The 71399-nt window shown below is 46.6% G+C and overlaps 3 protein-coding genes and 1 pseudogene across 7 annotated transcripts in view; 1 reads left to right on the forward strand and 3 right to left on the reverse strand.

The window, feature by feature from the left end:
- LOC100765482 (metal transporter CNNM2) overlaps nt 1-3177 on the reverse strand; it is a 135645-nt gene extending 132468 nt beyond the window's left edge. For 2 of the 3 annotated variants that reach the window (XM_027407100.2, XM_027407099.2), the window contains exon 1: nt 1361-3171. In XM_027407100.2, the coding sequence (XP_027262901.1) occupies nt 1361-2981 (1621 nt within the window). In that variant the 5' untranslated portion in view covers nt 2982-3171. Of the gene's footprint in view, nt 1-1360 lie in introns of all 3 variants that reach the window. The other variant, XM_027407101.2, reaches the window with a different exon arrangement.
- An 11270-nt stretch (nt 3178-14447) lies between these two features.
- On the reverse strand, nt 14448-42416 carry As3mt (arsenite methyltransferase). 2 transcript variants are annotated; one of them, XM_027407105.2, is made up of 11 exons: nt 42334-42416; nt 42138-42178; nt 41780-41907; nt 41002-41152; nt 40226-40362; nt 38268-38337; nt 36258-36339; nt 33574-33705; nt 32410-32552; nt 27667-27801; nt 14448-15096 (listed from the first exon to the last, which is right to left on the reverse strand). In XM_027407105.2, coding segments are annotated over exons 1-11 (1146 nt in total). In that variant the 5' UTR covers nt 42335-42416; the 3' UTR covers nt 14448-14970. The 2 variants fall into 2 exon arrangements, with proteins under 2 accessions (XP_027262906.1, XP_027262908.1); XM_027407107.2 differs by lacking the exon at nt 27667-27801.
- A 2777-nt stretch (nt 42417-45193) lies between these two features.
- On the forward strand, nt 45194-47407 carry LOC103163800 (annotated as a pseudogene).
- Nucleotides 47408-58882: 11475 nt separating this feature from the next.
- Wbp1l (WW domain binding protein 1 like) overlaps nt 58883-71399 on the reverse strand; it is a 112082-nt gene continuing 99565 nt past the window's right edge. The window contains exons 3-8 of one of the 2 annotated variants that reach the window (XM_035441787.1): nt 70430-70608; nt 61208-61270; nt 61046-61089; nt 60259-60279; nt 59432-59524; nt 58883-59396 (exon numbers count right to left, since the gene is read on the reverse strand). In XM_035441787.1, the coding sequence (XP_035297678.1) occupies nt 59473-59524; nt 60259-60279; nt 61046-61089; nt 61208-61270; nt 70430-70608 (359 nt within the window). In that variant the 3' untranslated portion in view covers nt 58883-59396; nt 59432-59472. Of the gene's footprint in view, nt 59525-60258; nt 60280-61045; nt 61090-61207; nt 61271-70429; nt 70609-71399 lie in introns of both variants that reach the window. The other variant, XM_035441786.1, reaches the window with a different exon arrangement.

The raw sequence follows: 71399 nt of genomic DNA on the forward strand, positions 1-71399 counted from the left end.
ACTGCAACGTGGTCCTGTTCCAGAAAGGACACCATTCATCCAAGAAAAGGGAGTGAGGACAAGCACACACACTGTATGTTCAAATGATCTCATCCAGTGAGCTGTCACCAGGTACACATGGCTTCTGTCAGGGTGGCAACCCCATTAGTGATGGAAATTCCATGTGAAGAATGAGAATTTAGTTTTTGGGTCATGCAAGGTTACCCACACATTGCAATGCCGGTGCATGCCAAACACCAATGACAAACCTAGCATCCCTTGGTTTTAACAGCACTAGCTACTTACTGGAAACTTTCAAAGTCTCAATAATAGTACAGGTTGCTATTTACGTATTTATGGCAAAATAAGAGGAACAATACTGCAATGCAAGAAATGGTGTGCTGTGAACGCTGCAACACCAGCCACTGGGCCTCTTCCGGTTAATACCCTAGAGCCTGGAGAGCTGAGCGGGAGACATACTCCATGCTAATGTATCAAGGGACTGAGATGAAAAGAACATTTTTAAACTGAAGAAAAATCAATACGTGAATCATAATTAAGAATGGTATTCACATCACTGTCACAGGTTCAAGCTTTCTACCCAAACCACACTTGCTTCAGGGGATTTCACTGCTGTCAGATAGCTATCAGCAGTGCAGCCAGCAGGACAGCCACAGCCACATAGAAAGCTAACTTACCTCTAGTCTTTCCAAGTTATATGTTAATAACTAAGTTTGCTTTAAACAAAACAAAGCCCTCTTTTCCAGCTAGAGAAGCCACATCCAAACAAAGTGGGTTTTTTGTTTTTTTTTAAGGGTACTTCCTTTACCCCTGCTCTGCCCTCAAAGACCTCAATCAACCCTGCAGGATGCCAGAGAGCCAAGACGAAACCCACCAAACATACACTTCCAATCTTTGGACTGTCAACGTGGATGTTTAAGGAAGAGGAAAAGGATTACACTGCTTTTTAAAGGTTGCTTAAATCCTTTCCAAACGTCTGTATGAGATGTGACGGAAGGGCAGCTTGGGAGGCAGCCTGTACGTTCACCTACCTATTCGGAACCCAGACAATGAATGAAGCAGATCCCTCAAGACCAGAGGCCCCAAGGGGGTTGAGTTTCCCGAATTGAAATGACAAAGCCTGTGCTTTGATGGTGTGGAAAAGTAATGGCAATCTTGGGCCTTTAAACCTACAAGTAAGTGCTTCCTAGTTCAATCCGTCCCCAAGTCCATGCCACCCTTTCAACTGTGCAATTAAGAGAAGGAGAAATTCCGGTCAACTCTCCTTGGGGGGTTGGTCTGGAGGTAGAGGACTCAAGGAGGGAGGAGGATGGAGACAGAAAGAGAAACGTCAACATTAAAAAAAAAGCAAATTTCCCACCTTTCTTAAATTCTTCCAGCATAGCGTCCAACTTGGTGTCATTGAAAACAAAGTGCAAGGGGTGGTTGTAGAATTTGGTGATGGTTTTCAAGGGAGTGCAGTCATCTGGGTCCACGAAGGCCAAGTCTTTGACAAAGAGCAAGTCCACGATGTTGGAACGCTCTCCCTCGAACACTGGGATCCGCGTGTAGCCACTCTCCATGATTTCGGACATGGTGTTGAAGTCCAGGATAGCCTCGCCGGTGATCATGAAGCAGTCCCGGAGGGGAGTCATCACGTCCTCTACCGTCTTGGTGCGGAGCTCCAGCGCGCCTTGGATGATGTTCAGCTCCTCCTTAACGAGGTCGTTATAGGGGTCAGTGACCCGCAGCATCTCCAGCAGTTTTTCCCGGTTATAGACAGTGCCTATCTCCTGGCCCAGGACGCAGTCCAGCAGTTTGCTAACCGGGTAAGAAGCAGGGAAGGTCATCATCATGAAAAACTTGGTGAGGAAGATGGTGTTGGCCCCCACGGCCAGGCCGTGTCGGGAGCAGATGGCTTGGGGCACGATCTCCCCGAAGATGACGATGCCGATGGTGGAGACCACCACTGCCACAAGGCCTGAGCCCGCGATGTCGTCGAGCAGGATGGTGAGCGTGGTGTTGACCAGCACGTTGCCCAGCAGCAGCGAGCACAGCAGGTAGTTGCCCTGCCTGCGCACCGGCTCGATGCGCTTGGCGTAATTCTTCTCCTTCTCGGTGCCGCAGTTTTGCACGATGCGCAGCTCCATCGGGTCCAGAGCCATGAGCCCCAGGTTGAGGCCGCTGAACATGCCTGACAGGCACAGCAGCAGCGAGATGAAGATCACTTGCAGCCAGAAGGGCAGCAGGAACTTCTTCTCCTCGCCCACGATCATCTTGGTGTCCTCGCCGTCGTGGTAGATCCAGGTGGTCTCGGCCCACGGGGGAGGCGGGAGTCCGGCCACCCCCGCGCCACCCTTGCCCCCGACGGCGCCGCTCGCAGCCCCGGAGCTGCCGGAGCCCAGGGCGGGCGTGGAGAGGGACGTGCACAGGTAATAGGACTTGCTCTTCTCCATCTTGCGCAGCGGTTTGATCTCAATCTCGATGATGCCCGAGGTGCGGCGGTTGAGAATGATGTGGGGCAAGATGATGATGTCTGAGGTGCGGATGCCGCAGCGCTGGGGGCCGCTGTCCGGCTCCGGAGGCGCGGGGCCCCCCAGCCCGCGCTCGCCGGGCGTGTGCCGGCGCCGCTCGTGCTCAGTGAAGGCGATGCGGGACCACGTCTCGTTGTTGATGTTCTGCCCGTACACCCGCAGCTTGACCCGGGTCCGCTCGCTCACCCGCAGCGCACCCCCTTCCATGAACGACACGTCGTTCGTGTCCTCCAGCCGCAGCCCGATGATCACGGTCTCCTCGTTCTCGCCGGCCGCCGCGCAGCCGCCCGCGCCGCAGCAGCAGCTCAGCAGTAGCAGCGGCAGCAGCCGGCCCGCTGCTGCCTGCAGGACCCCCCGGCCGCGGGCACTGAGGCTGCGGCGCGCCGCCATCTTCCAAGTGGGCAGTGCAGCGGCTGCCTGCCCGCCCGCCATCTTTACTTCGGGTTCACAAGCGCCACAGCCAATCATAGGGTGGCTGCTCCAGCTGAGGCTTCATCCTTCCCACCCGGCGGCGCGAGCGCAGGCACCGGCGCCCGAGCAGGACTGCAGCCGCGCGTCCGCGCCCGGCGCTCCGCAGTCCGCCTCTCTGAATGACACGGACTCGGACCGAGCCAGCGGAGGAACCCCCGGGCTCGCGGGAGGAGGGAGGGGAGGGAGGGGAGTGCCAGCCGCTCCCGCGAGAGGCAGCTCGGTCAGCCAATCAAAGGCGGGGGCCCGCCTTCCCAGCCAGGGGGCTGGAATGGGGGCGTGGTCGCGGCCGGCGTGCCGCACCAATGGCACGGGAGGTGGGCGGGGAGACGAGGGCCACTGTCCTGCTCAGCATGCCAAGTTTCCAACTGAAAGGCGCGTGACTCTTGTGTATGCGAGGGGAGGAGGCGTGGCCGTCCCGGGCCCAAGAGCCAGTCAAACACGAGCGCTGTAGGGAAAGGGGCGTGGTCTCCCTCCAGGCGGCCAATGAAAAGGAGCGCTCCGCGGGTGCGGCGCTCCCTGTGGGGTCTCTGTAGTAGATCCCCGCGCGTGGCTTGGCAGCCCTGCCGTACTGCCCCGGGGCGCGAGGCCGCGGGTCCTCGCGGCAGGGCTTTGCGGCCTCCACGGGGCTCCGTGTCGGTGCCGAAAGGGCCGAGTCCTCCTGCCCTGGGTGCTCCAGACCCGACTGCAGACGGCTGAGGGTGCACGAAGCCTAAAATCAAATCGGGGGACTGGTCAAGCCCCCGGCCCACTGCTCCTGCCTACCGCTGCCCGGGAGATTGGCGGTGACAGGGTGGCCCTAGCAACGCTGTGGACCCGCTGTCTTCACGCCTCTGAGCGCCCTCAGCGGCTCACGGTCACCTGGCGCCACCTGCCGGTCCTCGCGGACGTAATGTTTTCTAGACCTCAGCAAACTCCAAGTGTGCCCAAGTAAAGGGTGGGCAAGTTAGTGGGCAGCTTTTCCCCAGCTTTAATCATAGGAGTTCTAATGCACTCGTGCTATAATCACAGAATTAGATGGGACCTGTTGGTTTTTTTATGGGCATTCAGGCAATTTGGGGAAATAGGAAGAGGAGAACATCCCTAGAAAGCCCATAAAAGCTTATAATTTATTTATTTGGGGGGGCTCTCTGCGTAGCTCTGGCTGTCTTAGTCCCAGCACTTGGGAGGCATAGGGAACTCACTTTGTAGACCAGGCTGTCCTCGAATTCACAGAGATCCGCATGCCTCTGCCTCCTAAGTGCCGGGACTACAGGTGCGAGCCACCGCCTGTATTCCGGCCAAACGCTGCTACCTCTGGAGAAGATAGACTGGAGCATGGGTCACCAGCCCCTCGAGCGCATGGCATAGAGAATTAGATGTGCTAGCACAGAAGTTGTCAAATTGCACAAGTTAAGTGTTTTTTTTTATGTTTCCCATTCTTTGTATTCTGTAATCACATTATGTGATTTACACCCTTTTTGTTTACACCCAAAACGTTTTTTATAATTTCCAGGACAATTAATTTCCAGGCTCATTTCAGCGGTCTCCTTACCCGCTGCTCCTCTTTTATGCCCGGAGGCTTATCCTCCCCTGGCCAGGCAGCTAGTGACTTGTCAAACAAGCGTCTGGTGCTCCCTTGTTTGAACACTCCCCTGAATCCTCGTCCCCTGGGGTAAAAGCCCAAGAACCCAGGTCACCTACAAGGTGCCGCATCTCTGCCCTAGCATTTCCTCTGCCTCAGCCAGGCTTTCTCATAGCTGTTTTGCAGTCACTGCAGGGGGATTCCGCTGGGGTCTTTGTCTATTTCTTGAGGAGAGGAGGACTCAACTTCTTCCAGATGCCAACATAGCCCCCCTCCAAGGCTTCACCCAAAGGCCACTATATGCTGGCTCTCCTTTATTTTTCTTCAAAGCAAAGATCTCTTACTAATATTATAGATAAATCATTAATTTGGTGAAGAATCTGTCCTTTCTCAAGAATTGTGTCTGTCTGCACTGTGGACTGCTATATCACCACGGTCTAGAACAACCATAGTGACGTCATGTGAAAAGTGTGAGATAAAGGGACTTTGACCATTTCAAATAAATATTCACCTCTAGCCCTAACCTTCTGATTTCTGATGTTCCTCTCCTACTTCCTACTCCCATATTGCTACATTGAAAAAATTAGTTCTTAGGTTTCTTATGTGTTTATGTGTTTAAAAGAGTGGTTTTTAAGCTGGGTGGTGGTGACATATACCTTTAGTCCCAGCACTCACTAGGGCGGGCAGGGGGGTCCTCTGTGTGTTTGAAGCTAGCTGGTCTACATAGTGAGTTCCAGGACAGCCAGGGCTATACAGAGAAACCCTGTCTTGAAAAACAAACAAGAACAAACAAACAAAAGCAGCATTTGGGATTTGTAGGGATATCTGACAAACGTTAAGGACAAACACAGTCCTTCTAAGCCAGCTGATTGAAAATGGAGTCTTTTTAACGTAATAGAAAAATGTGGCCCCAGGTGTGTTCCGGGCTCAGAGAGAAGGCAGTTAAAGTTTCTCTATACTGAATGCAGTTTGGAATGGGGCTGTGGAGAGAGCAAGAAGTACTTGCCAGACAGACCTACAGACATTTCCTGTGCATGCAGAGAAAGCAACAGTTAGGAAAGTGTGGTCTTAGCAGCCTAGATGCTAGTGAGAAGTTCAAGACTTGAGTAAAACAGACAAGGACCTGCCCAGCAGACACAATAAAATAAAACAGCTTTAGATTCCCTCGGGGGATTGCTGGGTGATCTACGTCCTCAGTGGTGCACTCTTTGTGAATACCCAAGACACAAAACGCAGTGTAGACACCTGAGCCAGTGGCTTCCCCTACCATGAGCCTTGTCCTTAGGGTTCTGGGGCTTTTTAAACTCAAAGACTTGCTCCTTCCTTAGAAAAAAAACACCGGCCGGTGTGGGCTTGTAGTAGGTACAGGCGTTCCAATCTGTCACTCTAGGGATAGAAGGTAAAGTCAATGGTGTTATAGGGGGGTCTCTTCTGAAATTTGGAGAGAAAAAATAGCCCCACAAATCCCTAACTTCTGACCATATTTTACCTCCATACAAAAGCCACTTAAGGACTGAGTTTCATAAAGGGTGGCCACCAATGTTCAACCCTCGCTGCGTTTTGACTTTGCCTGACCTTGGATGAGTCATTCAAGCAAAGCCAAAACCTCCCTGTAAACACCTTCCCTAGCTAAATTTTCCTTCCCAGAATTCTTCACTAGAAAATAAAGGAGCAGAATGACAGCTCAATTTTTTTTCTGTGCAGAAGGAGAACTCCCAAGTCTGCAGGCTCTGGAATTCTGCAGCCAAACCCAAATGTCTCTCTACGGTTGAGACATTGGGTTTTCTAAAAGACAGCAAGAAAAATAAAAATAGTTCTCCATCCATTTTGTCAACCTAAGGTCTAATTAATAGAGAAGATTTTGTAATGAAGTTTGCTGGGTTGTAAAAGGCACTCAAAGTTAACGCTCTAAGTGGGATTTGGGGGTTGGGGTGTAGACCCCAAGGCCTTGAACATCTAAGCATAAGTTCTACTGCTGAGCTACACTCCAGCTGAGTGACATCTGAATGCCACTGGAACACAAAGTCTTCAGAGGAAAACCAGGAACTTAGAAAACACTGGACGAACTTGCCCTAAAATCCAATCTGCTGGCCCAGAGCAATTTCTCGGAAGCAAAACTGCACTTTCTTAAAAACACAGAACCCTTTTAGGCAAGAATGAGAATTTTCCACGAGTTCTATGGTAAACTCACTATCTTAAGAGGCCTGCAGGCTTTTGTTTAGGACTTTCCCATATCCCTCCTTCTTCTAGGTATTTTCTGGACACTGTTACTGGGAAGAAAAGGGGAAATGCGGCTTTGACAGTTGTGAGAAAAGATTTCTCCTTTGAAAAGGGTCTGGATTCTTTGCATGCTGGGCTTTGCTAAAACCTGGTCCTCAACTAGGCAATAGGAAGTGAGCATATGAGAAGCCACCCCCCTAATGCAGCCTTATGGATGGCCCATTGCCTCTTCTCGCTCTGCCTCCTCCCTCCCTCCTCTTCCTCCAATCATCTATCCCCCCACCCCCGTTGAGTACACCTACAGTAAGGACTTGGCAGGTGAACAGTACTCAGCACCTTTTAAAATGACATTCCCAGGAGGTGGGGAATTGGCAGAGTGTTTTCCTAGTCCCAGGTTCAGTTCAAAGCACCCCTTAAAACCAGGCCTGAGCAGACATACCTAGAATCCTAACATCGGGAGTCAGAGGCATATGGATTGGAAGTTCAAGGTCATCAGTTAAATAGCAAGGTCATGGGCAGCCTGGGCTACATCAAGAGTTTGTTCCCCCGCCTGCATTTGGTGGGGTGAGGGTGGAGTAGGTGGAGAGATAGTGTTGGGATGGACGAAAGAATAAACACCAGGGCTCAAATGCAAGAATCCGAGCCGTCCATGAGAATCATACCTGCACACTTTCTCTCAAGCTAGCTAAGTCGGCTCCCACAGGGTTTGATTCTGAGGATGAAGCTAAAACCCACTTGTCAGTTCACCAACTCTTCCTGGGCATAGACCAAACTCCCACAAAATGCAAGTACAAAATGCTGCTGCTCCGCCTGTGAATGACCCTGTCTCTTTACCCTTAACCACAGCATATGATGCCAGGCTGGGCACGAGGCTCCGAGCAGCCAGGGAGGGAAGCTGGCCACCGAGACCGCAGAAGGGGCATCCGACAGGCACTTCTGGGCAGAGCAGTCTCTTGTGCCCAGGCCCCAGAGGCCAGCTTTGTGCTGGAGAAATCGCTTCCTGTGCCCATGCCCTACTAGAGGGCAAGACAGTCACGTCGTTTTGAAGGTGCATGTTTTCCACAGAGACAGAACTCGATGCACTGGCCCGCTCCAGGAAAGTTAGCATGTAAAATGCCCTGAGGAATAAAGTGTACTGATGATGTCGGGGGAAAAAAAAATTCTGCTGCTCTTTCCAATTCCTCTAAAGAACCTGCAGATTGTACCTCTTACTAAGCTGAAGATTTAACTTGTTTCTTATACCTCTCTGAAATCATTTGCTTCCTTACAGTTCTTTTTATCTCTGTGTGTCTGTGTGTGGAGGTCAGATGACAACCTCCCATGTCTGTCCTTACCTTTCTGTCTTGTTTGTTGTTTTTTTTTGTTTTTTGTTTTTTTTCCACTGTAGGTGCCAGGCTAGCTGGCGTGTGGGGTTTGGGATTCTCCTGGCTTCACCTCGAGTGTCCTAGTAGAACCGCTGGGATTGCAGACAGAGGTGTCACTGTGTCACCCTGGCACAGCGTCACTTTCCCCACTAAGCCATCTCCTGCCTTACATTTTATTTTCTTATTTATGTATTTATGCATTTGAGGTGTGTGCCCCAGGATCTCATATATTTCAGGCTGCTTTTGAACTTGCTATGTGGCTGGAATTACAGGCATGCACAACCAAAAGTGTTATATCCATGTTGGTGCAATTGCCAATTCAATATTGTAGTTCCCCAGTGCCTGGAACTGTGCTTAGAACTCATTAGAGAAGCAATCTATACAAACAGATAGATCTATCAATAAATGAGGAAAAAGAAATGGGGTAGTGCATATAACACTTTTTATTATATGCTAGAAGGATGGAGCTTGATTGGCCAGCCAGCCAAGCCTACTTGGCTGAGTTCCAGGACTTATCTAAAAAACAGATAGATAGATAGATAGATAGATAGATAGATAGATAGATAGATAATAGACAGACAGACAGAGCAGGTGGATGGCCTCTAAGGAACAACACCTGAAGTTGTCCTCTGACTTACAGTACTCTCACACACAGAGACAAACACACACACACACACACACACACACACACACACACACACACACACACTTAACTAAGCATCACTGACCAGCTGTCTTCACCAGCTCCCTGATACCATCTCTTACAAGAACACTAACTCACTGAATCAGGATCCATCCCTTACAACTCCATTAACCTTAATTTACTTCATTAGAAATTCCTCCTTGCCAGGCAGTAGTGGCACACGCCTTTGATCCCAGCATTTGAACTCAGAAGCAGGTGGATCTCTGTGAGTTCGAGGCCAGCCTGGTCTACAGGATGAGTTCCAGGACAGCCAGGGCTGCACAGAGAAACCCTGTCTTGAAAAAACAAAAGAGAAAAAGAAAAGAAATTCCTTCCTCCTTCCCCCCTCTTCCTCTGCTTCCTCCTCCACTTCCTCTTCTTTTTTAGTTTGATGTTTCTGTGTTGTTTTGAGTTGTACCATTTACCCCAAGCTGACTTCAAACTCTCAATTCTCCTGCCTCAGCCTCCCAAGTGCTGGGATAACAGGCATGTGCATATCTGGTTAGAGTGCCCATTTTAAAATAGAACCATACTAAAAAGTATGCTTCAAAATATGACTAGAGGAGAGTGGCGTGAATATTAATGCCTACCGAAGGGACAGAGAGAAAGGTGAAAAGCCGTATTAACCAATGGGAAAGCAGAGTTGAGGCTGTGGAGGCAACACTAATTTAGAACTGTGCCGTTGGGAAGTCAGTTCTATAGCCCATGAAGAGGACCAGTGGGATGTTTGGGAGTTGTAGGGGTTGGTCTGTAATGGGCTGAATGCCAGTTTTAGTGACAAGGTTTTACTGTCTGAGTCAGGTGTCATGAGAAACTCTCAGTCAAAGCATTGTTTTGTAGAAAGTTAGCCTGGCAGGTACCAGGACAGCAGTGTAAAGGCCCTGATGATTTAGCAATTTAGGAAAGTTCACTTTCTGTTTGTTTATTCCTGCCTGTGTGTGTGTGTACATGCATCTGATCACATATGAGTAAAGAATATGTATGCACTTAAAGGCCAGAGGTCAACAATGGGAGTTCTCTTCTGTCACTCTCTAGTGAACCTAAGTCTCACTAATTCAGCAAGGTTGCCTGGCCAGTGAGCTCCAGGGAGCCAGCTGTCTCCACATGCCCAACACTGGAGTTAAGCTCCACCACACCTAGCTTTTACATAGTTCTGGGGATCAGAACTCAGGTCCTCAAGCTTGTGGTAGAGCACTTTCCTGAGCAAGCATCTTCCTGGCCCAAATGTGAGGAACTGCTGCCACTGGGTGGAAAACATCTGCACAGTTTACAAAGAGCTTTCTCATACACAGTCCTGTGTCACTTACAGATGTAGATTCATCCTGAGGAATGAGTCACTGGGCAATTTTGTCACTATGTAAATGTCAAGTGCACTTAAACCAACCTGAATGGTGCAAGTTCATCACTCCATGTGGCCTCTTGTGGTAACCTTGAGATGTGAGGCTCCACCAGACTCACAGATCACACTGTCTTCCAGTGTGATAACTTATTAAAAAATAATAAGTAAAAGGAATACACTTTAACATAACAACAAAAAGTATAGTACAATCATAGGCATGGTGGCACTCAAGACACTGAGGCAGGGGAATGGTAAGTTCTAGGCCAGCCTGAATTACACACACACACACACACACACACACACACACACACACACACACACCAGATCAGGAGCAAAGTTATTTATTCTCATTATCACACATTATGTACTACACAGAATTGTCTACACTACTGTTCCGTGAGTGGCAGGGGTAGGCTTGCTTATTCCCAAACAGTAAGTGATGTGCTGTCCTATGACATTTGACATTGTATGTTACTAAGCTGGGAATGTTTCAGCTGCACACTATAATCTGTTTTAATGTGTGTGTGTATGTGTGCCCATGTAGTTTGGGTACATCATGTGCTCGAAGGTGCATCAGAGGCCAAAGGCCATTTGACCACCAGGGGACGGAGTTACAGGCATTTGTGAATCACCTGATATGGGTGCTGGGAACCAAACCAGATCCTCTGGGGGAGAGGCGCAAGCTCTTTCGTGCTGAGCATCTCTCTAGCCCATCTCTACTATCATCTTAAGGGGCCAGCACCATATCTAGCACAAAGCTTCATTACCTTAAATCGCCCCTCACAGCTAAGACACACCCCTTCTCCAGCCACACAGAGGACAGGGACAAAGATCAATACCACATGCCACAAGAGTCTCCAAAAGATTAGGATGGGACATCCCAGCTTCCATCCAGGAGGCCCATACCTGATCTCAAGCTGCTGTCCTCAGGGTCCCAATGGGAATTAGGAATTTCAGAGCAAGTATATAGTTTCCCAGGTTGGCCTGGACTCCGGATCAAAGCCAGACTCCCTGGGACATTCTGTTTAACTCTTAAAAATGTTTAGCATGAGGCATCATTACCACACATCCATAATCCCTACACCTAGGAAACTGAGAGGAGAAGATCACCTCATAAAGCCCATGTCAAAAACGCAAACAGGGACTGGAGAGATGGCAGTGGGGGGGTGGGATGGAGCACTTACTGATCTTGCAAAGGACTCAGGTTTGGTTCCAACATCCACATGAGGGCTCACAGCCCTTCAGTAACCCCAGCCCCAGAGGCTCCAAAGCCCTCTTCTGGCCTCCATAGACACTGGGCTTACATGGTGCTTCTGCATACACACTGAAGGAACGCTCATACATGTAAAAAAAAAAAGTACAAATGTTGAAAAACTCACTCAAAAACCAGGCAGTGGTGGCACATGCCTTTAATCCCAGCACTTGGGAGACAGAAGCAGGTGGTTCGAGGCCAGCCTGGTCTACAGAGCGAGTTCCAGGACAGCCAGGGCTATGCAGGGAAACCCTGTCTCAAAAAAACCAAGTAAAGAAGTAAATCAATTGTAATGCACTGAGCTGTATCCCCCTGCCCCAGGGTTTCTCTGTGTAGACGGTCCACCCACACAGCCTCAGCTTCTCCTTCCGTGAAATCTGAGAAAGCAGCACCAGGGGTGGGGGTGGGGTGGGGGTTGAGGGATCTGCTCTCAGCAAAGGTGCCCTGGTTATGTGGCTGGGTCCATGAGGAAGGAAAAAGCCCCCCCTCCCCCCCGCCGGGGGAAGTTGCCACTTTTAAAGGGTGGCACTGAGTCCCTGAGTTTCTACATTATTTAAAAGGAAAAATAAAGGTATCTAAGATCTCTCCTTCATGGTGCTTCCGTAGGTAGATCCAGTTGAAAGGAATAATAAGGTTAATTGATAAAAAAAAGAGAACGTAAGGACGGTTAATAAAAGATGAACGGGCAGGCCCAGAAGCCACAGCAGTCCCCCTGCACTTGCTGTGTGGACCTCCCCTCCCCAGCACTTGACATTTGAGGCCCTGCATTCTAAAGGAAGCTCATTTACCATTCATAAAGGAAGCTATATAGGAAAAGCTTGTTAACTCTGGGGACAGAGGCTAAACTGCCGGGGCCACTTCATCTGGCACAGTTAGGCTCTAAGTGATATGTCAAATTACCATAAGCAGCCACGGCCCTCTGCTTCCCTCCTGTGAGCCTACCTGCCATGCTCCACAGGCCTGCTTGGCTGCTGCTTGTAATGAATTAAAGATATGTCACGGGTTATCATTAGGATTGCATAATTCCAGCTTCACTCTTGCAAATGAGTTCAGTCTGGGAGCTGGGGAGGTAACTCAGTGAAAGTTTGCCACACAAGCATGAGGCCTGAGTTGGATCTCTGGTACTCAGATAAAGTAAATAAATTATATGTGCATACATATTAAAGCCTGGTATGGTGGCTTTACTTACAATCCCAGGACTGAGGTGGAGAGAGGCAGACCCCAGGAGCCAGTCTAGATTACTCAGCAAGCACCAAACCAATTAAAGACCCTGTCTCAAAAAAAAAAAAAAATGAAGGTGGACAGTGCCCAAGGAGTGATACCCAAGGTAGACCTCTGACCTACACAGACACAGACTTCAACAAAAGCTCTCTACTGGATGCTAGGGTGATATATAAAGATATATATATATATATATATATATATATATATATATATTGAATATATATTGAATATATGTATATTGAATATATATATATATTATATATATATATATTGAATTAAGAATGAGGAGTTGGAGAGGTGACTCAGCAGCTAAGAGCACTTGATGCTCTTGCAAAGTTTGGTTTGAGTTTGGTTCCCAGCACCCAAATTTGGTGAGCCACAACTGCCTGTAGCTCCGGCTCAGGGAACCTGACGCCATCTCTGGACACACACAGCATACACTCACAGACACATAAATTCTTAAAAGTACTTAAGAATGGTACAAGAAAGGTCACTCTCCCCCCTCCACCCTAGTTTAGAAAAACCGATACCTCTCTGGGCTCAGGCCCCAGCCACAGTGACGGGGTTAAATGCACCAAGAAAGCTGAGATCGTCAGTAAATACTAGACCACTGGGTGCCTCCCTCAGAAACAGGTGAGGAAAACTGAGATCAGCCAGCGTGCTAAATACACGGGCTCCTTCTGTGGCAAGACCAAAGAGATGGGCTGTGGGCATCGGACACCGTGGTTACCGAATGAGAAAAGTGGCTGGTGGCACCTGGACCTTCGACACCACTCCTGCTGTCCCTGTCACATCTGCCACCAGAGAACTGAAGGAACAGAAGGACCAGCAGAAGCTAAGTTCTTAGACAGCCCCAGCCTGCAACAAATGTGTCAACGTCTGTAAGAATAAAGAAATGAAAGGCGAGTCTAATCAACCTTTCTCTTTATGGTGTCCCTCTGGAAGAGCCATCCTGCTCTCTCAGGGAGCCTGCAGTCGGTTATAACGGTGCACATAGGGAACTCTAGAGCCAATCAAGGTTACTGAGACAAACAGAGCTGGAAAAACTGTCAAAGTCAGGGATGAGAGCTGAACCCACTCAGAATTCTGAGACTTTCCCAGACTTCCTTTGAACTCACAGAGATCAACCGGCGTCTGCCTCCCAAGTGCTGGGATTAAAGGCAGGCACTGCCTCTGCCCAGTGAGATCTCTTTGAAAAGAGGAATCTGCCCTTAGAATTCATCCCAGTGTTTTATAGGCCGAAACATTCTCAAACTCCTAACTGAAAATCTCTTGGACCATGCTAACAATATGCCCAAACACCTTTTGCCTGGAGCTCAGAATGAATAAGATTTTCCTATCAAATCCCTCCATTGTTGAAGGTTATTATTTATTTTTGAGACAGAGTATCCCAGACTGGCCTCACACTCTGTAGCTGAGGAGGGAAGACCTCAAGCTTCTGATCCTCCTGCCTCTACTCCTGAGTGCTGGGACCTTAGGTGTGTGCTACCTCACCTAGTTTTACCTGGTACCAGAGAACAAATCCAGAGCTCCGTGCATACCAGCCAAGTATTAACACCAACTGAACTACATTTCCAGCCCCAGGGCTGTTTAAAGTCTGAATTATCAGTTCCTGATGATAAGGACCAAGATTTCTGTGTCTCTTCAACGTACTGTCCCTTCCTATAATGCTCATAACTTCTTTAATATGGGACCTAGAAGCAAACCCAGTATTTCCCTAAAAGTTTAACAGATCATCTTATAAAGGGGTTGGAATCCTGTTTGTATCTCTCAGCTTTCCAAAAACAAAAACCACCAGTTAAGACAGACCAGGATAATCACTGTGGTGTCAATCATAAGGGTGAAATTTATTATTCATTTGTTTTCTTTTTTACTCAATTACAGAAAGAAACAAAGGTTTGAAGACAGGTTCCTGAAGACTACCCCTACCAAATTTGATTGACAATCTTTTGACATAGTTAGTATAAATTTAGTAGGGACTCTGCTTCCTGAGTAAACACAGAGTAAAGTCCAGAGGTGTCCTGTGGTAGGCCAGAAGGAAGATGTTATCCCACCACCTTCCTCCAATTTTGATGCCTTTGACCCTTTGAGTGAACCTTCAGTTCTACTTCTGAACACTAGGTGGCACCAGAACGCTGAAATAGTGAAATAGAAAAACTGGTGCTTTGCTGTGAATTTTAGATTAACACATAAAATGTATTCTTATTCTTTGCAGTAATTTAGATTGTGGTGCCTTTGCCCTCTTCCTGTAATCTCTGCACTGGGGAACAGCAGGTTTAAAAGCCTATGTGAGTGGTTCTTTAGCCGCCTGCTCGAACACCATGAGCTCCGTGCTGGCCGTCGATCAGCTTTGCTTTTTGCCACAGCAGCTTTGCTTTTTGCCACAGCAGCCTCCAGTGCCATCAGGCGCATGCTTGGACTTCACTTTGTCAGATTCCTCTGCAAGCTTGAATGGATCTCTGATTATATCCTGTCAAAAGTCAAACAGAAAGAAAAGACAATGGGTATTGACATACCCAAACACCGATAGTTTGGTCTGATTGCAGCTGATTTCCCCAGAAGGAAGATAAAATGCACCATCCTGACCCAGGAGGAGCATGGTCACTCTAGGATTAAGATGACCTTTAAAGATAAACCTGGTGGCACAATAATTCTACCCCTGCCCCCAGCAATGTGAAGGTGGAGGCTGGAGGATCAGGACTTTAAGGCAGTGAGTTGGAGGCCAGCCTGGGCCACAAACTAAGGAACAGAAGATGGCCTGTTCAGATTCACACCTCCCAGGGTAAATTTTACTGAAAGACTATTCAAGATGGGGACGGATTAATTTCTGTTTGTTTTTGGTTTTGAGACAGAGTCTTATGTAGCCCAGGCTGGTCTCCAACCTCCAACTCACTATGATACTAAGGGAGTGCTGAGATTTTATATATACATATACATATATATGTATATATACAAATGTATATACATACATATACACAAATTATATATATGTATACATATGTATAAATATATATACATACATATACACAATATATATATATATATATATATATATATATATATATATATCCCACCACCCCCAGCTTATGTTGCGCTGGGTATTGAACCCAGGGCTCTGTGCAGGCAGACAATCATTCTACCAGCTGAACTAGATCTCTAGCCCTAAAGTGGCTTTATCATTGTTGCGTTGAGAGTCTTACACTGTAGCCCAGGTTTACCTGGAACTCCTGGTGATCCTCCTGCCTCAGCCTTCTAAGTGCTGAAGGCACCGTTTCACCCAACTGACCCTGTTCTGTGAGATTCTTATGAGCATGTGTCTTTTTACCTTTGGAACGAAAATTCTGAAACACTAACACTTCCCTTCCCTTCTCTTAGTCTCCGCAAATACGTACATAAGACAAGAATGTTAAGTTGGAGATACCAGTACATCCACTGATGTCCAGATTTGAGATGGCCATCGGCGGTCACCCTGACCTGAGAACATGGAGTACAATTCTCTAAGGAGAAACAGTTGTCTTTATTTTTCCTTTTACCACCAAATAAGCTGCTTCTTACAGCAGCCCCAGTGGACCAAGGGCCAACTGCGGCCAAAGACAAGGAACCTGGGACATGAACAAGGGAGATAAGCTGTTAAGTTCCCATTCCTGCTATTACTGGTAGAATTCCAACAGGAACATGTAAGGCCACATGCAAGAAGCTGACAGCCTCATTTGAATGGTGGACACACCCTCTCTTGCCCCCAGTTCTACTTTTCTTTCATGTTAAGGTTTTATTTAGTTTTATTTTACAAGTATGGGTATTTTCCTTGAAGGAATATCTGTGTGTCACAGGTGTACAATGCCTGTAGGAGCCAGAAGTCACATTCTCCAGAACTGGAGGTACACAAGGTTGTGAGCTGCCATGTGGGTTCTGGGAACCAAACCTAGGTCTTCTGCAAGAGAAACAAGTGCTCTTAATTAGTGAGCCATTTCCCAGCCCAGCCCATTTCCACCTTTCTAAGGTCAAAAGGTCACCCTGGACCTGGGCTTTATATCCATCAGACTAGAACCTGTCTGTGTTCAATGCTGCTGCAGCCACCAAGACCTCACCTCAGCGGTGCGCCTTTCTCTTTGGGGCTCTGGGAGCCCTCACCTCCGTGACATGCCTAGGAGATACACAGTGGGAAAAGTGCTCACTGTACAAGCATGGAGCCTAAGTTCAGATATCAGCATCTACCGAAAAGACCAGACATAGTTGCACATGCCTGTAACTCCAGCACTGAGGAGGGGGGAGACAGGAGGATCCCTGGAGCTCACTGGTCACACAGTCTAGCCCAAACAGCAAGCTGCAGGTTCATTGCGTGAGCCAGTCTCCAAAAACTAGGGTGGAGAGTGATAGGAGTCTCTGCATATGCACACACAGGCATGTCCACCTGTGTGTACATATACATACACACAGACACATACACACATGCACACACAGGCATGTCCACCTGTGTGTACATATACATACACACACACACATACACACATACACACACACATACATACATACATGCACACACAGGCATGTCCACCTGTGTGTACATATACATACACACACACATACATACACACATGCACACACAGGCATGTCCACCTATATACATATACACACATACACACACGCACACACATACACACATGCACATACAGGCATGTCCACCTGTGTGTACATACACACACACACACACACACACACACATGCACACACACACACAATGCACACACAGGCATGTCCACCTGTATGTACATACACACACACACACACACACACACACACACATACACATGCACACACCACACACACAAATGATTTTCCATACCCTTCTTCCCTTTCAGTGCCCTATCTACCAATGGGAAGCCATATTAACATCATTTCCAAATGTATGTTTCAGGTCCTGAAAGGCTAAAGTGACATGGAAGTTGGGAGCATCCCCTTTGCAGCATGAGCCCTGTGGCTCTGTAAATGCAGGGGTGCAGGGGTGCAGCACGCTAGTTAAGGTGGCCACTCTAGAAGCAGACGTGAGTTCTAATCGCTAGCTGTGTGGTCTTGGATGAGGAAATCCATCTCTTGGCAACCTTCGCAGCCAGTTTCTTCGTCTACAGGATGAGCATCACAGAGGTCATTGTGAGGAGTACACAGCACCTCAAACACACGGCTGTCCTATAAAACTTAGCACTTCTAAATTATTCCACCTGCTGCTCATGTTATCACCACCATTGTTATTGGCCACAGCAAGACATTCCCACACAAACCCTGCTTGCATCTTTTTGGATGCTGCTGTGTTTAATAACGTAACTCATTGACTGATTGATTTGAGCTGATACAATGTATCCTATAGTCCAGGCTGGCCTTGAATATGTAGCTGGTGGAGAACAAATACAAACACAATTGCCTGCACACTCAGTACACCACGGGTTATCACCAAATTCTTCCACAAAAATGATAAATATCTCCTTCTCCAAGAGAGTGCAAGGCTATGTCTCTAGGTCACACAGCTGTTTCATTCTGATGCCCAGCTGCCGCAAACAAAACTAAAACTTGAGAGTCTGCGTGTCTACCTCTCTAACTCTCTAACCTTCCTTTGAAAGTGGGAAAACGTGATACCAAGTGTAAGGTCCTCGCCTGCTGCTGGGTGGGCTGGCGGCAATACGTCCAAGCTGTTATCTTTCAGTGAGAGTGGGGTGTGGAAACCTAGAATCCCTGGGAAGAGAGGTTTGAGGGAGAAACTGAGGCTGCTTGCTTATGGAGGTTGGCGACTCTTTGCCTAGGAGCCTTGCCTTTTCACTTGGCCTTACACGAGTCAAAAGGCCAGCAGAAAGGCACAGCATATGTGCCAGCAAGGGCAGGCTGTCCCCTCAAGAGCCCACCCACGCAGTCCTATACTGCTGTAGAAGCCATGGATCCTTCAAGCACTGTCACATTGAGTCTGAAAAGTCAGAGCCCGGAACATGGAGGCTGTGGCATTTCTCTGGTGGGAAATAAAGTTGAGAAAATAAATAATAATAGTGTCAACTCATGGGTCTCTTAGGCAGCACCTACAGAGTGCCCACCACAACCAAAGGCATCATTGTACCCCAGACTGGATCACTGTGGGATCCAGGGAGACACGACTGAATCAGGGGACACCTGCCAGGACAAAAGCACTCTGTGAAAAGCACTCTGAGGAAGGCCAGGGCTTGCCTGAACTGAGCAGCGACAAACCACTCTCACCCAGTACTTCAGGACCTGTGAAGGCATTTTCATGTGCAGAACGGAAAACAAGCTGTCAAAAACACTCCTTGAGAAGGACACGGTCCACCTCCCCCTCATTTGACAGGATGTTTCTGATACAGGTCAGGCTATTACCAACGTGGGTAAGACATAAAATAACCAGAACAGAGTATGATTTGTGCCCTAGTACAAAGGCGAGGAACAGACACATTGCTCGCTGGTCACCACGCAAACCAGCCTACCAGGAAGCCACTGGAGGGCAGACCTATGAGTTCTAGGCAATGGAAGGTATGGAACCCAGTTACTTACAGAGCTGCCTCACCACCTCGGGCTACAGTGCTGGATGGGGTTTCACTTCCCCTGGGAAATGTGAGGTGTGCAGATGCGTCGGCTGGAAACCAGCGTCCACACGACAGCACAACCTGCCACGGATACCACCTGGCTTTTCAGACATCAGGAGAACATCAGGACAGCCTGGGCAAAATTCTGGGTGGTATGGTTGCTATCATGTAGGCATGACTGGTGGCCAAGCACACGGATGATTGGGCAGGGTACAAAGAACACACATCACGGATGGCATACGTGGTGAGTGAAACAGCATCTACTGGCTTCTCCAAGTCTTTCCTCTGAGGGAGACCATCAAGGTCTTGAGAACCTGTGCCAGACTGACAATATCCACAGCATCCACTTCCCAGGACATGCTGTTAGGGATAATACCCAAACACATCATGACATTTTTGTCTGCCACGGAACCCTTAGGCAGCAGGCTTGGTGGAATGCTTTGTACACTGGAATAAGTATTATTCTCATTGGTTAGTAAAGAGTTGATTGGCCGACTGCTAGGCAGGATAAGGTTAAGCAGGAGCATCAGACTCAGAGAATACTGGGAAGAAGACAAAGGGCGGAGTCAGAGGAGATGCCATGAGACGCAGAGCAAGGGAAGTACATACATGAGGTAAGTGAGCCTGGGGCAGCACATAGATTAATAGAAATGGGTTAATTTAAGTTATAAGAGCTAGCTCTAGGGCTGGAGAGATGGCTCAGCGGTTAAGAGCACTGACTGCTCTTCCAGAGGTCCTGAGTTCAATTCCCGGCAACCACATGGTGGCTCACAACCACCTTGAATGAGATCTGATGTTCTCTGCTGGCAGAAGACTGTGTACATAATAAATAAATAAAATCTTTAAAAAAAAAAAAAGAGCTAGCTATAAATGAGCCTAAGCTATCGGCCATGCATTTATAATTAATATTATAATTATAATATTATAATTAATTATCTCTGTGTGATTATTTGGGGAGTGGCTTGTGAGACAGAGTTGATTGTATGTCTAGACAGAAAACTGCCTACATTGGAGAGAGAAAGAAACGCTCATTAAAGCAACAGATTCAGACCCTATGAGGCTCATCTTGGCTGGCTAGGCTGAAGTCCCTGGAGGACACCAACACTTTAAAATACCTCCTGCTGCCATATCTGATCCTTATGAGTGCCTGGGGGGCTCCGAGTCCTGCCCCAAAGACCACTGATTCCCAAGCTGTGCATATAGATCCTATGAAGTTAATACAAAGACAGAGTGCCCTGCGGTTTCATTCACTGTAACCATTAACTGTAACCAAGCACTCACCCTGCAGCCTCAGTACCTGGAAAGTGGAGGCAGGAGACTGGCCAGTTCAAGACTAGATTGTGCCACAAGGCAAACCCATCTCAAATCAAAATCAAAATAAATGCAGAGATGGGGGACAATGTGGTAACTTCAAGTGGCCTGTGCCCCTGCTGGGCTAGCTATTTCTTGCTACAGTATTGGGTGTCTCTGGCTCATCCTGCTTGGCCCTTGTGAATCCCATTAGGCCCTGGATTAATAGCCCCCATTGTATTAGGGATTTGCATTTAGACTTTCATTCATTACTGCAGTCTTTAGTTGTCTGTTTGTTTGTTTGGTTTTTGTCTTTTTGTTTTGTCTTGCTTTTCTGATTTTTGGCTGGTTTGGTGTGTTGTGTATGTCTGTCTGTCTGAGTATGTGTCCTGGAAGCGGGGCTACTAGTAAACCTAAATTAGTGCCTATTCAGTTTCTTACCCTTTTCATAGGAGACTTGCTAAACTGTCGATTTTGTTCTGGTGACTAAGAAAATGTGGATTATGTCTTGATCCACCTTGTTATTATTTTCGTAGGTGTCCGGTCTCTTCCTATATAGCACTTCTACTGTTGCTGTGGACTTTGTTTACAAGTTGAGCAAATGGCCTCACAGCACACGGCCAGCATAGAGCTAACTAACACCTCTTGCGGGATCAGGGTGTACTATGACCCAGGAAAGCACATGAGATAGAAAGAATTATAAGGAATGCTGTGTAAAGATTGGTCTTGGAGTTGGGCGGTGGTGGCACCTGCCTTTAATCCCAGCATTGGAAGGATGGAGGCAGGCAAGGCAGATCTCTGTGAGTTCAAGGCCAGCCTGGTCTACAGAGAGAGTTCCAGGACAGCACATCTAGGGCCACATAGTGAGACCCTGTCTCAAAAACAAACAACAAAAGATTGATCTTGGTATGACTGCAGCCATCTTCAGCTGTAACTATCATGGTTATTATCCCAAAGTACCCCTAAATGTCAGCATTGCCTACAGTCCCCCATAAATGAAAACAGTTGAAGCTGTTAGACAAGTACAGAAAGCATCAATACCCAGCACCAGGAATGTGCTGGCCACTAGATAAATTCCTAATATAGACAGATACATCTCAGCTACGTTAAAGTCACTTATATCTTGTTCCACAGACATGCTTCTCTCTCTGGTCCACGTTTTGGGGCTCCAATCAGTATTGCTGCTGCCTAGGTCCACACTTCCGTCGGTAAGACCATCAAGAAACTGGACTGTGTGCAGACCTGGATCTGTCTGCCTCTCCCTCAGCACCTCACATCAGTCCTCGGACACTAGGACTGGTCTCACAGCCGGTCTCTAATAAACTTGATTCTCTTAAAGACTGTGTGTGAGGTGAAAATACCACAAGGGTTCTCTATATATCGATGTATGCTCATTGTATAAACTACAATAAAGTATGAAAAACAGAAAAGTGAAAACTTTTGGAGATAGATAACTTCTGAGACCAGAGTTAAGGGCACATGGGAGAACAATTTTAGAATCCTGAAAAGAAGGTTGGGCAGTGGTGGCGCACACCTTTAATCTCAGCACTTAGAAGGCAGAGGCAGGTGGCTCTCTGTGAGTTCGAGGCCAGCCTGGTCTACAAAGCCAGTTCCAGGGCTGTTACACAGAGAAACCCTGTCTCAGAAAACAAAGCAACAACAATAAAAAAGAATATGATTCAGGGCAACATTCCAAAATAGTAGAGAAATGATGCTTATTTAATAAGTGGACTTGTTGATACTTGGAATGATATGTTAGAGGCTCTGTAGTTAAGAAACAGGACCCCAAAGCTTCTTCTAACAGAAAATCATTCATTATGCCCACAGTTTCTAGGGAATTATTATCCAAATACTAGAGTCCCCAGATGTGCCAAGGTTGAGGCTTTTTATACAGTTTCGACTTGTCTTTGGTATATGGCTACATATATTTTATTGGATGCTTTAAGCTACTATCAATAGCAGCTAGAATGAGAAGAGAGAGGAAGTCAGGGCTGAGGAGAGATGTGGTCAGTGTGCATGCTCACAGGGAGGGAGCTACTGATCAGCCCACATGCGCACACATGGACACAGACCAGCCCACATGCGCACACATGGACACGGACCAGCCCACATGCGCACACATGGACACGGACCAGCCCACAGGCGCACACATGGAAACGGACCAGCCCACAGGCGCACACATGGACATGGACCAGCCCACAGGCGCACACATGGACAGGACCAGCCCACATGGGCACACATGGACACGGACCAGCCCACATGCGCACACATGGACACGGACCAGCCCACATGGGCACACATGGACACGGACCAGCCCACATGGGCACACATGGACACGGACCAGCCCACATGCGCACACATGGACAGGACCAGCCCACATGGGCACACATGGACACGGACCAGCCCACATGCGCACACATGGACACGGACCAGCCCACAGGCACATAGACACGGACCAGCCTACATGCACACACATGGACAGGACCAGCCCACAGGTGCACACATGGACAGGACCAGCCCACATGCGCACACATGGACACAGACCAGCCCACAGGCGCACACATGGACACAGACCAGCCCACATGCGCACACACAGACACGGACCAGCCCACATGCACACACATAGACACAGACCAGCCCACAGGCGCACACATGGACACGGACCAGCCCACATGCGCACACACAGACACGGACCAGCCCACATGCACACACATAGACACAGACCAGCCCACAGGCGCACACATGGACACGGACCAGCCCACAGGCGCACACATGGACACGGACCAGCCCACATGCGCACATGTTTCCTGGGCTTTTCTCTTCTTAGCTCGTGGGGGCTCCCTCCTTCCCCAACCACAAATAGTACTTTGAACCTAGCAGGGTGGTCCATGTCCATATCCAGAATTTTGGAGGTAGAGACAGTATATCAGTTCATGCCAATCTGGGCAACATAAAACTGTCTCAAAGGAAAAAACGGGAGTCACACTTTGACTTTAAATTTTTGCTTTAGGTGGATTCAGTTCCCAGTACCTACATGGGGGGGGGGGGGCGGTCACAACCATCTGTAACTCTAGTTCCAAGGGATCCAACACTCTTTTCTAAGCCCCATGGGCACCAGACATACATATGGTACACAGACATACATGCATACATGCAAGCAAAACACTCTTACACATAAATAAAATAAATAATAAATCTTTTTAATTTATAGCTACAGTGCAGGACTTGCTGGTGAACGTGACCGAAGAAGAACAGCTCTGTGGAAGTCCACCTAAATGAATTCCCCCGTTACCTGTCTAAACACACGAGTGACCCACAGCCACAGGTGATGAGCCATTCTTCAGACACCGTATTTTCACACTCATTGAACTGGTAAACGCCCCCACTTCTTTGAGACACAGATCTCCTGGTGGCCTGGGGACTTAAATTTGGTCCTGCATAGGACTCCAACACAGGTTCCTTGCTCTGCTGCTTGGCAAAACGAATGTGATGACCTGGCCATGGTGAACTTCTGCCCACTATCCCCGATGACTTCCTAAATGCTCCTCACATGCCTGCCTGCAACCCTGACAGAGTCATCCTAACATCAAATACATGAGCTTCACATGGAAAAGTTGTTTTCAAGGGCCCTTGGAGCAACCCATGCAAGCAACGAGCTACACATACCATTACCCTATCCCAATATTTATGTTAAATTAAATTCCAAGATGTAAAAGCAGAGTCATAAAAAAGGAGTAAGAGAATTTTCATAACAGATTTGACAATAGATTCTTAGACATGATCCAGGAAGTACCAACAACAAGAGAAAACAAATGAGTTACTCAAAACCAAACGATATATATCTGGCAAGGCCTGGTATTCAGAACACACATGTACAAGTCTGTGGTATAGGTCAGTGGTGAGAGCTTGCCTACTGTGTAAGGCCCTGGGTTTAACTTCATCATCACAAAACAAAACAGAATATAAACATTAAAAAAAAAAAAACCCTTACAACTCAATAGCAAAAGACAACCAACCCAATTTAAAAATGGGCCAAGACTTGTGAGTCATTTCTTCAAAGAAGATATGTAAACAGTCACTAAGCACGGAGAAGGGTTTAATTTTGTTAAACTAGAAAGAAACTCAGATCAAAGCCATACAGCTTGCCCACCAAGGTTTGGTTCCCAGCACCACAGGGTGCCTCACAACCATTCTAACACTAGTTCCAGAGGACCAGATGCCTTCTTTTGACCTCTGAGAGCATCAGGCACAAATGTGGTGCACACACATCTATACAGGCAAAGCATTCATATGCATACAATAAAATTTTAAAAATATAACATTAAAAACTGGGAGGCAGAGGCAGGCAGATCTCTGTGAGTTCAAGGACAGCCTGGTCTACAGAGTGAGTTCCAGGACAGGCTCCAAAGAAAAACAGAGAAACCCTGCCTCCAAAAACCAAAAACAAACAAAATGAAAATGCCAGGTAGTGGTGGCACACACCTTTAATCCCAGCACTCCGGAAGCAGAAACAGTCAGATCTCTGTGTGTTGAGGCCAACCTGTTCTAAAGAGTAAATTCTCGCCGGGCGGTGGTGGTGCACACCTTTAATCCCAGCACTCGGGAGGCAGAGACAGGCGGATCTCTGTGAGTTCAAGACCAGCCTGGTCTACAAGAGCTAGTTCCAGGACAGCCTCCAAAGTCATAGAGAAACCCTGTCTCGAAAAACCAAAAAAAAAAAAAAAAAAAAGTGAATTCCAGGACAGTGAGGACTATTACACAGAGAAAACTTGTCTCAATAATAAATAAATAAATATAAATGAAGAAATAAAATTTAAAAAGCCAAATGAATCAAATAGGCCTAACAACAGGGTATGATGGTTCATTAGAATCATCTCTGATGTAAAGGAAAGGAGGGCCAATTTCCTCAGTTTCCATCTGTCTTTTCTTGCCTTCTGGCTCCCAAACCTTCCAGGATCTGGGAAGCCTTCCTAGTTTTCCTTGATTAAAAATCTTTCTTAGCACAACTGCTTGCTGTTGCATAGGGTGTGCCCTGGTGTGTACAGCTTTGTTCCGGAAAATCCCCATACTGATGAGAAACCCTGCTAACTGCCAGCTGCACAGTAGCAGAGAGCCGCTGTCCATCAGTACAGACCTATGGGGGTTACTGCTCACAATGGGCCTGGAGAGACGGACGAGAACACCTTTGTATTCTATGTTCCGAGGGTACATTTGAACCTTGTGAGATAGCAAGGGGTCTGCATGGACACATTCTTGCTTAGTGGCTTCTTTGTTCCGTGTTACCTCCCCCGGCCAGATGGCCCTGGAGGAGACAGAGACAATAAAGGAAGAAACTGACTAGAGTTGGCCCAGATGTTGGGAGAACAAGGGAAGAGGGTGAGAGACGATGATAAGGATGGAGGCACTGACATCATAGACGTCAGGGACACGGCTGGCCACCTGGCAAGAGGGACAAGAAGGCTAGGACGCATCGCCTTTGCTCCCCCCCTGCTCTGCTGAGGCTGCTGGCTGTAGATAAGGGAAGGCAGTTTGGGGGTATTAGGTCACAGCCTTCGCAGATCATATGCCTTCTGGTAAACACAACTTAGAGACTCAATTCTGTCCCTGCTCTTGCCTCATGTGGTAACCGGCAACGACAGCTGGGCGGTGACAGTGCTAGGGATACGGAGTGGTACAGCTACTGTGGAAAACAGCTTGGTGGCTTTTTACAAGCTAGGAACAGGCCCAACATAGTAATACATTCCTTTTCACCTCAGGACTCTAGAGGCAAGGACAAGTAAGTGGATCTCTTCGAGTTCAAGACCAACTGGTCTACATACTGAGCTCCAGGCTGGCCAGGGCTACACAGTGAGACCCTGTCTCAAAAACAAACACATAACATCAAAAGCCCCCAAAAGTTAGAAATGCAGACAAAATAATTCTATTCTTAGGTATAGATGCAAAATCTTTGAAAGCAGAAACTCAAACAAGCATTCGTATATCCATGTTCCTAACTGCTCTATTAATGGTCTCCAAGACTCAGGACCACACATCAAGTGAAGGACAGACAAACAAATGTCTTCTAGCCCTCCTCCAAGGGGAGTGAAGCCCTGATGCATGCTCCAATTGAAGAAGCCGCTTTGGAAACAGGTGAAAAAGGTCAGACACAAAAGGCCATGTGTGTATGAGTTCACCCATGTCCTAAAGAGGCAGAGCCATGGAGTCGAGTCACTCAGCCACTGCTGAGGAGGGCTGGAGTCGAGCCAGCAGGGAGGAGGACTGGAAACAGATGCTCAGTAGGTATGAGGTGGTGAAAATTTTGGAAGTAGAGTATTGTTGGTTGTACAACCTTGTGAGTGAACTAAATGCCACTGAGTTATACATTTCTAAAAGCATAAAATGGGGAATGGACAAAATGGCTCAGCAGGTAAAGGTGCTTGCTGTCAAAGCCGGTGACGACCTGAGTTTTTAATGCCTAAACCCCATATGCTGGAAAGAAAGAACCAGCTCCCACAAGCCATCCTCTGACCTCTGCCCATGCACTGTGACACACACACACACACACACACACACACACACACACACACACACACACAATTGTAGGGGGCATATAGATACCATCTATTCCGTTAACTCACAGATATTCTAAAAACTCAAAGATTATCATTGACTTGTTAAGAATTGGGAGAAAAAAAGAATTAGGGGGCTTGAGAGATGGCTCAGTGGTTGAGGGCCCTGGCTGCTCTTCCAGAGGACCCAGGTTTGATCCCAGCGCCCACACGGCAGCTACCAACCATCTGTGACTCCAGTTCCAGGGGACCTAGACATAACATGCAGGCAAAACACCCACACACATGAAATAAATCTTTAACAAAAAGAACTTGTCGAGCCTGGCGGTGGTGGCCCACGCCTTTAATCCCAGCACTCGGGAGGCAGAAGCAGGCAAATTTCTGTGAGTTGAGACCAGCCTGGTCTACAAGAGCGAGTGCCAGGATAGGCTCCAAAGCTACACAGAGAAACCCTGTCTCAAAAAACCAAAAAAAAAAAAAAAAAAAGAATTTGTCAAGTCAAATCAAATCATTTATGTGTATTAGTTGTGGTAACCAGCTGCAAAGAAAACTTGTTTTAACAGAGTCTGGTGTTTGTGGTTGTTTTAAGGGATCTGTTTGAAGTAGGGAATTGAAAGTCAAACAAACCTTTGTTTCTAATTCAGAACGGCCCCGCATAGCCAGCAGCGTGGCTCCAACAGGTGTGAAGAGAAAATCCTGACCAAAACGCGAGTTCTTCAAGACAGCTGCCGTCTCTTCATCCACTTCAACAGCTTCACCTTCCTGAAGAGCAGCACCAAGTATCAAAAGATGTCACTTTGGTCCTTTGGGTTCTAGGGATCGAACTCAGGTTGCCAGGCTTCCCCGGGCAAACACTCTCCTCGTGTGTATTTGCAGATGGTCAGTTTTCCTTAGTGACAGTGTGACAGTGCTACAAAGGGCACTCACTGCGCCTCCCCGCCCCCCCAACATGCTTGGCAAGTGAGAGTTATGTAGAGCAGTGCCTCTCAGCACGTGGGACACCACCTTTTGGTGTCCAATGACCATTCAGAGGTCGCCTAAGACCATCAGAAAACACAAATATTTACATTACAATTCATAAAAGTAGCAAAATTACAGAAAGGAAATCGCAACAAAATAATTTTATGGCTGGGGTCACCACAGCATAAGGAACGGGTATTAAAGGGTCGAAGCATTAGGAAGGTTGAGAACCGCTGCTATAAAGCATTGAATGTTATTCAGTGAGTATTTTCTTTTCTTATTTTTAAATCTTTTTTAAAAAGCATTATTGTATGCGTGTATGCACACACATTTGAAGACATGTTGCCTATGCACGGGCAGAGGTCAGAAGAAAGTACTGGATAATATCTCCTATTACTTACTATCTGTCTATCCCTGCAGACAGTCTCCCCTGAACACGGGTGTTCACATTTTCTCAGCTAGGCTGGCAGCCAGCGAGCCACAGCAACCTGCCTATCTCTGTCTTGCCTTGGAGCTGGTACGGTAGATATATACCCGACACCTGGCTTGGCACGTGGCGCTGGCATCTGAACTCTGGTTCTCATGGTTGCTTAGCAAGCATTGAACCATCTCTCTGAACCGATTGTAAAGTTTATTTTAAAGACAAAAATCCAAAAATGTATCCCAAGCTGGCCTTGAACCTGCAATTCCTCCTAAACCTCACATATGCTCAGATTGCAAATGACCTTGTGCGAGAGTCAATGTTACATTTTACGTTGTAATTACTAGGCCTTAGAGATCCAAGAAACAAAAATGTCTCTGATCTGCAAGCCCCTTCCCCAAGGCCAGATAGTCCCTGAAATGCTGAAGGTTATAGTTTACGGGAAATAACAACCACATGTTTTCACTCCCTAAACAAGTGTGTTTGACCCATCTGCACCAAATGTGCTTGATCACGTGTCAGGATGTATGCTTGCCCCGGATTGGACCTGAGGCATGAATTATGGGTTTCCTGTGTTAAACACTTGCCATACTTTTAGGGGCATTTCCCAGGTATCTGGTTATGGACCTGACCAGAGCCTATCCACCTGGTTAGAATTTAATTAAAACTTGCTTCAAATTTGGCTTTAAACTGTGGTGGTCTTGTTTCAATCAGTGGGATTAACACCTGAATTTCTAATCCTCCTGCCTCAACCTTCCAAGTGCTGGGATGACAGGCACGTGCCACCACGCCTGTTTGCACTCAGTGTTGTGGATTAAACACCACGTTCATACATGCTAGTCAAGCACCCTACCAACTGAGCTACATTCTCAGATTGTGCTTTAAAAAAACAAAACAAAAATCCATCATGGAGGACCCTGTGCCTGAGCCCCCCTGCATTGCCTCCTGGGGGGCGCTGCTGGTGAGCCCTTCTAGGCTGGGCCCTCCCTGGCTTTGGATAATCATCCATTTGTTGGGATCCTATTTGTTGACTATCTGGTTTCGTTTGCTTCCAGAGTGTTGCTGGTTCTAAAAGTTTTTAGGTTTCTGGCCTTTCTGCTTGTTGCTTTAGATCCAGAAGGCGTTTGGTTTGATCATTTGTTGGGAGTCTTTTTTCCCCCTGACACTCCTTCCATAGCTAATCTGAAATAAAGGGAACTGTTTGGAAACACCAGATTACTTAGTATTCCAGCAAATTAATTCTGGTACATTAATTCAGATTGCAAGATCCAACAAAAGTTGAATTATGGGTAGTTGTAAGACACCATGTGGGGCTGGGAACCAAACTCAGGTTCCTTTCGAGAGTGATGAATGCTCTTAACCACTGAGCCACCTCTCCAGACCCTCTAAATAAACACCTAAATTGCTTTATTTTGCACACTACTGAAAGTCCTAGGTAGTACAATTTTTCTGGTTTGGGTTTTTTTTTTTTTTCTTTTTTAAGACCAGGCTATCCTCCAACTCTTTTTTTTGTTTGTTTTTGTTTTTGTTTTGTTTTTGTTTTTGTTTTGTTTTTGCTTTTCGAGACAGGGTTTCTCTGTGTAGCTTTGGAGCCTATCCTGGCACTCACTCTGGAGACCAAGCTGGCCTCGAACTCACAGAGCTCCGCTTGCCTCTGCAGTGCTGGGATTAAAGGCGTGCACCACCAACGCCCGGCTCTCTCTCTCTCTCTTTTTTTTAAAGATTTATTTATTTATTATGTATACAGTGTTCTGCCTGTATATATTCCTGTAGGTCAGAAGAGGGCACCAGATCTCATTACAGATGGTTGTGAGCCACCATGTGATTGCTGGGAATCGAACTCAGAACCTCTGGAAGAGCATCGGGTGCTCTTAACCTCTGAGCTGTTTCTCCAGCTCCTATCTTCCAACTCTTAGAGATCCTCCTGCTTCTAACTTCCAAGTACTGGAATAAAGCCATGTGCCACACACAGTTCAATAAAAAGAAAATTATAAATAGGAGTCTGCTTTAACTGGCATTTAAATCATCTTTTAAAAAGAAATAATAAATTGGTAATTTATAAAACTTATAAGACCTCTACAACTACATCTAAGTTAAAAGATGATAAAAAGCAGAAAAGTAATTAAAACATTTTTAGAGGTTATATAAAACTAAAGATGGGAGCTGAAGAGATGGAGACCCATCAAACTAAAGCAGAAGTAAGTATCAAGGAATCAAAATACAGCAAGAGACAGGAAAACAAAGACAGATGAGCCATTGAATGACAAAAGTGATATAAAAACTGAAAATGAAGGTACAATTGAAACAGTTGCCAACATCCGTCCAGAAATAAGGATGAGGCCACCTATGGTGACACAAGCCTTCAATTCCAGCACACAGGGGATACAGATCAGGCAGAATTTTCTGTGTTCAAGGACAGCCTGGTTTGCACAGTTGAGTTCTAGGCCAGCAAGACCTAAATATAGTAAGACCCTGACTTGGAGGGTAAAGTGGGGGAAGAGAACAGACAGGAATGGCTGTCAGGTAAATGAAAAGAAAGAGGCCAACACTAAAGCCCTAAATGATTGATGGGGAATGTACTGTGCATGTTTATCTTATTGATTGTTAAATAAAATACTGTTTGGCCAATGAGACAGCAAGTAGACGGGACTAGGAGTCAAAGAGGATTCTGGGAAATGTAGTAGAGAAGTGCTGATCCAGGCAGGAAGTGACATAGCAAGGAGACTCATATTTAACCAAGAAGAAATAGGAAATGGCTCTCTTTTCCCCCGTTCGCCTCCTCCAGCGGCAGGATGTGACCCACCGGCAAGGAGGGACGTCAATGAGGCGTCCGATAAGATAAGTCTTATAAAATATATGTATGATAATTGAGACTGAGCTAACAGATGAGGAATCCTAGTCTTAGTCATTGGCCAAGCAGCACTGAACCTAATACAAGTTTCTGTGTATTCATTTGGGCCTAACTTGGGCAGGCGGCTGGCGTAAAGCACACACGTGGCGGTGGGGCTCAGGCAGCTTTTGGCAGAAATATTTATCGTAACAAATGAAGGCCATTCTGTGTGTCAAGAGAGTCAGTGTCCTTTATCAACTCACAAAAGCCAAATGCTTCCATCCAAGGCAATGTCAGAGACACTGAAATAAAAACCCAAGCATGCAGACTCAGACCACTGGGAAGAACAGCCTGCCATGTTGCCTTTGCCTGTAAACTGGATTATGATGAAGACTGGAGGAAACTCAGCTGATGCCCAGAAAACTGCAGAACAGTGAATGTGAAAATCGAGAGTCTAAAGAAATGAGAAGAACATTCAAGACAGTGTGACAATCATGCAGAATCTTAAAAGGTGGCTTCCCAGGATTCACCCAGAATGAGCAAATAGGTCAAAATATCTGAGTAGCCCAAAAGCTATAGATCTCATGCAATGGACATTTGACAAAGCCCTCATGGAAGCAAAATCAACCCAGGCATGTAATGGATATCACAGGAATACACAGCCGGGTGTCTCTGTGCTCCTCTCGAGAGCTGAGGGGCTCAGAAGATAACCTCCCCGTGCCCCGCCTCTCTGTTCCAGGGTTTGCCACTGAGTATTCATTTGGATAATATATTCTTATTAGGAATTCCAAAGTTGAAGCCCATATTAAACCTAAAATATGCTAAACTAATTAAAAGGGTGTGTTAATAATTTCTATGCCTTGGAATCACTGGTCAAAGGAAGGTATAAAAAGTTTATTCCTCTACTATAAGTATAATGAAGACTTGGATTAAGGAAAAAACAAAATTACACACAAACCAACCAATCTCAGAATAGTGAGAAGCAATTTAAGGTCAAATTCAAGATCCAGGGAAGGCACTGTGGCTGGGGGGCAGGTGGGCATGAGGGCAAGGGCAGAAAGAATGTTGCAGAAATAACGGATACCAGCCTTGCCCACCTCACAAAGCTGAAGATAAGCATGGCCCACACTGCCATCCCCATGGGAAACTTTTTTTTTACCTTGAATGTGAAATTTGCATCAAAGATTAGTTCTTTTTCATGCCCTGTGATTCCACCTTTGTAAACAACTTGGCATCTTTTAGCTGGCTCTGTCTTAGGGAGTTTGAAGAGTCGGAACGTGGCAGACACAAAACGACAGTCACCTGAAAGCAGACACACAGGGCTCACTGCCTGCACCCCAGCGGCACTCAACAAATGAGGACGTTAGAGCAAGCATACTGTAAAGGTGATTTCCTTCACTGTATGCCATCAGTTTTCTTTGGGAGCTTCTGAAAGATTTTAGTTTGCTGACAGAAAAAGTTTTAAAAGGTTTTAGTTCACAGAGAGAAAAAGTTTCCCACAGGCCTTGGCCATTACAAGGAAGTTTGCCCCAGCCCTGGGCACATCCTATGGTTTAGACGGGGGCGATCGCCAAGACAACTCTGTTTGGGTCACACCTGGCTGGCCAGCAGCCAATCAAGGACTCTCCAGAGTACATTCTATGGTTTTTCCTTTGTAGAAAACCAGGTCACACCTAGGTGACCTCGTTAATATAAAATCATACTTTATAATCAATCACTTTATAATCAATCGCTTTGTGCCCCTTGCCTGTATGCTGATTTGTGGGTTTTTCCTATATAAGGAGCTCGCACCCCATGCTGGGGTGTGCAGCTTCCCTGATATTGCTGACACCCGAATGTGCATTCGTTCAATAAACCCTCTTGCTTTTGCAGCTCTTGGTCTGGTTTCTGAGTCTTGGGGGCTCCTTGGGATCCTGAGCTCTTAGGGGTCTGGGGGTCTTTCACTTCAGTCTGTACTGAATGGTTTCAAATACTTTATTAAGCATCACTCTGAGGGAGGAGCTGAGAGTATTCAGGAGACAAGGTGATGCAGTTCCCCTTGGTAAGAATCACTCATTAAGGGCGCTGGAGAGACAGCTCAGTGGTTAAGAGCACCAACTATTCTTCCAGAGGACCTGGGTTCAATTCCCAGCACCGACATGGTAGCTCATGACTGTCTGTAACTCCAGTTCCAGGAAATCTGATACCCTCACACAGACATACATGAAGGCAAACACTAATGCTCGTTAAAAAAAAAAAAAAAAAAATCACTCACTAAACTAAGTAACCATTGAACTGAAACCATTCCCACTGTAGCCACCGAGTCCCCTCTATAGTTTCTTACCAATGACACTTTCTAGTTCCTTGTTTTGAACTGTGATGATATTGGCAGTGACCAAACGTGGAAGGGAGAACCCAATTTTTTGGGCAATGATGGCAAGATCCTTCCAGTACAAAGCACCACCCAGGCATTCACCTTAAAAGAAAGATTACAGATCATTCAGTATACACAGCAGCATCACCAAAATTTATAGCCTGCACAATTAGCTAGCATATAGTATTACCATGTAGGGCCTAAGTGGTCATGGAGGTGCCCAACTGTAATTCCAGCACATGGTAGACAGAAGCAAGACAATGAGGAGCCTAAGATCACCCCAACTGAGTGTGAGCCCCTTCTCAATAAAACAAAACCACGAGAGCTAAGGATACAGCTTGTTTGAGAGAGTGCTTACCCAAAATGCTCAGAGTCTCGAATTTGAACCTCTGCACCAGCACCACATAGGAGCAAACGGGGTGGCATATACCTGTAATCCCAGCACTTGGGAGGGAGAATGAAGAGTTCAAGGCCAGCCTGGGCTACTCGAGACCTTGTCTCAAAACAAAAAAGTAATAGTAATAAAAAAGATAAGAGCTGGGCATGGTGGCCATGCCTTTAATCCCAATGAGGGAGGTAGAGGCAGTGGGTCTCTGTGAGTTCGAGGCCAGCCTGGTCTACAAAGCAAGTTCCAGGACAGCCAGAGCTACACAGAGAAACCCTGTCTCTCTCAAACTACCAAGAAAGAAAAAGAAAAAAGAAAAAAGAAAAAAATATAACAAATTTGAAACAAAAGAATAGGGCCTGGAAGCATCTACAAGGCCTAAAGAGTGATGATTAACCCCAGAATTTGTCAGCTAATGGTCTCTGAGATCATTTTCAGGGCAGCCCTACTAAGACGCAACTATAACACTTGTGTGTCATACTCTGAAAGGCACTGTGAATGGGAATAAAATGGCAGAAAAGCTTCCTCTTATCTCCAGAAGAGACTCATAAAGGTCTACTACCAGAACAACTACCACTAACATCCACAAGGCATTTTTACAGATTCTTTTCAAATGCAAAGACATTCACACAACTTTTATGTGTCACATCAGTAAGTTGGAGACAAATGTCATGGTCACTGGTAAACAAACAATTTCAAGCTGAATAACACAGTTGTATAACACTTTCAGGAGATGGTTCTCTCCTTCTACCATGGGGTTAAACTCAGGTTGTCAGATTTGGCAGCAACCCCCTTTACCCACTGAGCCATCTCTTCCCAGCATATAGGACACTTATAAAGATCACAGGGCTATTCTCCTCATGCACCTTTTTTTTTTTTTTTTTTTTTTTTTTTGGTTTTTCGAGACAGGGTTTCTCTGTGTAGCTTTGGAGGCTGTCCTGGCACTCGCTCTGGAGACCAGGCTGGCTTCGAACTCACAGAGCTCTGCCTGCCTCTGCCTCCCAAGTGCTGGGATTAAAGGCGTGTGCCACCGAGGCAGAGGCAGGTGGATTTCTGTGAATTCGAGGCCAGCCTGGTCTACAAAGAGCTAGTTCCAAGACAGCCTCCAAAGCCACAGAGAAACACTGTCTCAAAAAAGGCAAAACAAAATAAATAAATAAATAAATAAATAAATAAATAAATAAAGCCCCCCCCCCCCCCCCGTGGGCTCCTTCAATGAACTGGAGCCAGGATGCTTTATTAAAAAAAAAAAAGGCAGGCACCACCAACGCCTGGCCTTCATACACCTTTTTATATGAGTTCTGGAGACTGAACTCAGCTCATCAGGCATGTAAGGAAAGTGACTTGCCTACTGAATCATCTCATAGGTCCTATTTCCTGCTTTTAACATTATCCATTTATATCATTGTATAATAAGAAAAAAAGCTAACACAATCTACTTAAAAAACAATATATGTTTTTGAGACTGTGTCTCATCATGTAGCCTGTGTCAGCTTTGAATGGCTACTGATCCTCTTTCTCCATCTCCAAAGAGCTGAGGTCACAGGCATGTATCAGCTTAGTGCAAAAATTGTTACTTTCAGTCAGACTGATCATGGACATGCATTTCTCTCTGCAACTTCTAATGACTCTTAAATGACACTAAAGGAATAAATATCTCATTTATTCTTCAAAATAGTTTTTTAAAGTGGTCTGTTATTATTTTCACTTTACAGTCTAGAAAATGGTAAAAGATTATTTTTTTAAAGATTTATTTATTTATTATGAATACAATATTCTGCCTCCATATATGCTTGCATGCCAAAAGAAGCCACCAGATCTCATTACAGATGGTTGTGAGCCACCGTGTGGTTGCTGGGAATTGAACTCAGGACCTCTGGAAGAACAGCCAGTGCTCCTAACCTCTGAGCCGTCTCTCCAGCCCCGATAAAAGAATTTAATTGTGTGAGATTATTTTTTAAAAAGTTCATAGTGTTAGGGGGGGACATGTGTCATGTGTCACATGTCACAGGACAGCTCTGTGGACTCTGTTCTCTCCTTCAACCTTTAGATGAGTTCCAGAGATCAAACTCAGATTGCCAGCCTTGAGGCACAAGTGCCTTTCCCCGGGGATCCGTCTCACTGGCACTCATGCTGTTTCTGGGTGGCAGAACCTTCCGGCCTTCCACCGCTTGCTCTCCCATCTAGTCGTCTCACCCCAACTTGTGTGCAGGGTGGAGCTCTATGCTAGTTAATAACCATTGATGTCAATAAACACAAGAACACACACCCCATAAAACCTTGTGTGACTTGATGTCTTCTGGCACTTCAAGGCTAGCATAGACGTCACTGAAGTATAGCTCTCCGCCGTACTGAAAAAAAGCAGGGCACAGTTCGAGCAAGGTTAAAGATTACATTGGTCCCAGATAACAAAAAAAAATTGATGAGTGCAGGAGTTCAACTTCAAAATTCCAATGTTTGAGCTGATACTGACCAATCTGACCTTTGAACATTAAAACCAACACACAGGGGCAGAGGCATTTAATTTCTCCAGTGTCCTATCCAACACAAAGGTACTTTCTAAGACTCAGAAAGGAAAGAGTCAACAGGAAGTTTTTAAATAAACAAGAACACAGGAGGGGGAAAAATGAGTTAGGCAACATTTAGGTTGCCTAACTTTTTAACAAGTCCAAACAGAACATAGCTTTAGGTATCTAGACAACTAACAGACAAATCCATAGAATTAACAGTCTTGCTGCTTGAAAATTACAGTAATTGAGCCATAGTGGTGGCACATGCCTTTAATCCCAGCACTTGGGAGGCAGAGGAGGCAGGCAGATCTCTGTGAGTCAAACCTGGTCTACAGAGCTAGTTTGAGGACAGCCAAGGCTACACAGTGAAATCCTGTGAGAGAGACAGAGAGAGAGGGAAAGAGAGACAAAGAGAAGAGAGGGGGGGAGAAGAAAGAAAGAAAGAAAGAAAGAAAGAAAGAAAGAAAGAAAGAAAGAAAGAAAGAAAACTACAATAATGAAGACCAGCAGTAATGGTGCAAGCCGTTAATCTCAGCACTCAGGAGGTGGAGGCAGAAGGATTTCTAAATTGGAGGCCAGCCTGATCTACATCATGAGTTCCAGAATAGCCAGAGCTACACAAAAACCCTGTCTCAAAAAAACAACAGAGAAACATTAAAAAAAAAAAAAGAATAAGAAGAAGTGTGTCTGTGTTATTTAGCTAATGTCAAAAGCATGGAAGCCTATATTCTATATTCTGTAGCAAGGTTTAGCTTCTCTTAATTGAGCTCAGTGAAGAGCATGAACTGGTGTCCAAAACGGCATCCTTGAAATAACATGAGGTCATTCTTACACGGGACTTTAAATTTGTATTGTTTTACATGCCTAAGTGTTTGCCTGCATGGATATCTGTGTCCTGGTACCCCCGGGGGCCAGAAGGGGGCATCAGAGCCCCTAGAACTGCAATTACAGATGGTTGTGAGGCACCATGTAGGTGCTGGGAATTGAACCTGGGTGCTCTGGGAGAGCAGCCAGTGCTCTTAACCACTGAACCCCAGCCCTTAATATACTTCTATTTGAGCTATGTAATACCCCTTAAGCCAAAAATCCCAGAATTTGTATTTACAATGATTGGGATTGGGCCTTATCTATGCTAATCACATCTCCCACTGAACTACACCTCAAGTCCTCCAAACCCCCTTTAAAAAGGCATTTGTATAAAATGTCCATCTTAGATTTTCCAAAGATAAGATACCTTGGCATCAGAAATAATATTACTGAGAAACAGTCTGTTCTAGGAAAAGTCAAATTTATAGAGACTTTTCAGGGTGAATCAACTGGTTCCTGGGACTCCTCTGCGGATGTTATTGTGAGTCAACAGTAGCCAGAAACAGCAGGAAAGGAGGTAAGTATTTCAACAGTAGCCCCGCCCCACCCACCCACCCAGCCCTACCCTGCCCGGCCTTTTGTGTTCTTTGTCTTTTGAAACAGCCTCTTTATATAATTGAGGTTGGCTTTGAACTCCCTGCATAGCAGAGGACCATGGCCAACTTGGACCCTTCGCAATTTGGTGGATAAATCAAGAGTTGGGATTCTTAGTTCCAGCAAAGAACACGACCCAGTCAGCCCTCTCCAGGGTTTAAAAATCATTCCCAGGGGAGGCATTACCCTCCCTGCAGAGTGGATGGTGGTGGGATGGGGGAAGAAGGAGGGTGAAAGAGGAGAGAAAGGAGGGGGAACTGGGATTGGAATGTAAATAAACAAATAGTCACTTCTCTCCCTCCTCTCACCTTCAGCGCGCCATACACCTCCTGAAGCACTTGCTGTTTATCAGGGACAAGGTTGATAACACAGTTGGATCTAAAAAAATAAAAAATAAAAAAAAATAAGAAGGGGGGGAGCAGATGTTGAAGGACTCAAATCCTTTAAGACCTAAAGGGGCTTCCATCTCCCCATCAACGCTGCCTGATCCCTGCAGACTCTCCTTTCTTCCCGATATGCAACTTTTTTCCAGGATGAGGGAGATAGGCCGTTTGTTTAAGACTTATCAGTAAGCGGCCAGTGAGCACAAACGCAACAGAATGAATATGAAACATGCTTCTTGTTTTTGTCCTGATGTTTACCAGGAAACAGAACAAAACCTGGACTCAAATGCCCATCATGCAAGGTGTTCAAGCCACGTGAGAACAGAGTCCCTCGAAGGCAGCTTTCCCGGTATTTCCATTTGAGGCTGGGTGTGTGGCAAAATGCTTCTTTAAGGTTCCATTCTCAGCATCAAAAGAAAAAACACAGCAGACCCTGTCACTTGGGCATGATTTACTAACTCAGGAAAATGAGAAACAAAACACCATAATTTGCCATGGGGGGGAAAATGCAGTCATTGCTAAAGGCGGTGGTGTACGCCTTTAATCAGGAAGCAGAGGCAAACAGATCCCTGTACATTCAAGGTCAACCTGGTCTACATGGCAAGTTCCAGGCTAGCCATAACTACACAGTGAGACTCTGTCTCAAAACAAGCAAAACAAAAAAGAAAACCACATACATGATGGTTGTCTCATAAGATCACAATAAGGCCTGTTATTGTCTAGTACTGCAACAGCCAGAACAATGCCATGGTACATTAGCCAAGTGTTTGTGACAAGGCTGGAGTCCACACGCCTTCACTGGCTGCCAGTTACAGAGACGTACAACACATGGGATGGACACACAGTGCACTGCACTTAGAGAACATGTTGCTACTGGCCTTTGTTTACTATGCTTTTATGCATCTTAGAGTGAACATACTCTGCTTACAAAAAGAAGTGCTGTAAACAGTCTGCTGGACTCTTTCAACAGCAGTCTCTCACGTCTGGAGTGATTCCCACAACCCTGGATAGCATCACTTCTTGTGTCTGAACTGCTCTGTGGTTCGGTTCATCAGGCCCTAGTATCAATAGGCTGGCTCTTTTGTGTACACTACACAGCCTAAGTGTGCAGTGGGCTTGATCATCCAAGTCTGGGTAAGCACATGCAGTTAGGAAATGCTCCAATGCAAATTTCTTACAACACAACCCACCATCACACTCCATGTAAGGGGTCAGTATGCATTCCAGGGGAGCAGGCTGTGGTCTGGCTGGTCTGGGGAGTTTACTGGATTAAGGTTGGGGGGCAGGAGTGTTGACAATGCAACATGGCATTGTCTTCTCATGTGCATACACCCACAAACGCACAATTAAGTGACCAAAAATGAACCCACCCTCATAATAGTTTAAGTTTATGCTTTTGTGTTGAACTGTGTCCATAGCTATCCTTGAGCACAAGGTTGTACCAGAGGCTAGACACACCTGGAAACTTTGAATTCTCTCTCAGGCAGCTGTGTTTTGTTGTTAATAGGCTGTAGGGAGCTTATTAAAGTTTTCTACCGTTATGAAGGCCTACAAAGTTCAGTTTAATTCCTTCTTCTTTTTTAAACCTTCTAAAAATATTTATTTTTATTACATGTGCAATGGTGTTTTGCCTGCATGTGTGTCTGTGTGAGGGTGTAGGTTCCCCAGGAACTGAAGTTAAAGACAGGTGTGGGGTGCCATGTGGGTGCTGGGACTTGAACCTGGGTCCTCTGGAAGAGCAGCCAATGCTCTTAACTGCTGAGCCATCTCTTCAGCCCCTGGTTTAATTCCTTAAGCAAAGAGTCAGCTCATCAAAGAGTGATAGCATCTGTGTGCTCAAAATGACTTGGGCTTTGCTCAGAAAAGAAAGGCTGTAGCCCTACACAACGATATCGTAGCTCTCCTTCTGGACCCCGGCCTCTGTCAGCTTCTCAATGCATCCTTGAATAAAAGTCACATTGGGTGCCTGGAAACCAAATTTTTCCATGTGGTACTCAAGATAGGTTTTAGCCACTTCCACCTAGAGAAAGAAAAATACAGATTTGGTAATCAACATTATTCAAAAACTCCCTCCTCACCCAAAACTGCCCTATTACAAATGCCATATGCTTCCCCTGCCCTGGGTTATTTTAGATAAATATACAAGATTCCTGAGACACGTAAGATATGCAACAGCCTGGGACAGAAGTTCCCAACTTTGTGAGTCTTGCTTGAGTTAACCTCGTATCCAATAACAAGTCTTTCTGGACAGAAGGATGAAGAAAGGAGGAGAGGAAGTGCCCCTGGGCAGGCCAGGTTAAACCTCCGACTGACTTCTAGGACAGTCATTGATCGTCAATGCCTTCAACTTGTATGTCACTAGAGGCACAAATGACAGCAGCAAAACCCCCAGCCTTCTTTTTATTTTTTGGTTTTTCGAGACAGGGTTTCTCTGTGGCTTTGGAGGCTGTCCTGGAACTAGCTCTTGTAGACCAGGCTGGCCTCGAACTCACAGAGATCCGCCTGCCTCTGCCTCCCGAGTGCTGGGATTAAAGGCAAGAGTCACCAACACCCGGCTCCCAGCCTTCTTAAATACCATGAAGAACAGTGGGAAGCAGTTTCAGGCCTCAAAGAATGTTCTGAAGAAACCTCCTCTTTCTCCTCCAAACCTTTGCCTTACCTGGGCCTTAGTCATGTCTATTCCAGTGACGTGTCCCTTCTTGCCAACTAGCTGGCTAAGCATATAGCAATCTCTGCCGCTTCCACAACCCAGATCCAAAACCTGGCAGTTTTCCAGACGCTCAGGGACAACCAGACCACAGCCATAATACCTGAGAAATGGAAAAGACACGCTTTAAAAAAAAAAAGGCTAGAAAATGCTCAAATAGGAATCTATACTTCGCTCCCTCCATTACCCACTTATATTTCTGTTTTGTGTCTCCCAGTAAACGGGGCCATGTCTGCCGTAGTACAGTGTTGTTGGGCACCACACAAGGTAGCAAGATTCAAGAAAACCATCTAAAATATTTGTTGAATAAATACATCTAAGGCACTGACTGCTGAACAAGAAAAGTACTCTCTTGGGTGCACGTTCTGTAACTTGAGAGGTAAAAACTACAGTACGGAAACCCTTCCTGTGATTGACTGACAGGCCTGGGTGCAACTGGGAGTGGGTGCTGTGGTGGTTGGGGGCCGAAGGCTTCATGACCCCAGGAGGACTTGAGTGAGGTGTTGGAGAGGCAGGGAGTAAAGGTAACTGCTCCCTGAGTGGGCAAGACTATGCCAGGAAAGGCAAGATTAGGAGCCATGGCTGTTCTATTAAAAACCTGAATGTCTGTCAGGGTCCAAGGAGCTTGAATGTCTCCTGCAATGGGGAGGGGTTCAGTGGAGGAGCAGGATAGCCAACAGAGATGGCTAAATGAGATCTGGAGGCTGCGTGGGAACAGCATAGGCACTACCTCGAAGTAACATCTTCATGTACATTCTTCAGAGTTTCCCGGATGTACTTGGGGACCAGCGTGGCCGCGGTGACACAAGCATTAGTCTGGAGGTTTGCAGATGTCTTCAGAACATTCCCATAGTAGTTCTGACTCAACAGCCAAGGGCCAGAAGGAAACAAAGAGAAAAAGGACGGGAGTTGTTGCCTGCGGAGCTGGAGGCCTTCGCCACATCCTTAATTACAGCCAACTGGCCTTTGCCCTGGACGAATTCTAACCCTGCCTGCCCTCCTCCTGTGTGCACTGCCAGAAGCTGCTTGCGGGCAAGACTCCCGCAGACCCCCCGGGGATCCCGCCAGCCACTCCCTAGGACCCTCACCTGAACGTCCTTGTGGATCTCAGCGTCTCGGGGAGCAGCCACTGGCAAGAGAGAGAACAGAGACCACGGCAAGCTGGGGAGGGACAGCAGCACGAGGGCAGAGTGGGAGGGAGCTGGGGCTGCCCAGAGGTCGGAGCAGGGTGGGGGGTGCAGTGGGCCTGTGGGCAGAAGGCAGGAGAGGGGGGCAGGTACTCACTGAGTCACCACAACCACACTCCTGGACCTGGGATCACCCCTCAACTTCCCTAGGGAGCAGCGCGCCGACGCCACGCCCCTGACTGACCTGCAACCGCGCAGGCGCAGTCCTGCAAAACCTTCCCACAGCCATTTAGCCCAACACACCCCTGTTGGGTCTCATTGTCACCCTGGAGTCCTTGTATCCTGTATAAAGGTTTTATTAGTTAACATCTTCCTTTAATGGTCCACTGTTTCATTTATAAATTCTGTGTGTGCGAATGAACCTCCACATCTATTTTTCTCCTTGGGTAATGAAATCACCTTTCTTCCATCCAGCTCATTAAGTCGTTTTTTTTGTTGTTGTTTTTTGTTTGTTTGTTTGTTTGTTTGTTTTTGCAGTCATCAGGCTGTGTCTGTGATGCTGTGCCTTTAATTCCATCACTCAAGAGACAGAGTAGAGGCAGAGGCAGTAGGATCTCTGAATTTGAGGCCAGCCTGATCTACAAAGCTAGTTCCAGGACACCCTGGGCTACACAGGGAAACACTGTTTAAACCCCCTCCCCCCCACACACACAGAGATAAAAGTGGTTCTCTATTTCAGAAAGCTTGTATGTGCCCCTTGGTGGGAAGTTCCTTCCACACCCAGCTCCTAGGCAAACACAGACTTGGTTCTCTCTCCTTGCAGCGTTGTCTTTTCTGGAATGTCTTACAGATGAACTCATAACTGTATAGCCACTGTTCAGTTGTATGTAGAAAAGCACCTACTACAGTAACTTGCCAGTTTACCGTATTTCCCATGCATTGCCACTTGGCCTCAGACTATTTTTGTTACCTTACATCTTATGTACCTTGGGGTGGAGATGCCCTGGTACATGTGAGGTCAAGGGACTTTTAGGAAGTTGATTCTCTGCTTCCACAGTGTGGTCACCAGGTCATAGGGTCTGCCAGCAAGTGCCTTTCTCTGTGGTGATATATTATTTATGATTCATTAAAGCTTGCCTGAGGATTCAGAAAACAAAGTCAGTTTCAAGCTATAGAGATCAGGCAGTGGTGTCACACACCTTTAATCCCAGGATTCAGGGGACAAAAGGCAGATGGATCTCTCTGAGTTCCAGGCCACTCAGGACTACATGAGACTGAATCAGTCTAGAAGAATAACAGAGTTCACACCTTTAATCCCAGCACTAGAGAGATATGAAAGATAGGAGCAGGGTCTTCAGTTGTCAGTCTCAGCAGTCTCCAGCCACGTTGTAGAGAGCATAGTAAGTAGTCTGAGTGAATCTGAGGAGCAGGGAAGTCAGGAGCAGTTTGAGGATCACCGCTTTGGTCTAAGATAAGGTAGAGTAAGAGCTAGTGGCTGGCTGCTTTGCTTTTCTGGTCTTCAGCTTCAAGCTTCTGCTTGGGTCCTTTATTTATTCCTGTTATATTTACCTGCTGAGCTACCTAACGATCCAGGATGAATTTTTTAAGTGTTTCTGTTCCCACCATTACTGTGCATGTCTTTTAAACTGTTTGGTGTGTACCTATGCGTAAGAGCAAATCAGCCCATGTATGGACAGGTGACTTTCACAAGTTAGTTCTCTCCTTCCACAGTGGGCTCCAGGAATCCAGCATTGTGCTTGTGTGGCAAGTGCTTCCAGCTTTTACAGCTCTGCCATCTCAATCACCGTGCATTTGTTTGTATGTCTTACTTGCTTTGTAGTTGAATCAAACATTGCTATTCATAAGGATGTCTAGATAGAAAAATGTACGAAATCGTCTTCCTGTTTTCAGTCCAATGTCATTGCAAGAAAAAAAGGGAGGGTGGGGGTTGAAATCCATCTAGTAAGTTACCAAATTCCCTGTTGTCGATTGTTACTGAAAGCTAATAGGGTGACAGTGGGTGAGGGTGACTGCCACCACGACTGAGGGCTTCATTTCCATCCCTGGAAAGCACATGAGGACCGACTCCTGCGGCTCGGCCTCTGATCGCCACATGCAGACCAAAGCATGCACACAGACATGCATAAATTAAGGTAAAGTTTTCTTTCAAATGTTTAAAAACAAACCCAGCGCTGGAGAGATGGCTCAGTGGTTAAAAGCACTGGCTGCTCTTCCAGAGACCTGGATTCAATTCCCAGCACCGACATAGCAGCTCACACCTGTCTGTAACTCCAGGGGATCTGACTCCTTCACAGACACACATAAAATAAAAATAAAACAATAAGGGGCATCTCCTGAGCAGGTGTGCCTGTGTTGTGAAGAAGGTAAAAACCTTCTTCCTCGGTTTTTAGCTTCAAGATCCTGCCTCGAGTTCCTGCTCTGACTTTCCTTGGTTAAATAACTTACTGAAAGTCACAGAGCTAATTGTTAACCACTCCAAAGTGTTTCCTCAGAATTCAATAAGTTGGATGGCTAGCATTCAATAAATACATACATCACATGCTTTAAAATGTAAAGATAAATGTTTTAAAAAAATAGATCATTAAAAAAAAAAAAAAAGCCCACAGGCAGCCAGGCAGTGCTGCAGTGCTGGCACACGCCTTTAATCCCAGCACTCAGGAGGCAGAGGCAGGCGGATCTCTGTGAGATCGAGACCAGCCTGGTCTACAAGAGCTAGTTCCATGACAGCCTCCAAAGCCACAGAGTAACCCTGTCTCGAAAAAACAAAACAAAACAAAACAAAACCCCACAGGCAATCCTTGTTGGAATACTTTTAGATTGGGGCACTTCTAACTATTGAGTGTGTAAAATAAAATGACCACTTTTATAAGCATCGTGTGCTTTTTAGCATAAATGAACTCTTTGAACCAAGTATTTACTTTCTCCTTGTTACTACTTGCCTCGGCCTGTGAGGGTCAATGCGTGTGATTCTCAATGGAAAGTGAGAGCACAGCTTCATGGTGAGAACCAGCCCCGTAGCCATTGATTCTCATTGGAGGCTGCCCCTTCCTATTCAAAATGCTCCAGGCGAGACATCAGGGGAAGAAGCAAAGAGACCCCCTGTCTAGCAGGAGCCTACTCAAGCACAGGCCTCCCAGGAGGTGGCACAGTCCAGTTCTTGCAAGTTTCCAGATGGAATCAAGGTTATAAACCACCCCACCATGCCCAACATACAAGGGGCGAACATTCCCAACAATGCCGACATCCAGAGCATCATCACAGCACTAACCGCCAAAGGGAAAGAGAGTGGCAGCTGTGAACCCAACAAGTTCATCCTCATCTGTTGGGAGGCAGGGGACAGACCTCATCTCACCCTCCTGGTCCCCAGCCTCAAGCCCAAACCAGCAATTATTCCAAGAAGACAGAAGTGATCACCAAGACATTGGAACCAAAGCCAGTAACTAAGGGTATGGCCTGTCCCCAAACCACCGGAGCTCTTCCAATGCAAAGGAAGCAAAGCTGTGCTGGCAGCGAAGTGGCAGGCTGCAGGCTGGACAACAGCTTAACTAACATCCAGTGACTTGGGAAGATGAGTTCTGATGGGCTGGGCCCCTGCAGTACTAAGCAGGAGATGGAAGAGAAGGAGAATTGTCACCTGCAGCCCTCAGGAGTGTCCACATCTTGGCAGGACTCTGAGTCTGAGAGGCCACCCTGCTCTTACATGGCCATGATACAGTTGGCAGTCAGCAGCACTGAGAGAAAGCGTATGACCTTGAAGGATATCTACTCTTGGATCGAGGACAACCTCCCCTATTTTAAGCACATTGCCAAGCCAGGCTGGAAGAACTCTTATTCGTCACAACCTTTCTCCCATGACATATTTGTTTTGGAGACATTGGCAAGGTCTCTTTCTGGACCATTCACCCGGTTGCCAATTGCTACTTGACATTGGACCAAGTGTTTAAGCCACTTGTGGAGAACCAGGGTCTCCACAATTGCCCAAGCACTTGGAATCGCAGCAGAAACGGCCCAATCCTGAGCTCTGTAGAAATGTGACCATCAAAACTAAACTCCCACTGGGCGCGTGGAGAAAGATGAAGCCACTACTCCCATGGGTCAGCTCATACATGGTGCCCAGTGAACCAGTCCCTGGTGTTACAGCCCTCGGTGAAGGGGCCATTGCCTCTGGCAGCTTCGCTTATGAGCTCAGAGCTCGCCCGTCATAACAAGCAAGTCCGAATTGCACCCAAGGTACTGCTAGCCAATGAAGGGGTAGCCCCACTTCCCGCTGCAAGGCCAGTGGAGGAGGAGAAACCCCCGCTTCAAGTAGGGCTATTGCCTTTGCTTCCAATTCAGTCCTTTGAGGAGGAAGAAATCCAGCCTGGAGAGGACTTGGCACACTTAAAGAGGCCTAGCAGAGTGGAGAGCCCTCCCTTGGAAGAGTGGCCTTCTCCGTGTGCACAACTGAAAGAGGAACTATCCAATTCCTGGGAAGATTCTTCCTGCTCTCCCACCCCAAAGCCCAAGAAGTCCTCCTATTGTGGGCTTAAGTCTCAGAAATGCTGGTGACTAATCGAAGAGAGAAAAGGGAGGTGAGCTGGTCTCAGAGGAAACAGCTCCTTCGCCCCCCTGTCTGGATGAGCCTGAACTGCTCTTCTCAGAGGACCCAGGCACATTGCGACCAGCCATGGAGCCCCTACTCCTGGCAGAGTCTTCAGAGCCTACAACCCAGCTCAAATGCCTTCAAGACCCCAGTCAAGGAGACACTGCCCATCTCTTCCACTCCTAGCAAGTCTGTGCTCTCCAGAACCCCTGAGGCCTGGAGGCTTACACCCCCAAAGTTGGGGGGTTAGATTTCAGCCCAGTATGAACTTTCTCTCCCCCCCACCCTGAGTCCCCCTCCCCCCGGCATCTCTGGCCCCTTGCCTGATTCCCTGGAGTGATGGAGCTGAACAGCACACCTCTGAAAAGTGTTCCCCTTTTTGACTCACCCTGGGAGCTCCTCAGAGCCCTGTGACTTTGCCTCTGACCCCTTTAGCAGCTCTCTGCCCACACACCTGGAGGTCCCCATCCTTTCAGCCAACCGTTCTCTCAGAGAAGGCCTGGTCCTGGACACAATGAATGACAGCCTCAGTAAGATCCTTCTGGACATCAGCTTCCCTGGCCTGGAGGAGGACCCTCTGGGCCCTGACAACATCAACTGGTCTCAGTTCATCCCTGAGCTTCAATAGAGGCCAGGCCTTGCCATTGCCACTCAAGCTGCCCACTATGCTGGCACTTGTGTGGCTAGTTAGGGAAAGGCTCAGTGTACCCCAAGCCCTCTGAGGGAAGCTAGCAGGCAAGGGCCGAGCTGTGCCCCTTACCTAATCATGCCAAAATGATAGTCATATCTAAGCCACTGCCGGGACCTATGCATGCGGTAGGGTCTCCCAGAGAGTCTGAGCCCCCCACTCTCTCTGCTGGTAACTGAAGGGCAGGCATGACAAAAGCAGTGATGACCAGGAAGTGCCCGGTAGTCATCTGCTGCTCCTGGTAGGGTTACCAGTGTAAATGGTATAAGTTCCCCAAATTGTCCTCTAATTATAAATGTAAGCTTATTTCCTTAGGTCATTATCTAGAAATTGCCAGGGTTGGGCAGGGTGATAAGGGGTTGCACTTTGCTTCTACTTGTGGCCTGTGGGGGAGGGACCTGCGGTGCAGTTTCTTGCACACTTGTGGGTTCTGCTGTGGGCACCTAGACATACAGGTTGGCTTGCCAGGGTCTTGCTTACTGCCCTTTCCTGACACCCCCATGTTTCCAAGCCAGTGGTCCTGCAAGAAGCAATCCTGTGTAAAGGCTTGTTGGGTTTGGGTGTGGGGGATGGGCACTCACATGAGTCCTGTGAGGTGTTTCTCTCATAGCATCCCAGTCATGCCAGAGAGTCTAGCATTGAGAGCTCAGACCAAGGCCTGAGAAAGAGGACGTGACCCTGAACTGCCTGGCTTCCTTAGCTTGCACCTGAGCTTTGCAAAGAGCCACCCTTGGCTCCAATACACAAGCTAACACAAAGACACGACTGTAACTACCTACTGAATAAAACCCAGGGTGGCAAATAAATAAATAATTTTTTAAAAATCAGATACAGAAAATTTCCTGTTTTCTTCCCTTATCTCCAAGGATGGTCTTGAGAAGACTGCCACACACTTCTTTGGAAACTACTGGGCTAGCAATTGTAGGACAGACAGGAAGGTAAATTTTGGTTAAGTACCCAGAGCCATGTTTCAAGATATAAAGCTGTAGTCTGTCAAGATGGCTCAGCAGGTAATGGCCTTTGCAAGCAAAGCTGGAGTCCTGAGTTTGGCCACCAGGGCCCTGATGATGGAAGGGAGAGAACTGATTTCCAAAAGTTATTCCCCTAACCTCCACATGTGTACCCCCCACCCACACACACACAACAAAAAAATAGGAGAGAAAAATTGAGGGAATGTTTCACTAAACAGCCCTGGCTACCCTGAAATTTTTTGTAGCTAGAAAACAAAGTAGAGCTTTCAAAGGAAGCCAGCATTCCTAAGAGTCTTCAAGGGCAGGAGAGATGGCTCAGCACTTAAGGGCTGATCATCCAGAGGATCTGAGTTCGATTCTCAGAACCCACTTGCTGGCTCACAACTGTCTGCAACTCCAGCTCCAGGAGATCCAACACTTGTGGTCTCCTGAGGCACTCACTGCACACGTGTGGTAATAGACATACATTCAGGCAAGACATCCACACACAAAAAAATAAATGAAAACATCAATATCCATAAATATTATATAATCTTGCTTAATTTTAAATGAAAATCACATTTTCTTTAGCAAATAAATTGTTGTAATTATTTTAAATATTTACTTTTTATGTATATCAGCATGTATGTATGTATGTATGTGTTCAGGAATGGGTATGTGAATGCAGGTATCTGAGGAGTCCAGAAGAGGACATCAGATCCCTTGGAGCGACAGTTACAGACAGTTGTGGACTGTCTGAAGTAGGTGCTGGGAACCGAACCTGGGCCTTCGCCAAAAGCAGAAAACTTCTGAGTCATCTCAGCAGCTTTTAATGGTAATGTTTTATATGCTGGGAGTATATGGAAAGGGTCTGTTCTTGGACAGTTTGTGGAATTCATAGAAATGGTACCATAAGCAAATGCCATTTTAATTGCCACCTCCTTATCACTTCGTGGGTTATTTCTCATAATTGATGTGATACATTGTTTCAAATATTGGTTTTGTAATGTTATATCTTGATAAGGAGCCAGACATTTTTTTTTTGCAGATTTTTTTTTTTATTTGAATTAGAACCGAGATTGTTTTACATGTCAATCCCAGTTCCCTTGTCCCTCCGGTCCTCCCCTACCACCACCACCCTAAAACCCTACCTATCACATATCCTTTCTGCTCCCCAGGGAGGGTGAGGCCTTCCATAGGGTGTCATCAGAGTCTATTGTATCCTTTGGGATAGGGCCTAGCCCCCCCCCCCCCCCGTGTGTCTTGGCTCAGGGAGTATCCTTCTATGTGGAATGGGCTCCCAAAGTCCACACCTGTGCTGGGGATAAATACTGAACTACTACAGGAGGTCCCGTAGATTTCTGAGGTTTCCTCACTGAAGCCCATGTCCCTGGGGTCTGGATCTGTCCCATGCTGGTTTCCCAGCTATCAGTCTGGGGAGCAAGAGTTCCCCGATGTTCAGGTCAGCTGTTTTCAGGGGTTTCACCAGCTTGTTCTGGACCCCTTTGCTCTTCACTTGTCTTCTCTGCATCTGGATTCCAGTTCAGTTCAGTGATTAGCTGTGGCTGTCTGCTTCTACTTCCACCAGCTGCTGGATGAGGGCTATCGGATGGCATATAAGTCAGTCATCAATCTCATTATCAGGGGAGGGCATTTAAGTAGCCTCTCCTCTGTTGCTTAGATTGTTAGCTGGTGTCATCTTTGTAGATCTCCAGACATTTCCCTAGTGCCTGATTTCTCTGTAAACCTAAAATGTCTCCCTCTATTATGGTATCTCCATTCTTGTTATCTTCTATTCTTCCCCTGACTCAGCCTTTCTGCTCCCTCATGTCTTTCTCACCCCTCCTCTTCTCCTCTTCTCATTCTCCTAGCTCCCTCCCCCCTCTTCCCATGCTCCTAATTTGCTCAGGAGATCTTGTCCCTTTCCCCTTCTCCAGGGGACCATGTATGTCTCTCTTAGGGTCCTCCTTGTTTACTAGTTTCTCTGGCAGTGTGGATTGTAGGCTGGTAATCCTTTACTCTATGTCTAAAATCCGCACATGAGTGAGTACATACCATGTTTGTCTTTTTGTGATTGGGTTACCTCGCTCAGAATGGCTTCTTCTAGTTCCATCCATTTTCCTGCAAATTTCAAGAATCGATTGTTTTTTTTGGGCTGATTAGTACTCCATTGTGTAAATGTACCACATTTTCTCTATCCATTCTTCAGTATCTAGGCTGTATCTAGCAGTATCTAGGCTGCTTCCAGTTTCTGGCTATTAGAAATAGTGCTGCTATGAACATCGTTGAACAGATGTCCTTGTTGTATGAATGTGCTTCTTTTTTTTTTAAGATTTTATTTATTATGTATACAACATTCTGCTTCCATGTATATCTGCACACCAGAAGAGGGCAACAGATCTCATAACGGATGGTTGTGAGCCACCATGTGGTTGCTGGGAATTGAACTCAGGACCTCTGGAAGAGCAGCCGGTACTCTTAACCACTGAGCCATCTCTCCAGCCCATAAATGTGCTTCTTTTGGGTATATGCCTAAGAGTGGATTGCTGGATCTTGTGGTAGACTGATTCCCATTTTCTTGAGGAGTCGCCATACTGATTTCCAAAGTGGAGCCAGACATTTTTACATTGACCAAATTTTTAGCATTAAACTGAGAGAGAATTGCTTCCAAATCTAATTCATTTTATACATGTCATAGTCAGGAATACATTTATTAATTTATACTTTAATGGTTGAGGTGGCACTGTAACAAACTAATATGTAACAATTACTGGTTTTATATATTTTTAGACTTTTTGTTTTGTTTGAGACTGGGTCTCTATGTAGTTCATTTTTTAACTTTACTTAATTATCAGAGAATCTACTTGCATAACGTTACTTCCAAATGTGAAGGGAATGGAATGACTTTAAATGATTACAAAATGAACCAAGGTCACTTAATCAAGAGTCACAGAAAGGAAGAAAGGAAGGAAGGAAGGGAGGAGCCAGGAATAAAGGTCAAGGAAGAGGTTGCAGCTGGCCAGAGGCTGCCATTGACCTGATTTTCACATAAGAACCTGCAGTGACTAAGAAAGGAAACAACAGCCATTATCCACGTTCTGTGTCCACTAAATGAAAATTCTTCAATGAATGTTGAAAGGTCTTTTAAATGTGAACATTCAGACATGTTCACAACAGAAGCCCCTCCCTCTGTCCATTCCTCTTGGAGACTGGAAGACTGTATTGACCTGGATGGTCTCAACTTCCTGGGCTCAAGTGATCCCCCTGCCTCAGTCTCCCAAGTATGAGACTATCTATGTGTTACTCAGTGGCTAGGTATGGTGATTTGTAATCCCAGCACTTGAGAGGCGGCAGCAGGATGGTGAGTTCAAAGCCAGCAGGCTACACAGGGACACACTGCCTCAAAAACAAATAAACAGACTCATTTTTCCTTCTCCCTCCGGCTCCCTGACCTCTCCTGAGCCCTACTCCTGCCCAGACAGGAAGAATCTCCATGAGTCTGGAAATACCTCACTCTTCCTTCTCCCTCTGGCTCCCTGACCTCTCCTGAGCCCTACTCCTGCCCAAGGTCCATAGAGTGGACCCGCCCAGACAGGAAGGACTTCCATGAGTCTGGAAATACCTCACTCTTCCTTCTCCCTCCACCCTCCTGACCTCTCCTGAGTCCTACTCCTGCCGACTGTCCCCATCACCCCAGGATCTCTCTGGGCCTACGGCAGCAGAGAACAAACCTGCCTGCATAGAGTGGACCCACCCAGACAGAAAGGACCTCCACATTGAAGTCTTGGCCGCCACAAACCACTGGCTGACAAGAGGAGATAGAGAGACCCCATCTGCACCCACTGAAATGTCGTGACCCAGAATGTCTCAGCCTTAGTCCATGAGGTTCTTCCTGAGTGGGGGTGTGTGGACCTGGAAGCTTCGAGCAACCCAATGGCGATAAAGACCAAACACAGACATCCTGTCATCTTCAGAGAGCTCTCAGTTCCATGTTGTGGAACTAGAGTCATTTCTTTATTAGCCATCTTTTCTGGTGTCTCTTAACCATCCTGGTAATACTACGAGGCAACCATTTCTCTCTCTGTTCTCCTCTCGCCGCAGGCCCACTTCGCTACTCACATACCTCTGATCTCCCTGCCCAGGTGCAGGCCTGTACAGATGCTTAGGTGCACAGATATGCAAATAAGGAGGCATATTATTCTGAGGCCATGGTAAACAAAAGTAGCCCTGCTGACATTAACAATACAAGAGTGGGCCAGAGTTTCCTGGCGCCACTGCTGTTGACAGTCAGAGCCTGGGACCCAAAATATTCCTTAACAGGGATATTCGGTCCCCCACACTGGAAGAAGAGATGGGAAGAAGGCAGAATAAGAACGCACTCAACAGAAAGACCAATATGACACCATCAGAATCTAGGGACTCCACACCAGCAAGTTCTGAAAAGCACAACAGAGGAAGAAGAAAAGACAGACCTAAAAATCTACTTCATGAATAAAAATCTACTTCATGAAGATGTTCGAGACCCTTAAAGAGGAAACAAGAAAATCTCTTAAAGAAATAGAAGAAAAAACAAACAAAAAAAATCAAGAAATAAGTAATTCTCTTAAAAGAATCTAAAGAAAAAACAACCAAACAAGTGAAGGAAGCACTGGAAACAGTTCAAGGCATGAAAGCTGAAATAGAAACAATAAAGAAAACACAGAATGAGGGGATGCTGGAAATACAAAGGCTGGATAAACGATCAGGATCTAAGGATGTGAGTATAACCAATAGAATACAAGAGATGGAAGAGAGAACCTCAGTTGTTGAAGACTCGCTAGAGTATACACAGTCATCGACCAAAAATATCTCAAGTCCAACAAATCCCTAATACAAAATATCCAGGAAATATGGGACACCGTGAAAAGACTGAATCTAAGAATAATAGGTATAGAAGATGGTGAAGAAATACAGGTTAAAGGTACAGAAAACATATTCAACAGAATCATAGATGAAAACTTCCCCAACCTACAGAAGGATATGCCTATGAAAGTACAAGAAGCTTACACAACACCAAATAGACTGGACCACAAAAAGAACTCCCCTCGCCACATAATAATCAAAACACCAAACTTATAGAATAAAGAGAAAACATTAAGAGCAGCAAAAGAAAAAGGTCAAGTAACATATAAAGGCAGACCTATCATAATCACACCCGACTTTCAATGGAGACTTTGAAAGCCAGAAGGTCCTGGACAGATGTCCTACAAACACTAAGGGAACATGGATGCCAACCCAGACTACTGTACCCAGCAAAGCTTTCAATCACTATAGATGGAGAAAAAAAGATATTCCATGACAAAAACAGATTTAAACAATACATATCCACAAATCCAGCACTACAGAAAGTCCTAGAGGGAAAACTCCAACCCAACGAAGATAGCTACACTCACAAAAACATAGGTAATAAATAATTCAACTTTACCAAACAGGAAAAGAAACAGGAGGGTGAAAGCCACAAACAATGACACCAACAACAACAAATACAAAACAAACAAGAACCAACAATCAATGGACATCAATATCCCTCAATGTAAATGGTCTTAACCTGCCTATAAAAAGATACAGGTTAACAGAATGATATGAAGACAGAATCCATCCTTCTGCTGTATACAAGAAACATACCTCAACTTCAGAGACAGGCGCTACCTCAGAGTAAAGGGTTGGGAAAAGATTTTTCCAATCAAATGGACCCAAGAAACAAGCTGGTGTAGCAATCCTAATATCTAACAAATTAGACTTTAAACTAAAATCAATCAAAAGAGATGAAGAAGGGCATTTCATACTCATCACAGGAAAAGTCCATCAAGATGAAGTCTCAATCCTGAACATCTATGCCCCAAATACAAAGGCACCCCCATTTGTAAAAGAAACATTACTAAGCAAAAACCACACATAAAACCACACACACTTATAGTAAGAGACTTCAACACCCCTCTTTCACCACTAGACAGGAACACCAGACAGAAACTTAACAAAGAAACAAAGGATCTAACAGAAGTTATGACCCAATTGGGATTAACAGACATCTATAGAACATTCCATCCAAAAACAAAAGAATATACCTTCTTCTCGGTGCCACATGGCACCTTCTCTAAAATTGACCACATAGTTGGCAACAAAGCAAACCTCCACAGTTCCAAAAGAATTGAAATAACTCCCTGTATCTTATCAGATCACCATGCTTTAAAGCTAGAATTCAACAGCAATACAAATTGCAGAAAACCTACAAACTCGTAGAAATTGAATAACACCCAGTTGCACCATTCCTGGGGTGAGGAAGAAATAAAAAAGAAATTAAAGACTTCCTAGAATTTAATGAGAATGTAGACACAACATACCCAAACTTATGGGACACTCTGAAAGCAGTGCTAAGAGGAAAGTTCATAGCACGAAGTGCCCACATGAAGAAACTAGAGAAAAGTCACACTAGAGAATTGACAGAACAACTGAAAGCTTTAGAGCAAAAAGAAGCAAACTCACCACGGAGGAGTAGAAGCCAGGAAATAATCAATCTGAGGACTGAAATCAATAAAGTAGAAACTAGGAAAACGTTACAAAGAATCAATGAAACAAAGAGTTGGTTCTTTGAGGAGATCAACAAGATAAACAAACCTCTGTCCAAACTAACCAAAAGGCAGAGAGAGAGCATGCTAATTAACAAAATCAGAAATGAAAAGGGGGATATAACAACAGACATTGAGGAAATCCAGAGAATCATCAGGTCATACTTTGAAAAACTGTACTCTACAAAATTGGAAAAATCTAAAGGAAATGAACAATTTTCTGGATAGATATCACTTACCAAAATTAAACCAAGAACAGATAAGCAGTTTAAATAGACCTATAACCCCTAATGAAATAGAAGCAGTCATTAAAAGCCTCCCAACCAAAAAAAGCCCAGGACCAGATGGCTTCACTGCTGAATTCTACCAGAAATTCAAACAAGAGCTAACACCAGTACTCCTCAAACTGTTCCACACAATAGAAGCAGAAGGGACATTGCCAAACTCTTTTTAGGAGGCTATAATCTCTTTGATACCCAAGTCACCAAAAGATACAACTAAAAAAGAGAATTATAGATCAATATCCCTCATGAACATCGATGCAAAAGTACTCAACAAAATATTGGCAAATCGAATAGAAGAGCACATCAGAAAAATCATCCACCACGATCAAGTAGGCTTCATCCCAGGGATGCAAGGATGGTTCAACATACAGAAATCCATCAATGTAATCCACTATATAAACAAACTGAAAAGGAAAAACCACATGATCATCTCACTAGATGCTGAAAAAGCCTTTGACAAAATCCAACATCCCTTCATGATAAAGATCTTGAGGAGAACAGGAATAACAGGAAAATATCTAAACATGATAAAAGCAATATACACCAAACCAACAGCCAACATCAAATAAATGGAGAAAAAACTCAAAGCGTTTCCTCTAAAATCAGGAACAAGACAAGGCTGTCCACTCTCTCCATATCTCTTCAGTATTGTATTTGGAGTTCTAGCTAGAGCAATAAGACAAGAAAAGGGGATCAAAGAGATACAAATTGGAAAGGAAGAAGTCAAACTTTCACTATTTTCAGATGATATGATAGTCTACATAAGTGACCCAAAAAACTCTACCAGGGAACTCCTACAGCTGATAAACACCTTCAGCAAAGTAGCAGGATACAAAATTAACTCAAAAAAAAATCAGTAGCCCTACTATATACAGATGATAAATGCAATGAGATAGAAATCAGAGAAACACCCTTCACAATATCCACAAGCAACATAAAATATCTTGGGGTAACACTAACCAAAAAAGTTAAAGACCTGTACAGTAAAAACTTTGAGTCTTTAAAGAAAGAAATTAAAGAAGGTACCAGAAAATGGAAAGATCTCCCATGCTCTTAGATAGGTAGAATCAACATAGTAAAAATGGCAATCTCGCCATAAGTAATCTACAGATTCAACGCAATCCCCATCAAAATCCCAACACAGTTCTTCACAGACCTTGAAAGAACAATACTCAGCCGGGCATTGGTGGCACACGCCTTTAATCCCAACACTTGGGAGGCAGAGGCAGGTGGATTTCTGTGAGTTCGAGGCCAGGATAGTCAAAACAACTCTGTACAAAACAAAAAACCCAGGATAGCCAAAACAACTCTGTACAATAAAGGATCTTCTGGAGGCATCACCATCCCTGACTTCCAGCTCTATTATAGAGCCATAGTTCTGAAAACAGCTTGGTATTGGTACAAAAATAGGCGAATGGAATTGAATTGAAAACCCTGATATTAACCTACACACCTATGATCACCTTATTTTTGACAAAGATGCTAAATCTATATAATGATAAAAAGATAGCATTTTCAACAAATGGTGCTGGCATAACTGGATTCGGACATGCAGAAGATTGCAGACAGATAGATCCATATCTATCACCATGCACAAAACTTTAGTGCAAATGGATCAAAGATCTCAACATAAATCCAGCCACACTGAATCTTCTAGAGGAGAAAGTGGGAGATACCCTTGAACCCTTGTTCAGGAAGGGGATCACTTCCTGAACATTACACCAGTAGCACAGACATTGAGATCTGCAATTAATAAATGGGACCTCCTGAAACTGAGAAGCTTCTGCAAGGCAAAGGACACAGTCAGTAAGACAAAATGACAGCCCACAGAATGGGAAAAGATCTTCACCAACCCCACATCTGACAGAGGGCTGATTTCCAAAATATACAAGGAGCTCAAGAAGCTAGCCACCAAAACACCAAACAATGAAATTAAAAGGTGGGGTATAGAACTAAATAGAGAATTCTCAATAGAGGAATCTCATATAGCGGAAAGACACTTAAGAAAGTGCTCAAAATCCTTGACCATCAGAGAAATGCAACTCAAAACAACTCTGAGATACCATCTTACACCAGCCAGAATGGCTAAAATCAAAAACACCAATGGCAATCTATGCTGGAGAGGATGTGGAGAAAAAGGAACACTCCTCCATTGCTGGTGGGATTGCAAACTTGTAAGACCACTTTGGAAATCAGTATGGCGGTTGCTCAGAAAAATGGGAATCAGTCTACCTCAAGATCCAACAATTCCTCTCTTGGGCATATACCCAAATAATGCATATTCATACAAGGATATCTGTTCAACCATGTTCATAGCAGCATTGTTTGCAATAGCCAGAACCTGGAAGCAAACTAGATGCCCCTCAACTGAAGAATGGATAGAGAAAATGTGGTACATTTATACAATGGAGTACTACTCAGCAGAAAAAAGCAATGGAATCTTGAAATTCCCAGGCAAATGAATGGAACCAGAAGAAACCATCCTGAGATAGGTAACCCAGTCACAAAAAGACAAACATGGTATGTACTCACTCATATATGAATTTTAGACATCGAGCAAAGGATTACCAGCCTACAATCCTCTTCAGCAAAGAAACTAGGAAACAAGAAGGACTCTAGGGGATAAATGCATGGACCCCAGGAATGGGAAGTGGCAGGAACTCCTGACCTAACTGGAAGCCTGAGGGGAGGGGAGGGGGAGCTGGCAGAATGTGAGGAGGAGAAGAGGAGAGGAGAGGAGGAAATGGAGGAGCAGAAATGTTGAGTTGGGGGAAGAATAGAGGAGAGCAGGATGAGAGATACCATAACAGAGGGAGCCATTATAGGTCCGAGGAGAGATCTGGCACTAGGGAGATTTCCAGAGATCTACAAGGATGACACAAACTGACAATCTAGGCAATGGTGGATAGGATCGTCTAAATGCCCTTCCCCTATGATGAGATTGATGACTGCTTTTTATGCCATCCTAGACCCTCATCCAGTGGCTGATGGAAGCAGATGCAAACATCCACAGATATACACTGAACTGAACTCTGGAACCTAGTTTCAGAGAGGGAGGAATGAAGATCAAAGTGGTCAGTACCAGGCTGGTGAAAGCTACAGAATCAGCTGGCCTGAACAAGGGGGAGCACATGGACCCCAGACTGCTGTCTGGGAGGCCAACACGGGACTGATCCAGACCCCTGAACATGGATATCAATAAGGAGGCCTCCGCACTCTAGGGGGCCCCTGGTAGTGGATTAGTATTTATTCCTGGTGTAAGAAGGGACTTTGAGAGCCCATCCCACCTGAAGGGATGTACTCTTGGCCTGAACACATGGGGGAAGGGCCTAGGCCCAGCCCAGGATGATGCAGGGGACTTTGGGGAGCCCTGTCGAGGGCCCTACCCTGCCTGGGAGTGGAGGGTGGATGGGGTGGGGGACAAGCGGGGGGAGGGGGGTTGGAGAGGAGGGGAGGGAGAAGGGATTGACATGTGAAGCAAGCTTGTTCCGAATTTGAACTAATAAAAAAATTAAAAAAAAAAAGACACAGCAATGTGCTTACAGAGGATCACATCAGACAATACAGCAATACAGCTTTTAGCAAGCTAAGGTGTCTTTTATTTTCAGTACTAATGATTGAACATATTTTTAACATGAAATTAAATACAACTTAAATATCTGATAAGAGCATGGGTTAATCCAATTTAAGAAGTGATTCCAAGGCCAGACATTGGTAGTGCACACCTTTAATCTCAGCACTCAGGAGACAGAGGCAGGCAGATCTCTGAGTTAGAGACCAGCCAGGTCTACAGAGTGTATTCCAGGACAGGCAGGGCTACACAGAGAAACCTTGTCTCAAAAAACCAAAAGAAGTGGTCCCAAGTTCAATCCCAAGTCTTTTCTGGATGAATTTTTGGAGATGAAAATGGAAACCCAGTCCACAGAGTGATGGCTGTGTAAAGGAGGCACCCTCAGCATCAGGCCAGGAAGTGTAAAGGAGGCACCCTCAGCATCAGGCCAGGAAGTGTAAAGGAGGCACCCTCAGCATCAGGCCAGGAAGTGTAAAGGAGGCACCCTCAGCATCAGGCCAGGAAGTGTAAAGGAGGCACCCTCAGCATCAGGCCAGGAAGTGTAAAGGAGGCACCCTCAGCATCAGGCCAGGAAGTCAGTTTCTGTCATGACACGCTACTTCAATAAATGACTCAACTGGTCCTGCAGGTCAGGTGACTGTTCAACACTAGAAATCAAAACAGAGGAAAGGGTGGTCTGAAGTGATCAGGAAAGACATTTCTTTGTATAATCTATCCTTTAATGCATCAATCTTGTTACCTACTTGGGCCTCAGAGGTGTTTAAACTCTGCATCTGGCACTGTGGCACAATTGTTTGTTCCGTTACTCAGGGGGCTAAGGCAGGGGGAGGATCACTTGAACCCAAGAGTCTGAGGCCACCATGGAAATACAGTATGATTCCATCACAAGGTTGGAGAGGAAAGTAAACCATGAAGAAGGGTTTGTGCGGATGGCATGGTGGCACACACCTGTGACCAACCACTCAGGAAATGGAGTCAGGATTGTAAGTTCAGGTTAGCCTCGACTACATAGTGGGAGGCCTTAAATTTAAAAGAAAAAAAGCTTACAAAAACTTAATATAGCTAATAAAATGAGAGCATTTAATGACTTTAATACGTTTGCTCTATTTATGAATATTACCAGCATAAACAGATGTCTATTCCTAAGGGTGACCTCTGTACCCTGTAACTTCTAGAACTTAACAGGCAGTGAATCCAGTTTCTGCACACCTTTAAAATACATCATGTTTTTTAAATTTCTAGAATTTTTTAAATTCTAAGAGATCCAGAACATAGTCATTTAAAGGCATGTGTCAACCAGTTTTCCACTGATCCTGGGTACAGCAGTGCCACTCCCAGCATGCTTCAGTCATCCCCACCCACCTCCTCTGAGATCACTTACTTCTTCTGAATAGCTTCTTGCCTAGGTCAGGAAGGGGGAAAAAAGGAAAGAAACAGGGATACCCAGTGAACCAAGAGAAGTTATCATCAGCAGAATACACCTGGCTTAAACTTAGTATGATTACATGGAGACTAATAACCACATAATCAATATGTACACACGTAAAAACAGCTTCAACATTAGCTATCAGGATTTGAATTCTCAGCCACACAATCCCAATAAGGTATACAAGCATCTTATCGACCACATAAAATATAAGACAAGAAAAAATACAACAAAAGGCAAATTCAATTATAGTTTTCTTCAAAATTACAATGAAGGCCCTGTCTGTGCACAAGAATCTGAATGATTTCTATGTTACTGGTGCTGTGTTATATACAGGATACCAGCTACCATCACACTCCATTCTTTAGGGGAGGAAAGACACTGAGCACAGAGTGGACAGACACTGATCAAGTGTCTCCCAGGTGCCACACAGTGGTAGCGTGGTCCTGACAAGCCCTGCCCCATGGGTTCTTCCTCCCTGTAGAGCTCCCAGTTAATACAGGGAAGTTCAAAACAAAGAGGCTCCAGCTTCACTCCCCCATATCTCAACTTTCCCTGAAGCCTCAGCATCTTTCCTCTTGATAAACCGACCTACCTCCATCCGGCTCCCGCCTCCATCCTGCTCCCCCACCCCTGCCCCCCACCTCCATGGGAAGATGTGCCCAAGCAGGAAAGAAACGAATGAGCACAGGCCGAGGATAAGGATGCTGCAGTCAGTGACTGCTGGTTAGGGCATACTCACTGATACTGAAGATGTGTTGTTATTATTGCCATTTTCCTTAAACTCTGCATAATAGAGAGAGAAACAGAATAGTCCATTTTCCTGCCATCATACAACACACACACACACACACACACACACACACACACACACACACACACCATGAAAGAAACTATTTCTTACATCTTCTGAGTGCAAGATGGCATCCTCCTGTAGAACCATGTTTCGAGCTGCTTGACCCAGCAGCTGGAAGACAAAAATAAAACAGTAATGATGAAAATCCCCACCTCTGAGACTGGCGTGGTAGTAATCCCAGCTGCTGGGAAAGCTGAGGCAAGAGGATCACAAGTTCAGTGCCTACCTGGACTACAATAAGGTTGGCTAATATTTAGTGAGACCCTGTGTCAAAATAAGAAAACATAAAAATGGATGGTGACTCAGCTTGGCAGGTCTGGTTCAATCCCCAGCCTGGAGAAAGGAAATCTATCTCACTGGCACAGTGGCAGTTCAGATACAGGCTCCAAGCTACAGTCTCCTCAAGAATCAGGGCTCCAGAGCTACCATGCTCTCCACACAACCTGTTCATCAGGTACTGGGAGAAGTCAGAAAAACTGCTTTGGCTGGACCACTAACTTCTGGAGCTGGAGAACAGCTCAGTAGCTAAGGACACTTGCTGCCCTTAGAGAGGACAATAGGTTCTGTTCCCAGCACTCACATGGTAAATCTATAGCTCCAATGCCAAGGGATCCAATGCCCTCTTCTGACTTCTGCATGAACCAGGCACACACATGGTACACATACATACACACAGACAAAACATAAAATTGTATATATCTAAAAACATAAAATTGTATATATCTAAAAACAAAAACAGAATTTGGCTGAGGCTGAAGTTTAGAGGGTGTAGGATGCCTGCCTCGGGTAAACGAGACCCTGGGTTCAATACCAAGTACTGCATAAACTGGGTGCAGTGGCCCACGCCTGGAATGCCAGCATGCTAAGTAGAAGCAAAAGGACCAGAAGTTTAATGTACTTCCAGCTACACAGTGAGCTCTGCACTAGTGGGCTCCATGAGAGCCTGATCCAAAGAGAAAGAATGAAAAGGGAGACAGACTTCAGAGTCTATGGGTCAGCCAGGCGCAGGTGGTGGCACACACCTTTAATCCCAGCACTTAGGAGACAGAGGCAGATGGATCGCTGAGTTTGGGGTCAGTCTGCTTTACAGAGTGAGTTCCAGGACACGCAGGGCTACACAGAGAAACCCTGTCTCGCACCTCCCACAAAAGAGTCTGGGGTGCAATGAGAGGAAAATGTGAAGGAAAAGGGGCCTGGGAAGAAGCTCAAGGACTGGGGGATCTATCTACAGTGGTGTGTGTGTATCTGTGTGTGTGTGTATCTGTGTGTGTCAGTGTGTGTGTGTGTGTGTGTGTGTGTGTGTATCTGTGTGTGTGTGTGTGTGTGTGTGTGTCTGTGTGTGTGTCTGTGTGTGTGTGTGTGTGTGTGGGTCTGTGTGTGTGTCTGTGTGTGTCTGTGTGTGTGGGTCTGTGTGTGTGTCTGTGTGTGTCTGTGTGTGTGGGTCTGTGTGGGTCTGTGTGTGTGAGTTCGAGACCAGCCTGGTCTACAGAGTGAGTTCCAAGACAGCTAAAGCTACACATGAACCAAGACCTTTTCCAGAATGACAGATGAATTCACTGACACTTTACAGCATTTTATCATTTAATTCTTCCAGGTTTACCTTTTTAACAAGGAATATCATAGAAACAATCTTAGTATTAATCTTAGTATTGAGAATCTTTCTAGATTCCACAAACTTTTCTCCTATGTTTTTAATCATTGATTTGCTCATAATTTAACTCAGTCTTTTTCACCCATCTTCACTAAGTTTCTTATTTTTATAACTGTAGTGTGCTCACTGCCCCCCTATTTCATCACTTCCCATATTATTTCATTAAGTTAAACATCTGAGGGGCTGGGGAGAGCTCAGCAAAGCACTTGCCTTGTAAGAACAAGGACCTGAGTTTATCCCTAGAACCCAAGGGCTGGGAGAGCCAAGTGTGATGGCTCATAGCAGCGAGATGGGCAGATCCCAAAGCTCCATGGCTAGCTTCCTTCACTTACTTGCTGAGGCCCATGCCAAAGAGACCTAGTCTCAAGATCTTTAAAAAGTAGATGACATCCAAGAAACAGCACCTGAGGTTATCTTCAATCCACATGCATGCGCACGTACGTACACACACACACACACACACACACACACACAAATAACAAATTACATAAGTGCAGTAACAAAGACAAGTGCCACACAGAGATTAAAAAAAAAAAAAAAAAAAACTATATTGGGGCTGTGAGTATAGCCCGGGGGGTAAAATGTTTGCCTACAATATTCTCTAGGTTCTACTTCATCATTGCACAAATATTAATGATTACAAAACCCACAATGACCCTCACTAGCACCAGACTCAAATGGAGTAACTGAAGCACAAGTGTGCAAGAGAATAGCTGTTTATCAATAACTGGCTGTGTGAGTAAGTACATTTCTCCTCACTTTTTCACCTGTCAGACTGGTACCCAATCCTTGTACACATTCTCATCTCAAGGCCTTTCTGATCCATTGTTGGGAGCCAAAGATCTCAGGGCTTGGCATGAGATCCTAGGCCATGCTTGGCAGGCCACATAGTTGTACATTAACTTTTACATAGCAGCTCCTTAGAACCTCAGCTCAAGAAAAGAAACAATTGACCCAGTCCTCCACCCACAGGCTCAGTCACCTAGGCAACCCTTCCTGGACCTCTTACTCATGAACTCTTTACCCTGCCAAACATCCTCTTTATGGCTTCCTAATATCCTGCCTACACTAACACCTGGCTCACAAACAACCCATTCTGCCCCTCCCATATCCTGCTCTACTGACTATATAAGCTGGCCTGAGAAAAATAAAGTTTGCCACTTGATGAGAATCCTGTCCTGTGGTGGTTCTTTCTGCGTCTCTTGTCCCCATTCCCCATCCCTGACTCTCTTGCCCCAGGTTGACGTCCTGCAGGAGGGACAGTCCATGGTTCTACACGCACCTCCCCGCCCTGGCCCCAGGCGTCCACATGCTTGTCATGCATTTCATCCCACTGAATGTGCAAGAGTCACTTTCCCAGGTTCATGTACCTTATGTTTATTCACTGCTGGGTGTTTCACTGGCTTTATTATGTCTCTTCCTTATAATGTCAGCTTTGACTCTGCCATCTATTCTTTTTTAAAAAATTTATTAGAGGCAATCAATGTGGCAGTGGTTTTGGTGTCTTATACAACTAGTACCATGTAAGGAGAACTCCTCATAATGTTCAATATACACTAGTAGCTGAATAGAAATCAATCTTTTAAGAAATTTGGGGGGTACAGGGTCTTACTATGTAGCCCTGTCTAAGCTAGAACTCACTACGTAGCCTTTGCTGGGCTAGAACTCTTCTATGTGGACTATGTTGGCCTCAAATTCACAGAGATCTTCGTGCTTCCACTTCTCAAATGCTGGGATTAAAGGCATGTGCTACTATACGCAGTTTTTAAAAAATGTTTAGTTACATGTATTTATTTATGCTGTAGAAGGGAGAGAGGGATGTGTATGCCATGGCACATTTGTGGAAGTTAGACACTAATTTTTGGAAGTTGGTTCTCTCCTTCCACCATATGGGCCTCAGACTGGGATGGACCTCAAGTGGGCCAGCTTGGCTACAAGTACCTTTACTGCTGAGCCATCTTGCTGGCCCAAAACCCACCTCTTTAAAATTTAAAAATATTTATACCATTTCTTCACCCAATTTGTTTATCTAGGAAAAAATATGTGTGTGTGTGCATTTGTATGATGTGTATGATACTTTTCATACACATACATTTCCACAAAATAAATAGAATCTATAAATCACGAAAAAGAAAAGTCAATATGATTACCAACAACAATGACACAGGAATTCTGCTCAACCATGATACAGCCTCACAAGGTAAAATCATGATTTGCATAATTTATATTTGGAAAAAGCAATATATAACAATTCTTTAAATTCTTCAAACCTTCTCTGACACTGAACTCTAAAACACAGTATGTCAGATGGGACCACACAAAGCATATCAGCAGAAAACAACAGGTTGGTGACTTCAACAACTGGGTAGTATAATAAGGACAAACACTTCCTGTACAGTTGGGATCTTGTTTGGTTTTGTAGCCACTGTCAGTAAAAGCTAGCCATGCAACAGGTTTAAAGTAATATGAATTAGATGCTGTGAACATTCAACGCAAACTTGATGGGGGAGGTCCTTCTGTATGCTGTGAATATGTGTTTCTCTTATGGGTTGATGAAAAAAGCTGTTTCGGCCAATGGACACACAGGACATAGCCAGGCAGGAAGTATAGGCAGGGCCAAGAGACTAGGAGAATTCCAGAAAGAATGTAGAGGGTGAGTCACCAGAGAAATGCCATGTAGCTGCCAAGGGAGCAAGAGTCTGGGCATGACCAATAAGCAAAGACCATGTACAAATACACAGATTAATAGAAATGGGCTAATAATTGTGCAAGAGGTAGCCAATAAGAAGCCTTAGCCATAGGCCAAACATTTTCTAATTAATAGAAGCCTCTAAGTATTTATTTGGGACTAAAATGATGCAGGATCTGGTGGGTTAGAAACTCTATCAACACAAACCCAAAGACCTGAGAACAATCTGTGCTATTACTGCAATTACATAGGAAAACAAGTATGTGAAAAAGGAGATACTTGGTTGTGGGTGTGGAAACCAGGATTCACTAGACTCAGTATAGAATGAAGTAGAGTTTATTGGGGGGAAAGGAACTTACACAGGAAACAAATGACTGTCACATCGCTCCAGCTCCAAGGATGTAGACCCTGCCACCCTAATGCTCTCTGAGACCAGAAGGGGCCTTCTGAGCCCCAATTCAATCCTTTTATCCAGTCATATCCATACGCCAAGTGGGTGTGGTCAGTGTTACAGGTGTGTGGGGTCTGAATATCTTACTACACTTGCTATTCCTGTGATGTGAGAGCTAAAGTGAAAACTGTTACCCTTGTTGAAGGTGAGTAGCTAAGACCAAGAGTTACCAAACTATGGAAAAACAAGATAACGAGCGTATCTGCAAGGGAAACTAGTGGAGATGGAGATCTGAAAGACATTCTGTGCTCTGATTGCTTTACAAGTGTATTCTAGGGCCCTATTTCAAGTCTTATTATCCATGGGTGGTTTATCTAACAAAATCAACATAGGCTTTGTTTCTTTTGCTTTTTAAGTTTTAGGGGGTTTGTTGTTTTGTATTTGTGAGACAGGGTTTCTCTGTAACTTTAGAGCCTGTCCTGAAGCTCAGTGTGTAGACCAGGCTGGCTTGGAACACACAGAGATCAGCCTGCCTCAGCTTGAGCCACCACTCCCTGGCCCATTATTATTTTTATTCAAGAACCAGCTGTTAATAAGCACTAAGTATTTGCTGAATGAATAAGTCAGTGGGCAAGGTAGAGTCAGTTAGAACCCTTTCTTTCTGCCCTTAGTTTGTGTGCCACCACTGTCTGGCTTTCAGGTTTAAAACAGTCCCTAATGTATTCCAGGCCCCTTGCCTTAGCTGATTATAGGTTTGCCCACCACGCACCCCGATACATTTGATTTCCCTGTAGGAAACATATACCAATGCAATGTGAGGTCACTGCTTTTCGTTTGTCCTCTGACATGTCCATGAGCATGTATCATGAAGACAAGAGCTATGAACACAACAGGCACACACTTTCTCTACAACAGACACCTACTTCAACAGGCAAAGTGTACATGTCATCAAATCATTCCATTCATGGAATCCGATGGCGGAGGGTGAAGGGGGATGAGAACAGGGCAATGGAAAGGGCTATTCTAAGGAACAATGAAGAACACGGCAATAAACAAACCCACAGACAAAGGGGTGAAAGGAATCTTGGAAGTTGAGAGCAACACCAGGGTGAGTTTCGAAAGGGGACTGATAGTCCCAAGAGATACTATTGTTCTTTGCTGCAGCTTCTAGCGGTGAAACACCAAGCCTACTTGGAGTTCATTGGGAAAGGGAGCGAAGGGAGGGGTAAGTGTTAACCAGAGCAGAAATGGAAAGAAAAATAATAGGCCAGAGTCGCTTACTTAAAAAGGGAGAGGAGGCAGTTTAGAATAAAGCTAAGCAGTTGGGGCCCTTGAAACTGGGGTCATGGAGCTGCAATTGGCCCAGCTCCCAGTGGCCTCTGCATGCAGAGCCCTTATGCAGACACTTAAGGCATGCAACATCTAAGACAGGTCCTAGGGCAAGGGAAGGTTGCCCAGAGAAGAGCAACCCTGGGGCTGGGGGAAAACTAGAGGATTAGAGAGGCCCCAAGACCAGAAAAGTTTCCCTAAGGAGAAGGTTCAGACCCAGGAGAGGGCTGGGTGGGGTGACAGGCAGGTGGGAGAAGGCCCAGGCCGAGGAGAGGGCTGGGTGGGGTGACAGGGGTGTGGGAGAAGGCCCAGGAGATGGCTGGGTGGGGTAACAGGGGGTGGGAGAAGGCCCAGGCCCAGGAGAGGGCTGGGTGGGGTGACAGGGGTGTGGGAGAAGGCCCAGGCCAGGAGAGGGCTGGGTGGGGTAAGAGGGGGTGGGAGAAGGCCCAGGAGATGGCTGGGTGGGGTGACAGGGGTGTGGGAGAAGGCCCAGGCCCAGGAGATGGCTGGGTGGGGTAACAGAGGGTAGAAGAAGGCCCAGGCCCAGGAGAGGGCTGGGTGGGGTGACAGGGGGTGGGAGAAGGCCCAGGCCCAGGAAAGGGCTGGGTGGGGTAAAAGGGGGGTGGGAGAAGGCCCAGGCCCAGGAGATGGCTGGGTGGGGTAACAGAGGGTAGGAGAAGGCCCAGGCCCAGGAGAGGGCTGGGTGGGGTGACAGGGGGGTGGGAGAAGGCCCAGGCCCAGGAAAGGGCTGGGTGGGGTAAAAGGGGGGTGGGAGAAGGCCCAGGAGAGGGTTGGGTGGGGTGACAGGGGGGTGGGAGAAGGCCCAATCCCAGGAGAGGGCTGTTGGGGTGACAGGTGGGTAGGAGGAGGCCCAAGCCGTGGAGAATACTTTTGGTTGACAGGTGGGTGGGAAAAGGCCCAGGCCCAGGAGTTGTCGGGGTTGGTTGATAGTTGGGTGGGAGAAGGCCAAGGCCCAGGAGAGGACTGGGTAGGGTGACAGGGGGTGGGAGAAGGCCCAGGAGATAGCTGGGAGGGTATACAGGGGGTGGGAGAAGGTCCAGGCCGAGGATTGGGCTGGGTGGGGTGACAGGGGTGTGGGAGAAGGCCCAGGAGATGGCTGGGTGGGGTAACAGGGGGTGGGAGAAGGCCCAGGCCCAGGAGAGGGCTGGGTGGGTGACAGGTGTGTGGGAGAAGGCCAAGGCTGTGGAGAGGGCTGCTGGGGTGACTGGCGGGTGGGAGAAGACCCAGGCCGAGGAGAGGGCTGGGTGGGATGACAAGCAGGTGGGAGAAGGCCCAGACCAACGAGCGGGCTGGGTGAGTGACAGGTGTTTGGGAGAAGTCCCAGGCCGTGGAGAGGGCTGGGTGGGGTGACAGAGGGGTGGGAGAAGGCCCAGACCAACGAGCGGGCTGGGTGAGTGACAGGTGTTTGGGAGAAGTCCCAGGCCGTGGAGAGGGCTGGGTGGGGTGACAGGCAGGTGGGAGAAGGCCCAGACCAACGAGCGGGCTGGGTGAGTGACAGGTGTTTGGGAGAAGTCCCAGGCCGTGGAGAGGGCTGGGTGGGGTGACAGGCAGGTGGGAGAAGGCCCAGGCCGAGGAGAGGGCTGGGTGGGGTGACAGGGGTGTGGGAGAAGGCCCAGGAGATGGCTGGGTGGGGTAACAGGGGGTGGGAGAAGGCCCAGGCCCAGGAGAGGGCTGGGTGGGGTGACAGGGGTGTGGGAGAAGGCCCAGGCCAGGAGAGGGCTGGGTGGGGTAAGAGGGGGTGGGAGAAGGCCCAGGAGATGGCTGGGTGGGGTGACAGGGGTGTGGGAGAAGGCCCAGGCCCAGGAGATGGCTGGGTGGGGTAACAGAGGGTAGAAGAAGGCCCAGGCCCAGGAGAGGGCTGGGTGGGGTGACAGGGGGTGGGAGAAGGCCCAGGCCCAGGAAAGGGCTGGGTGGGGTAAAAGGGGGGTGGGAGAAGGCCCAGGCCCAGGAGATGGCTGGGTGGGGTAACAGGGGTGGGAGAAGGCCCAGGCCCAGGAGAGGGCTGGGTGGGGTGACAGGGGGGTGGGAGAAGGCCCAGGCCCAGGAAAGGGCTGGGTGGGGTAAAAGGGGGGTGGGAGAAGGCCCAGGAGAGGGTTGGGTGGGGTGACAGGGGGGTGGGAGAAGGCCCAATCCCAGGAGAGGGCTGTTGGGGTGACAGGTGGGTAGGAGGAGGCCCAAGCCGTGGAGAATACTTTTGGTTGACAGGTGGGTGGGAAAAGGCCCAGGCCCAGGAGTTGTCGGGGTTGGTTGATAGTTGGGTGGGAGAAGGCCAAGGCCCAGGAGAGGACTGGGTAGGGTGACAGGGGGTGGGAGAAGGCCCAGGAGATAGCTGGGAGGGTATACAGGGGGTGGGAGAAGGTCCAGGCCGAGGATTGGGCTGGGTGGGTGACAGGTGTGTGGGAGAAGGCCAAGGCTGTGGAGAGGGCTGCTGGGGTGACTGGCGGGTGGGAGAAGACCCAGGCCGAGGAGAGGGCTGGGTGGGATGACAAGCAGGTGGGAGAAGGCCCAGACCAACGAGCGGGCTGGGTGAGTGACAGGTGTTTGGGAGAAGTCCCAGGCCGTGGAGAGGGCTGGGTGGGGTGACAGAGGGGTGGGAGAAGGCCCAGGAGATAGCTGGGAGGGGATACAGGGGGGTGGGAGAAGGCCCTGACCAAGGATTGGGCTGGGTGGGTGACAGGTGTGTGGGAGAAGGCCAAGGCCGTGGAGAGGGCTGGGGGGGTGACGGGGGGAGGGGGTGGCGGGAGAAGGCTCAGGCCAGGAGAGGGCTGGTGGGGTGACAGGCGGATGGGGAAGGCCCAGGTCCAGGAGAGGGCTGTGTGGGGTTACAAGCGGGTGGGAGAAGGCCCAGGCCAGGAGAGGGCTGCTGGGGTGACAGGCGGGTGCTGAGGAGAAACCACCTGGGCGGGAAGGAGAGGAGTCGGGAGCAGGAACAGGGCCAGGTTGCCAGGACCCGGGGAGGGCGGGAGGCCAGGAAATCCACAGATAACCCTGATAACAGGCACCGCGGCTTGGCCTGTGCCTCTTCCCTTTCCAGAACACAGGTTCCCATCACAGATCCTCTACCAGCCACATCCGCTCATCCCAAACTGAAGAAGCTGCACCGACCTAGGCTGCCAAAGGCGGCGGGCCAATCGCCCTCACTCCCAGGATGCAACGCGCGCCCCTCCCGGAAGTGCTCGCCCCGCTCACCTCGGAGCTGCGGGAGCCTTTCAGCACCTGCTTGGTGAGCGCTATCACGTCGGTCCCGCAGGTGTTCACCTTCTCCGTGAGAAGCCCCTTCACAGACTGACCAAATCGTGCTTGCGGATCCGGCGCCCCAGCCGCCATCGTCTCAACCGGCGAACGCTCAGCCGGACGACGGCGAGTCCCTGGGGCCAAAAGAGACGCCAGGCGTGAGATCCCGCGAAGAGGAAGGATCGCGTGCGCTTACTGCAAACCCCTTCCTAAAATGATTTAAAATGCTCAGCCAGTGAGAATGGGAGGAAGATAAGGCGTAAACCTGCACCCCTGGAGCGGATAGAACATAACGTGGGTCAATCTATAGGTGGAGTCAGAAGATCTGGATTACAACCCAGTTCTACCGTTTAAGCAGTGGGGTGGCTACAAATTACTCGACCCCTGGGTCTTATGTTGCTCATCGGTGTTATAGCCAGCACTGCATAAACTAGGCTTGGTAGCACGACTCTGTAATCCCAGCATTCTGGAGGTGCAGGCGGGAGGGTCAGGAGTTCAAGGTCAAGAAGTTGAGGCCAGATGGGAATACATTAGAACCCATCTATAAAATAAAGTAAGAGATTTCCTTTAATTCTAACGGGTATTTCATTAAAACTATCAAAGGACACAGACAGTCCAAAGAAAAGTAAATTCAAATTACTAATGTGAAAAATGTCAGCATCACTACTAATATTTTATCAATAGCCATTTTTATTGATGAATAGCGTTTCAATTAAAAGCCTGCTTATAGTTTACAGAAGGATGCTAGTGTTGGCTCCTCACCCTGGCAGAGGCAGGCCCCTCCTGGCTTTCCCTCGCCCAAACCCTCCTGTGAGGTTTGCTGTGCTGTGTGACTTTGTGGTTTGTCTTGGCTCCCATCGGAGCTGTGCTCTTACAGTTAAGTCATCGGGAATATGCCCTTTAAGGAGTTCTTGAGAAACTGGTC

Source organism: Cricetulus griseus, chromosome 3 (genome assembly GCF_003668045.3).
Source record: "Cricetulus griseus strain 17A/GY chromosome 3, alternate assembly CriGri-PICRH-1.0, whole genome shotgun sequence".
NCBI lineage: Eukaryota > Metazoa > Chordata > Mammalia > Rodentia > Cricetidae > Cricetulus > Cricetulus griseus.

Bases quoted from the DNA above. Each gene is read 5' to 3' on its own strand.
- As3mt (XM_027407105.2), bottom strand. The intron at 41,153-41,779 runs GTAGTGCCTATG...TCCATTTCTCAG, and splicing joins CATGAAGATGTTACTTCGAG to GTATTATGGCTGTGGTCTGG. The intron at 15,097-27,666 runs GTTTGTTTGACT...GACTTTTGACAG, and splicing joins GTTCTGAATTAGAAACAAAG to GATATAATCAGAGATCCATT.